A 72,089-nucleotide genomic window follows, 5' to 3' on the forward strand; every position below is an offset into this window, starting at 1 on the left:
TCTTTTCATAAACTGTATAAAAACATACATAACTGTATTTTTTACTGGCTCTAAAATAATTTAGGTTGAGTAAAACTGATGACACATTATTTGCAAAATATCAAAATGATGATTTGTCTTTTCTATGAAGTCATAAATTTACATACAGTTTATTAATTGGGAGGATTTCCTTGTAAAGCAACATGGGGTTGAGGAATCAGAGGAGAGGGAAATGAATGGAGCTCCTGGATTGGCTAATTTCTAAATACCAACCAATAGAACGTCAGGCAGCATTACTCAGGTATTTCAGTTTCCAGGCTTTTTTCTTCTAAATATTTTAGATATGGTCTACAAAAAGAAAATAAAATATAAATATTGAAAACAGACAGTGGACAGGTTCAGGTTAAAGTTCTCTGCTAACCGTCCAGCTCAGACACGGCCGTGACCCGCTGAGGCAGCGACTGCAGCCCAGACCGTCGATCTGCTAATTTTCCTTAATATGTTTCATTATTACAACAAAGAAACCAAACCCACATTCTGAGAAATAAAAAGTAAAGAGGCTGAAGAGAACAATCTGAGTTGCGCCAACAGATTTTAGAAGTAATAATTTTTCCTTCTTGAGACTACAGTCAAAATAAACTGATTTTAAAATCAGTTTTTTTCTTCCATTGTCCTTTTCATGTGAATGTTTCCAGAATGCCTGACGGAACGCAGTAAGAATCCTCTTACCTGGAAAATGACAGCGTTTCCCCCAGACCTCTGAACAGTTTGTTACCAGTATGAACCTGCATGGCCTCCATTATGAAATGAAAATGACTTCAGCAAAACTCACAGCTTCACCTGAGATTGGGATTTATGAGGTGATGTTGAAATGTCAACAGTAATTCAATGTTAGCTCTTTGTCTTTCTGGGTGTCTGTTTTAAACTCATGTTTTAATTTTCCTTATGATGTGATCCTTAGATTAGTTTTTATATGGGTTAGAAATGATTTGAAAAACCTCGTCTTTACCCAGACTGCAAGCAAGAAAATGTTTTTAATGTTTTAAGTTTGGAGTAGTAAAGGTCAAATGAAAATAAAAAATTAATATGTGTTTTCAGTGTCTAAATTCAGTTCCAAAGTTTTTTATTGATCCCACAGAGAAATTAATTGTAATACTGCTGATGTCTCTACAGGAGGAATCCCAGATAAACGTGTCTCCAGTCACACAGCAGCTCAGACAGATGACCTCTCATGACCCCAGTGTCAGCCTATGCATTAGCTGACTAACAGACCGTGGCCCCGCGTGTTGATATCCCAGAATTCCCTCTGTTTCCACCTCAGCAGCTTGAATCCTGGTTTCTGACCTTGAGTTGGTGAGCTCCTCGGTAATATTGGCTCTTTGGCCATAAACAGAGCAAAGAGTGAACTAACAGACTGCTGCTACTCTGTGTTTTCTGACCAACAGATGGATCTGGGTTATCTCTCAAGCCTTCAGGTCAGCAGACTCTTTTCTGTGATACTCTGACTAAAACATGCAATGGCTGGCATCTATATTTATCTAGAATGTGAAACAACTTTCATACATGTGTGTGAAATGAGCAACAATGTGAGCTGCAGCCAACAGATGAACAGAGCAGCAGAGTCTCTGAGGCTCATCTGGACTTAATGCAGAACTGGATTTACATCCAGACGTCTTACTGGTTCCTCTGGTTTAGCTCAGAAACCATTATTGTTTTCTGCTTCCAAACCTAAAGAGTAAAAGCTCTGCTGTTGTATGATTTGTTTCAAGGCTTAACTCTGTGTTTGCTGCATCACTGTCATATTGCTGATTGATAAAGATCTCAAGATGGATGAGATTAACAGAGACAAAACAAAGGAGACCTAACAAAGGAAAGCGCCGGGGAAGCAGGAGGAGGAAAGCAGCCACAGAAACTCATCAGTTTCAGATAGACTGAAACTGATGAGTTTAAATACTGAGGGATGAGAGGAGAATGAGATGAGATGCAGTCGAGCGAAATCAGGTGATTGGAAACAGCTGAGGAAGGAGGCAAACTGGCAGGCTGAGGAACGGAGAATCAAAATCCAAACGCACAAAGAGCAGAATGCAGAATAAAAGAAGAGACTAAAAACAAAGGAATAAATTTATACAGCAACAACCAGATAGCAATAATGAAGTGAACAGAATATAACAAGACCTAAAAATGATAAGCAATGAAGGAGATGCTACAAAACATAAACACTCATATCAAATAGGTCAGAAAAATCTTGTTGAAATCACAATAATATTAAATATTTCCCTTTAGAGTTAATTAAAGTTGCTGGGGAAACTTTCCAAGGGAAGGTCTTCTTTCCGTCTAATCCACTTAGCTCAAAGCTCCATGAACTTTTACCAACAAACCTCTAGAGAGAAACGCTCTGCATGTCTAATCAGCCATTCATCACCGCCGTGTTCCAGCTCAGGATTATTGTTCTGATATCACCTTCTCAGGGATTTACCAAATAATCTGTCTGGGATGTGTTTTTCTGTTCTTTGCAACCTTGAACTGCATTCAGGAGTTAACTTGTTCTCAGCAAAGAAGTGGCTTATGTTGCATAAGAGGTCTGGGAATAGTTGGAAGATTGTTAGTTTTCTCCTGCTGAGCAACACACAGTCACCTTTAAAGTCTGAGTCTGTGGGGGGAAAAGCATCTGATCCAAAAAACAAACCGAGCCGCAGCGACGACTCCTGAGTGAGAATAAAACAACAAAGATTAAGACTTTGTTTACATTTTATCTCAGTTTTCTTTTTGTTCAGAATTCATAATGCATCCATACAGCAGCCGGGAAAAACCATGGCTGTCAAAACAGATATGGGAAAACTAAGTACACCCCTGCAGCCTTCAGAGGATTTAAGATGAAAATGCCATTTTGACTAATTGATCAGCGATAATACATAATTAAAGCTGGATATTTAACGCATGCTTGTGTTTCTGGAAAGTCGTCAGCAAAAAGAAAACGCTAAAACAAATAAGAGTTGTTGCCCTAAAATCTGTGAAGGACAAATCAGGTTTGATGGTCCGGTCGATCTGGTTCTACTGGAACCAGAACTTCACCATCTGCTCCACCTGCAGCTGCTGTGGTTCTCTTTCTCTGCTCTGAGTCAAACCAACCTGTTCCCCTCCTGGCCTGTGGGGGCGCTGCACCAAGAACCACTGAAGGAAATGACACAAAAACCTCTGAAGACGCTGAGAGCAACTTCCTTCTTCACCAGATGGAAACAAGATGGAGGCATCAGATTTTAAAGGATGGAGGATTTCTCTTTAGTCTTTGGCTAAAAACTATGAGCCATTTCTGCTGCTAGCGCTAGGCTAGCACGTTAGCTTTGGTTGTATTCACCCAGAATGCCCAGCGTTGCAGTCCACTTCCTGCTTTTGGAGCGGTCACTGGTCCACTTGGCATTGACATATGAATTCAAACTGAACCAGAGTTCACTTCAACTGAGCCGAAACCTAAAATAATAATAATAATTGCTGTTGGATCAATGGATGTTCTTAGGTTTTCCAAACACTCAGCCTGCATCACAGTTCACCACGTTTGGGTTGGATGTTGTATATAAAAACAGAAACTGATTTTAAAATCCTCTCCAAAAGGCAATAAAGTAACCCTAGTTAAATGTGTTCTGTGCTAATCAGCATTTTCAAAGGCATCCAGAATGAACACAGGGTTCACTGAGTTTCCACTTTTCTTTACAGATTCAGTTTGTGCCCAAGCATTACTCAAAGTTATGGCTTATTATCCAGAAGGAACAGCATCATCTAATATTCCACGTCTGTTAGGGAGTTCTGGCCATAAGCTAATGTTAGCAAAAAGCTTTTCTCTTATGGAAGTGTGTTGGTAAGAGACAAAATGACTCAATTATTTTAAATGTCACAGTGTGCAGGAGTTAACTTATTCTACCTCTAATATAATGTGTTGATAAATAGCATGGCTGTGTTCGATTGAATAAGTGGTCACCCCATTTACACGAAGCCCCATGTTTTTCCTAAATGCCACTGACGGCTCTGAGGGTGCCTTGTTTTTACATAAATACTGTAATTCTACTTATGCATAAATCTGGAGCAGCTGTTCAGGAAAAGAAACATCAGCAGACAAGCAGAATAAAAAACTGAAGGAATAAATCTAAAACTCCACAGACTTCTGTTGGCCTTTTAAAAGTATATTACAATATTTGTCTTACAACAAAAGAGCAAATAACATCAGTGATTGTGATTGAGGTCAGTGTTTTTGACGTTGAAAGCAGATCTTTACATGAACCGTATAAAACGACGCAGCACTTTTATTTTCTCACAGTTTGAGGTCTAGTCCTCATCATCTATCCATTCATTTTCTTCCGCTTTATCCTGGGTCGGGTTGCGGGGGTAGCAGCTTCAGAAGGGAGGCCCAGACTTCCCTCCCCAGCCGCTTGTTCCAACTCCTCCAGAGGAATCCCAAGGTGTTCCCAGGCCAGCGAGAAACATTGTCCCTCCAGCATGTCCTGGGTTTTCCCCTCCTCCTGGTGGGACCTGAACTCCTCACCAGGGAGGCGTCCAGGAGGCATCCTGACCAGATGCCCCTCAACTGGCTCGTCTCGATGTGAAGGAGCAGCGGCTCTACTCTGAGTCCCTCCTGGATGACTGAGCTTCTCACCCTATCTCTAAGGGAGAGCCCAGCCACCCTACAGAGAAAACCCATTTCAGCCGCTTGTATCCACGATCTCGTTCTTTCGGTCATGACCCAAAGCTCATAACCATAGATGAGGGAGGGAACGTAGATCGACTGGTAAATTGAGAACTTTGCTTTTTGGCTCAGCTCTCTCTTCACCACGACGGACCGGTACAGCGCCCGCTTGACGGCAGACGCTGCGCCAATCTGTCTGTCGACCTCCCGCTCCCTTCTTCCCCCATTCGTGAACAAGATCCTGAGATACTTGAACTCCTCCACTTGGGGCAGGACACCCCCGACCCGGAGAAGGCACTCTACCCTTTTCTGGCTCAAGACCATGGCCTCGGATTTGGAGGCAATGATCCCCATCCCGGCCGCTTCACACTCGACTGCGAACCGCTCCAGCGAGAGCTGCAGATCACGACCCGATGAAGCCAGAAGGACCACATCGTCTGCAAAAAGCAGAGACGAGATCCTAAGGCCACCAAAACACATAACTTGTTGGGGATATGGGTTCCTGGTGGGGTTTCTGGTGGTGCTCCTACAGCTTTCCACCAGATGGCGCCAGAGGTGGCTCCTCCTGGCGGGGCGTGCCGGTATCAGGCGCACCTGAACCACATCTTCTCATCATCTCGGGAGTTCAAGAGGAGCTGACTGCCGTTTCTCCGACGCCTGAGTGTTTGCCAACAATGGTAGTCAGACCCTCCTAGTATAGCTACTCCTGGATTCCTAAGAAATCTCGAGTGATTCCTGTTGTTGTTTTTTTTCTTCTCTCCAGGTGTTTTCAGCCAGACGCTGAGTTTCCTCCGTGAGAGGTTTTTTTCTCCCCTGGTTTTCCCTGTACCTACCTTCTCGTGACGCCGTGGAAGTTACCCACTGGTTGCCCGAGCTCCTTCCCTGTTTTCCTCAAGTGGACCAAGCCGTTTTCCTGAGGAATCCTGACGTGCAGTCGAACCGCTCCTCTGTCTCCCACCGCCTGAACTTACCTGTCCGCCCTCCACCACAGCCTCTTCCGCGCCAGCTCACCCGAGCTACGGTCAAAGAAGAACCCCGTCCGATCGGAACCCAACCCGGCAGATTTCCCTCCCCAATCTGAACCGCCAACTCCACCAGTAAGACCAGTTCTGTTACGAATCTGTGTTTCCATTTTCCCACATCCTTGAACTCATCATCTCTCTCTCTACTGCCACCGTAGTGAGCCGCCTTTTTCCAGAGCTGCCTCCAGAGTGCCGTGTCCTTTCAAGACAACCCTTATCTGAATCTGCAATAAATATTATTACTGATCTTTTGTCTACTCTGTGGTGTTCTGCATGTGGGCAAAAAGAGTTGATTCCAACATGACATAACTGTCCTCACAACGCTGGAAAAACTTTAGATGCACTTTAGCCTTTCACAAAAATATCACCAAAGATTATAATTTATAGAAACTCAGACCAAACTGGATATAAGAGAAAACTCTATATTTGTGTTTGTTCATGGAAAAACGGAGAGTTAGGGTCCAGTCCACTACAGTATGGGACAAATAATATCCATAAATACTTTAACATGATTCCCAGTCGACATCATTTTATGTCTAATTAATTTTATATTCTAAAACACTGCTTAATTCCAACCGATATATCTGTCCACATGGCGACATGTTTAATTCCTAACAGGAAGTCCTGGTTGTTTTAAATTGTTCTGACTGGTTAGCATAGTGTTTAGCTTTGTGCTACACTGCCCCCTATGGGTTTGGCATGTTTAAAACAACACTTAGTTTCAGATTTGTTTCGGTTCATGGGAGAAAAACTTTCCTGAAACTGATCCTTTATTCAGTCATTAACTGTGCTGAGTTGCATGTTTATGGAGTTATTATTATTATTATATCTCCAAGAATCTTTGTCATGATGATAAGAGAAAAAAAAAGATAATAAATAAAGTGTTGATATACATATATTAATGTCAGTGCAGCGACTTTAAGGATTTTAAAACCCCTGTTGGCTCCAGCAGCCGTCAGCAGCTTTACGGAGCTTTAATACACACAGTTATGGGACTGATATTGTTGAACATTCAATAAAAAAACTGCAATATGGAAAAGTCTCTCCCCCACAGAGTCCTCTAATCCTCTGATTAATAAAATCAATATAATCCTGATTTTTGACACAACTCTTTATTCAAACTTTTAGCCAATCCTGAGATTGTTCAGCTCTGTTTTATTTTAATATTTTTAATAAAACCAGAGTTTTATTAACAATGAAACTGTGGTTTCTCAGAAAAGATGAAACATGAATGACAGTCAATGAGTTACTGGGTGAGACATGTAGGCTGTGTCTGTGGGCCTCCTACATATTTCTGAAGCAGGAATATTAAGTCCTACATTAAAATGATAATTCCTCCTTTATTCCACTGGAGACTTCTTAATGACCCGCCTCTGTGTCTCGGCGCCGCTCTCCTCTTTAATCCCCGATCGTTTCCTCCCTCAGTGCCCACGCTCTCCCTCTCATTTACTCCTGATTAAAAAAGTGTTTACTGATCCTCTTATTCTTACCTGACACTCTCCTCTCCTGCACAGATCCACCTGAGATCACTGCTGCGCTTTACATACATTTATCAGAGCATAAAGATGAACATCAATTCTATATTTCAAGGAATGAAAGTGACTGAAGCGATTCAGTTCAAAAGAAAAAGCATATTTAAATACTTCAAGGATGGATAAAAATGGTTATTAATGCAGGAATTGTGAGTAAAGGTGCCAAAAGTATTTCCAGAAACAAAACTGAAGTTATCATCTTTGGACCTAAAGAGGAATGATCTAGAGTTATAGATCTAGAGTCAACGCACAGCTTCAGTTCTTCCAACTGGAAACTAGAGATCAGGCTGACCTCTGACCTCTGACCTGAACCTTCAGAGCCACATCAGCTGCAGAACATTTCCAGATCAGAGGACTAATGTTTCAGATCAGAGAAATTCATCCATGTCGACTTCCAGAAAACTGAAAAACTGCTGAAACACTGAGTTCCTTTAAATCTAAGCTAAAAATCCTTTGATTCATAATAAGATTAATTTCAGTCTTTTCATTACTTTCCTGATCCACTGCAGCATCATGTTTGTTGTTTTATGTTTTTATCGTTTGCAGCACTTTGAGTTTCCTTGTTGCTGAAATGTGTGAAACAGAAACGGACCTGGTTAATGAGAGGAAGCCGTTTGTATTTCATCTGGAAACGGAGGCAGTGTGGAACAGACCAAATGTCCGGTGGGACGTTTGGTTCTGGGACGCCTTATGAAACATAATTAAATTATGAAATAAAATCTGCTGCATTGCTGATCAGAACGTCATGATTCCTGATTTTACAGCTTATAACAAACTCAACATATTTACAGATACTTTCTGTATTTATCAGACCTTATATTTTCCAACAGTTTCTGGTTTTGACCCACTTACTATGTAAATCCTCTAATAAAACATCCAGAAGCTGCTATAAGCTGCATGTCTTACAGAGCTGCATTACTTTCCTGTTTTCTTCTGTTTCTGCTGGGATTTCTAATCTTTTTAAATAAACACACGGCTTACTCCATCTTGTCGTCATTCTGCCGTCTGCTAAGCTGCTGACATTCTTCTTGTTTTTGCTTACTGGCCATGCTATTTAAAAGTTGTTTTTTCCCTTTTTCCTTGTTTTGTTGTTGTTGTTTTGGACGTGCTCCAAAATAGCTTTGACCTTTTGTAAAGGGATAATCCACTAAATCGCTCAGCCGTCCATAAAGAGCTTTTTATTCACCGCTCACCGTCTCCTGGCATTTTGAACCCGGCTCTCCGTCTTCAGCTCACCCCTGATCCTCCCGCTCACTCAGCTGTCTTCTCTCCCCTTTCTTATCCGTCTGTTTCTCACTCCCTCTGTCTGTCCTTCACTTTCTCTGTAAATTGACTCTTATTGTCTGTTTTTGTTTAAAATGCTTCTGCCTCATGCCTGATTCCTGTTTGTTCATTTTTAAAGTGATCGTCCCTCTGAAACCTCCAGCCTTGTTGGAGAATGTGCGTATCGTTGTCATTTCTGAGAGATTTGATTACGAAGCCTCCAGATGCCAAATTAGGCTCATATAGATCTGTGGCTGTTGCTGCACCACTGCTCAGACAAAGGTAGACACAATAACACAAACCCACACAGTCTGAGACACCAGAGCAGGATAATTACACGCCACAAGTAGTTAGATGAGAACGAACAGAGAACAGCCTCGTTCACACACAGCCGCCGGCTCAAAGAAAAGGCAACATCTACTTTAGTTTCGTTTTATCTTCCAGGTTTTGAGCCAATCTTTGAGAAACGTATAGATGAGAAAATTACAATCAAGATGTAAAAGTACAAAACTGCTAAAACGTAAATGATTAATATGCAACAACGTTAAAATCCTGACTGATGCACATTAAAACATCCTGAACTAGTTTATGGATGTTAATGCACATAAAGATGTGATCTCAGGGCTGGAAAGATGCTTCAGGTTTAAGCTCTGCTTCATCTGCTGGACTGGATCCACATTCATGTTTCTGCTAAACGCCTGAAACACAATGAAGAAGTTTCATTTTAGACCAAACAGGTTGTTTACCAGGTTTAGCATCTGTGAAACATTTAGAAATATTTTTATCACTGCTTCCATTTGGCTGTTTTTGTTTGTTTTTTTTTTGTTGTTTTTTTTAACTAAGCTGAGAAAGCAAAATCTAATATTTATTCATAAAGGCATAAAGAGAAACAATCCTTTATAGATGATGTTGAGCTTTACAAACTTTATTAACATAAATGTCTTTTGCTCACGTTATGTCCAGATATTTGATTGTATCTCCTGAATCGGTGGATTAAAGTTGCTATGATGTTTGTTTTATGGTCCATCTTGTTTTATTAGATACGATCCAGAAAACAATAACACATTTATTACATATTCCTTCTTGTCAGGAACAACCAGCTAAGTGGAGATTTGCACAATCCTGTGCACACTTGTGCAAAGTCATCTCATATTTCAGAGTTAATGCACACATGTCCGACTTTAAGCTTCATGAAGGAATAAAAAGCATCTGTGGGCGCCGTGTTTATGCAGAGCAATACGAGCGATATTCTAAATATTATTGTGCAAAGAGGAGAGGCAATAAAGTGAAGAGGCTTTCAGACATAATTGGGTGGGAGGTTTTGTTCTTCAGCAGCTTTATTTCTGCAGCACAGAGAAATCCAACCTGCTTTACTCAGCAGAGACTGAAGCATGAGAGAAAAAAGTTTTCAACTTTATGCAACTCAAAGAGTGAGACACAAAGAATGCAAATCAGATTTTTAAATATTACAGTGAATCGGTTTAATAAGAATCACACTGAGAGAACTTCATGTAATTATTACACTTTCTATCAAAGCCACTTAACCACATTTGATTCTTTTTCTTTGTGCCAATCCATGTTTACTGTTATCCTCACCACACAGTGTGACCTCTGACCCCAGCCTGTTTACTATGTGGAAATAACATACATGTATTTTCTATGAGTAATTTCATATCTCATGATGTTAGATATTACTGTATTTAACCTGCAGTTTATTATAATTGTAGCATTGGTGGAAAGAAAATGGAACTGAAAAAACATTTCTAAAAAATAATAGACAAAAAACTTTAAATGATTGTTAAAGACATTAGCAGGAGTCAGACTTACAGTCAGCATACATGAAAAAAAAGGTCCAGTTATTAACACTGAAACGTGGTGAGAAATATCTGGGTTTTCTGTTTCGGGAGCATTTGGAGCGGAGCTGCAGTGTTCCTGTGATAATTAAACCTTTTAAAGTCTGACATGTATTAAGGTGAAGCAGGACATGCAGCTGATGGTCTGATGTTATCCTCGTTATCAGGTCGTCTGACTGAGGCGCTGCAGCTGTGGAGGAAACTGAAACAAAAACCTTCAAGCATCAGATCCAGTAAGTTTTGTTCTCCAGCAGAGAAATGTGTCTTATCATGTGTGTTGGGGCCAAGTCTTTATTTAGGAGACAATTCTCATGACAGACCATTAGTCCTCCCACACCCTCTCACACACACCCACACACACACACAGGCTGAACCTCACAGCCAACCATAAAAGTTATTTAAAAGAGCTTTTATTCTATGTGGACCTGGCTCATATTCTCACAGCCTGCAGCAAACGGCTGCGATACTAAAACATCATTCAGCGCTTTACTCAGAGGGTTTCCCGTCGCATTAAAAGCTGCGCTGGGAAAACAGAAAGGGTGATGAGAAAGAAAACAAAGTATGAATATCATGATTTCCGAGTCAAATTTTAAAGGAGAAGTATTTTCAGGACCGGCCCATTTCAGGTCGAAGTTCTGAGCTTCCTGTTCCTGCCTCAAAGATATCAACACTTTACAACCTTTACTGAACAAAAAAAATCCTAAAATGTGTTCTCACAATGGAAAACCAGAAATTAGACTTTTAAAAAACAAACTGTAGATTGGTAAGCTAACCTTTAGCCTTTGTTGAGCAGCTTAGCTTCAGTCAGGAATCCTCTAACTCAGGGGTGTCAAACTCCAGTCCTCAAGGGCCAGTGTCCTGCAACTTTTAGATGTGCCTCTGCTGCACCACACCTGAATAGAATAATTAGGTCATTAGCAAGGCTGGGAGAACTGATCTACACAAGGAGGAGGTAATTAAGCCATTTCATTCCAGTGTTTTGTACCTGTGGCACATCTAAAAGCTGTAGGACAGCGGCCCTCGAGGACTGGAGTTTGACACCTGTGCTCTAACTGTTCCAGTATTTACAGAAAACTGTAAAATCTCCGGACAATGGCTGGAATGAACAGCTGCAAACTCACAGCAAACCTCAACGTGAGCTGCAAATGCAATAATTAATCAAACTCCAACACACAAACAGAAAAAGAAAAATGCTGCGATCACAAGAAATAGAAGCAAAAACCTTCAATTAACAAAACAAATGAAAAATGACAGAAACCAGAGACAAAATGTTGCAAATAGCAAAAACAATATCAAGAATAAAACACTGCAAACTTCAACGGAAGTCCTCCAGACCACTAGGGGAAGTCTGGAGTTGATAAATATGCTGCTGTTCCAAAATAATGTAAAAGGTTGTTTGAAATAAACATGAAGTATAGCAGACCCCTTCCTTCTTTCCTCCAGTAATCTGGATGTTAAATCACGACATCCTGTCGTTACTGAGACTCTGGTTCCATTTTATCTCCCCCTGGTGGCCTGGAGGACTCCTATTTTGTGGAGCAAGTTTGCAGCATTTCTATTTGCTGTTGTTTTTGCTATTAGAGGCATTTCCACTTTTCTTCTATTTCCTCTAGTTGCAACATTTTGTTTTGTGCAATGTGTGTGTGTGGGCGTGTGTGTTTTGGAGTTTGCATAGCTCATGGGTTTGCAGCATGTTTCATCCTTTGCTGCACATTTGCAGCAAAGACATTTGACCTTTGACCCTGCAGCAGATATTTGAGGAGTTCTATCAGATATCGACTGCTGATAATCAATACTTCATCATATTTCTGCTTCTGGTTTTCCTTTCAAAACTATTTAGATCTTTTTTTTTGAGCGACTTTGTTTTCTGAACATTTGGTTTCTGCTCCTCCAGCTGTTTGTTCACCTGTCAGGTGAAAACATGCAGAAACCGTTTTAGAGAGTTGCTCCTCTCAGTCCTGGTGAAACGCTGAAAATGTTTTTGGTCTCTTCCTGCTGCTCTGCACTCGCCTTCACAGTGAAAACAGAATAAAACCGTTTACTGCGGTTATTACCAGAGCTTCAGTCGTTCTGTTCAGAGGTAAATAAGGCCAGTATCAATAACATGAGTCCTGTGATTATGGCTGATTCTTTCTAATACTTCATCCAAACATTGATGAAGTGGAAAATCAAAGCAGAGTTTCTGTTATTCAGTTTGACGTTTTAAACGTTTCTGAAACAAATTGACTCCCAAAGATCAGCCTGACCTCGTGACCTCTGCGCTGTGCAGCACAGGGAGCCGATTTGTTCTGAGAACAGAAAATATATTCTTCTTATTGAATCACTGCCATTATGACCCGACTGTTAGGAAGAATGAGAACAATTCGGACCTGGTTTACAGCCACTTGTGTTTTACTCAGTTTAATTTTCCCTAAAATCTAAAATACAGTTTTTTGTTGAGACATTGTGGAGTGTTCAGTGTGGCAGAAGGATTGCTGTGAGTTTAGTCTGGGGACGGAGCTGCCTGAAAGACAAACCTCCAGATTTAACGTCGTTTCTCCTTCCAGTCACATCGCCTGCAGGCTGCACCGCCACAAATACCAACATGGAGCTGCACTTCGCTTTACACTTTTCACAGCTGCAAGCCAGAGGCTAGTGGATGTCCAGATAGGAGACGACATTACAGAGCAGCAGCAACTGGTGGACACAGAGCCAGAGATAAGTGAGTGTCTAAAAGATTCAGAACAGCTGCGGTTTAAAATTTGCTATTGATTTTTTAAATTATTTTAATTGTAGTACAGTAGTAATAATCTTTAAGTGACTTCTCATTGCTGTTTTTAGTAATAAAAGCGAAGATAGAGCTGAATACATCTGGAGTCAGAGCTCTGGAATAATCAGAACAGCTGAACATGCAGGATGATCAGGGTTAGCATTGATGCTAAGCAGCAACACGACAGAAGAGACTTCAGGCATGTCTGAGAAACTTCACACTGATCTGGACAGAAATCAAGACCTGAGCTTTTTATTAATTATTATCATTTCTCTTTTAACAGTTTTGCTAAAATAATCTTTGGTACGATGTGTGGCACCACAGGAAACGCTCTCAGTCACATCTACTTGAGACGCATCAACACCTGTCTGACTGCATGGACTGACCTCACCATGTGAGAACAGTCAGTCAGTCAGTCAGTCAGTCAGTGATGCAAAACCATGTTAAAATTCTGGACTGGAGGCTCTGTGACAGTTAAACACTGGACAATTATAGGAAACAGTTTTTATAAAAAAAAATTTTTTAACCTCTGCAGATAAAATATGTTATTTAGTTTTTAACAGCAGTTTTATATTTAATAATGTAGAAACTGCCCAGGTCAGCTGATCCCAGAGCAAACAAGTGACTCACTTCTAGAACCTCACAGAGAAACAGAAAACTGGGAGGGAGAAACTTTACAGAGAAAATGTTTTATTCTCTTTGCTAAAGCTGAGAGTTTCTATGAGAATCATTTTTATTGAAATCTGACCAGACCTGGTGAAAGTGAAGGTCTCTAATGCAGAACAAAGAAACTGGAAAAACGACTTTAACACGATGAAATAAAAACTCTACAGGCAGCATAGAGATTTAAAAACTGTGACACGGCGAAGGAGACCCTGAAAGTCTGAAAATGATAGAAGCAAACAGAGGAAAGAAAAAGGTCTGAATATTTCCTAAAGCAGAAAACTGGAAGCAGGTGAGACAGTTCATGAGTCTCTGTGGTTCATAAGCTGTTAGAAAAACCTGAAACAAACTGAGGATGTTTCCATAGAATAACGAACACTAAACAGATTAACACACAATATAATAAAATATATTTTCCTTAATAAAGTCCTTAAAAAGCTCTGGTGCATTCAAAGAAAAACAGTTAAACAGCAAACCTCATGTGACCTCTGACCCCTGATGTTCATGGAGGTTAGGAACCACAAACCAGACAAGAATTTATTAAACTGCCTCTAAAAATCCTTATAACTGCTTATTTTAACAGGTTAAACACCAAACAGGCTTTATGACGCTCAGTGGAAACGTCTGCTGGGGATTCAGCCAATCAGTGCCAAGCAAAATTAGCATAGTTAGCATTGAGCTGCATTAGCATTGAGCTTCATTAGCGTAGTTAGCATTGAGAGGGAATCCAGTGTGAGTCAGTGACAGCAGATGGATTTTGCTGTCGACTGAATGTTTCTGTAAATCCTCAGTGGAACAACTGAACTGTTTAAACGTGTGGCAGTAATGACCATGTTGGAGAGAAGGTCAGAGGTCAAAGATTCGATGCGCTGAAGTGGCAGCTGATGGAAACGGAGCTGAAGAGGTTGTGACATCAGACTCATTAAAACTTAAGATATTATTATGTTAAACACACACGGAGTGTGTGGCAGGCCTCGGTGCTGCCTGCCGGATGAATTATGCAGACTGCAGTGGATCCGTGTCTTAAAGAGCCACACACTCACAGAAACACTCCGGCTCTCGCTCTGACTCTCCAGACAGCCGCTGCGTGAAGCAGAGCTGCGCTGGAAGCATCTTAATTCCTTCTTCTCACTATCAAACATGAAGACCTGAGTTTATTTGACTAAGAGAAAACAACATCCAGCAAATTAATCTCAGTGCCCAACACTTGTTTTCCTGCTCCTAAAATCCTTCAATACTTAATAAGTTGAGCCTCCAGCTGTGAAGGAGGAACTATTAATCCCACAATGCATTGCATTTACCTCTTTCAGTTTAGCACCTCTAGTCAACGTTCAGCTCAGCAACCAATCAGAGAGTCTCACCTGGCAGGTGTGACTCTGAACACAGCTCCAGTAATTCTAACAATAACTGGTTATCTTCATCTTCTGACACATTTCAGACTTTTTTATCTTCATAAGAACGTTAAGAAGAGATTCTGCTGATATTAAAACTAATTAAGGCAGCATACAAAATGTGTTTACAATTCTTTAATAGGATTAATTATTCACATTTATGTTTGATGTATTTTAAGTCTTTTCAATTAACTGAATGTTTTATTTATAAGATTAATAATTTGCTTTATTAAAAAGTGTCAGTGAATGCCTCCATGTTTTTATTATCAGGAACAAAAAGGCAACAATATGTTTATGAATGTTATGAAGTTGTATTTGGGAGTTTATTGACCCTTAAAATGTGGATTATATTTTTACATTTCTGAATGATCATTTTGGCTCTTCATGTTTATTTGTGGTTGAATGTTTGATGAGAATCAGAGACGTTGGTTTCCTCTTCCTGTCCTACACATCCCACCAGAACCAGAACCAGAACCAGACCTCTGGTGTAAATCTCCCTCTGTCTCTCGCTGCCTTTCATGCGGCTCTGAGGGAGAGGCTTAGGCTTAGAGACTCAAACGGCTAAGTGAGGGATAATACTACCATTAAAGAGAGAGACGGAGACGCAGACAGAAGGAGGGAGAGAAGGAGGGATGGAGCAGAGAGGGAATCAAAAGCCGTCGTTCATAAAAGACTTAAAGAAGTTGAAAGAGCAGAAAAAATAATTCCTCTTACTGAGGTTTTAGCTAAAGTCTGCTGATATCTGCATCACTGGTGAGGGTTGGATTTAAACTCCAGTGAGTTTAATATTATTTATGCATCACAACAGAAAACAGAAAGAATAAAGAGGACAGGAATGGAGGGATGACGGAGAGAAACGGAGGAGCAGATCTACAGATCCAGTCTTCATTCATCCAACCTGCAGATTCTTTGATTCAGAAAATGTTTCTAAGTTTGCAGACGACCTCTGCTTTTTGAAACATAAACGTTTCAGATCAGCAGAAATATTTAAATGTCTTTAATTCAATAGATTCAAATGTGGATTCTTTAACTTGACAGAGGAGGAATCTATTCTGGAGCCAGTTTAAGGTCAGGTCAAACTTCCTCAACTTTATCTCCCAACCAAACTTTGACTAGGACACTCCTGAAACACTTAAAAGCTCCTTGCACCAATCTGATGGTTGAATAATCTGGATAACAGATTACAAACAATAAATATCTTTACTGTTGAGATCCTGCAGCCTGAACCGCCTCACTGAATTATTCATTCAAAAGTTTAGCAGCAAAAAGAGTTTTAGGATTGAAAATGTTTGTTATTTTATTAATATATAGTTTCATTAAAATACAAATAATTAATTACACACCCTGCAAAAACCTTGACTAAAGATTCACTAATATTAAAGAAAATAATCGACATGAATAAATTTATTGCTTTTGTTTGTTGTAGATTTCACCACTAAAATGCAAAAAAACAAAAAACAATCCCACGACTCAAAATAAAGTAAGTGTGTGAATAAATAAAGTAGATTCTTAAGGAATTAAAACGTTGCTGTTTGGTTCCTCAGGACTGATTCCCCGCTGACGGAGGGCAGAGGGAGGAACCATCAGCAGTCTGGCTGAGCACTGACTGCTGCATCTGAGCATGCGTTCCTGGAAGTTGAAGGTCAGTGAAAGGAGAAGCAAACAGCATCACTTCTGTCAATCAGGAGAGGCGCATTCCAGACAGGAAGGAGGGGGAGCTGGGAGGAAGTCACAAAATAAGGTGAAAAAGAGAGAGAGGAATGAGAACAGACGATAAATAATTGATCCGCCGCTGAGCAGAGCTTTTAAAGAGCGACACCGTCACACCGCAGCACTCGACACAACGTAACCTAGATAGATCTGTTTGAACAAATGTTTGCTTTGCTGCTTATTCCTTCTGCCAGGTTCATTAGAAAGCGATCCAACATGGCCGAAAGCCTCTGGGAGCCGAGAGGAGGAGTTGTTCTTTTCCATTTCTTCTGGCTTTTTATGCACAGAATGACCTTAACAAGCTAAACACACCGACATTAAAACATTTGGATGATGGCTGATGGAGGGAATCATTTGTCGATTCATAAGCCACATTGTTCACAGCATATTTACGTGGTTAAGTTCAGTGTGAATGAATAGTACCTCAGTGATTAAAGGTGTAAAGTGTTAATTATTATCACACCTTCATCCAGTGGATTCGTTTATCCTCAGGTTAAATGTAGAAACCAGGAGAAGCAGCAGATCGCTGGGCTTCAGTCAAACACTCTGCATGCTGCACAACAAACTACAATCAGACAAAATATCTACAAGCTAACAGTCACTATAAAACCTCCTGACGGTGGATTTCGTCACAGGAAGTCGAATCGTTTTCTTTCTGAAGGCAAAACGAGGAACGGATGACTGAGTCAGACCAGAGACTTTAAACTCCGACTGCTGTCATCCTGCCGCTGAAATCAGCTGAATCAGATCATTTGACCTCGAAAACAAAATGTCACATTGCAGCGAGACTTTTATCTTCAGGACAAATTACAGTGGAGTGAAAGAAAGATTTTTTTTCCAGAAAATGAAAAATGATTTGTGATCCAGCAGGAAGAACTTCAGCCTGAAGCAGAAGCTGAGTTATGAAAGTCAGGAAGCTTCACGTTTCACGACCAACATCTCAGCCACCGGTGATCCAACATGGCTGCCTGACTGACTGCCAGGCTGAGAGACAAGCTGACAGGTGTGTGTTGGGGTGTACGCGTGCGTGTGTGTGTGTACGCGCGCACACGTGTGTGTGTGTGAACCTTAGAAGACAACTAGAGAACAAAACAGCAAAGGTTTGAGTAACTGCAGGTGATGTTCAGTGAAACCCTGACAGGAATGTTAGATGTTCTAGTTCTTGTGTGTCAGTGGGGCGTTGGGTCTGGGTCGGCCCGCTGATGATCAAGTTACAGAACCATCAGAACCCAGGAGACAAGAAAACATTCAGTTACAGCCCCATCCTGTCTGACCTTACATCACTGTAACAAAAAGTTTCTCTGAAAGCCACAAATCTTTACTGGAGCAGCTGGTTGACTACAGAGGGTCCAAGAATGTCAATGGGAAGTTAAGTGGAAGGAAAAAGTGTAGAAAAGATAACAGAAGGTGAGTAACTGGAACTTTAAATGGATTGTGGAATAAAATCCATTCCAGAGTTTGATGGAGATTCATGATGTCTGAACTTCAGCTGGAGACTTTTAGGAACCAGGACACTGAGACGAATCCAGAACATGGACTACATCCTGGTGTTAAACTCTTCCTGAGACAACAGAACCAGCAAGAGAGAAGAGCAAAGCAACTCGGTCCTCACTGGTCCAAAGTTCTGCCTTCAGATGAAAGAAAATGTCAAAAATGTATTTAAAAATCACGTCTGGATGAACCGGAGCGGCTCCCATCGTAGAAACGTTTCTACGATCCCAGCAGATCCAACCGTACTCGGTACCGGCCCACACTGCCAGCGTTAGGATTAAGAAACGGTGATAAGATGATGTTCTAAATTCCTCCACAACAGAGACTGAAATCCACTGAGAGTCGTTGTTGCTATGATTCTTCTGAAACCTGCTGAGTCATGGATCGGACTGACAGGAATGAAAACTTTTCTTTTCTTTGCTGCAGAGAAACAAATGCAGACAAACGGGCAGCAGGAGGAGAGCGGACGGGTGCAGGCGGACGGAGATTAGCAATCAGAAACCGACCGACTTCGTTAAACTGTCAAAGGAAAATAAGTACACCCCACTCTGCCTACTGCGCCGAAAAACAAGAGTTTGATTCTGAAATTATGTTTTTTGCTGATTGAAGTTTTCTACAAACATTTTTCATCCAGTGCGAAACTGACCCACAAGTTTCCTCCAACCTGGAATCCTGTCTGCCTTCCTGATGTGAGAGATGCTTGGTGTCAGATTCTGGACACTGCCATCATTCATTTCATTCATTTTTATTTTCCACCACATGCAGCGATGCAGAGCGCGTCAGAGCGGCGCGCTGTGCAGATTAAAGCGACACAAGTCAATGAATAAATGTTTCTACAATCTAGTTTATTTAGTTCTACAATCTGTTCTCCGTCAGCTGAAGCCGTTTCACCACCAACAGATCTGATCCTGGAGCATTTAGGATTCTGAACAGTTCCACCAGAGGATTTCTTACCGTTGTCTAGTTTTATTCCAGGCAGCAGATGAACACAAGCACTAAGGATCTGGGTGGGGACAGGATGTGATGAAAAAGCAAAGAGGTGTCAGGGAGGGGAAGTGACAGGCAGAGGTTAGCAGAGAAAATGTTTAAAAAAGAAAAGCTGTGGGAGAAAACAGATGAGACAAAGAGCAGGCAGCCAGTCAGAAACAAAAGAGTAAACAGAAAGTCTGGAAGAGGAAAACAGGAGGATGAGAGGAATCAATCAGCCTGAGCCTGATTAGAGCATCCTGCAGCGGCGTGGGAGTTTTCATCGATTCGCTCCGATCCTCTGACTGCTGCAGCGTGAAGTGTCCATGACTTCCCCAATCACTGAGCAGAGCGACCTTCCTCTGTCAACAGCTTTCCTGAAACCCTCCGGCAGATCCGGGTCCGACGCCTGAGAGAAGACAGAGTAAGACGAGCGATAAGGAGCAGAACATGTGAACGAGTGAGGAAGAGGAGAGACTCTTCCTCTGAGTGTTTGGGAACAAAGTGACAATAAAACTGAAAAATAAAGAAAAATGTGAAAAAGGAATCCAGACAAGCCGTGCAGTGAAAGTGAAAACCTCTGACTGTTCACTCTGGACAGCCGGTCTGCAGCAGAGAGCCGCTCTGAGGAACGCTGTGGCTGACCTCTTCATTCATGGCTGGACCCTGAGATGTCTGAGCATAACTGGACAAGACCACATTAGAAATGTCAGTTTTTACAAATCCACGTCTCAAATGACTGAGATAAACAATTTTTCATCAAATCCACAGCATCTGGTCACCTCCTCCTGCTTTGCTTTAGGTTAGCATCTAAACGCTGAATTATTTATCAGTTATAAAAATAAATCAGCATTGATGCCCTTTAAAAAATAATAGAAAGAGATTAAAACCTGTAAATGTTACATTTCTGCTTCTTAGTTTTTGCTAAGTTAACAGGTTTATCCTGGTCTTCATGTTGTTCAGCTCATTATTTATTTCACTAAATCTGGTTTCTTCTGCTTGTTTTTAATAATATTGGGACATAATTTTCCCAAACACTTTTCATCAGTTGCTGATCAGAAGCTCTGCTGATCCACCTCTTTTGCTTCTGCAGCATCTAGAGTCAAAAACAAAAACCAGAAATAATTATTCAGCAAAATACCAAAACCTGATCACTCTTGGTCTAATCACAATAAATTGTTTCCTTTAAAATCTTCTTTCATAATGAAAACTTATTTTAGATGAACTTGGTGTAATCCTACAAAGATGCTTAAGTCTGTTTTTATTTGAAAAAAATCCCAAAAAACTTGAATTTCAATGACAAGTTGCAAAAAGCATTTTTCATTTCTTAGCTTAAATTCTCATTTCTCTGGATTTGATCTGGTTACTATCATGGGACTTTGGCCCGGTTCTCAAGCAGCTTCATTAAACCTTTAACTGGATTTTTCCTCAGTTTTCCTCCTGGAATCCTGATGGAGACGAGTCAGCAGGTTTCCTGAGGTGAGTCGGCAAATTTCTGACCGCCTTCTGCATCCGTCACCAGCAGACGTCTGTCACACACATACACACATTTATCATCTCACTCCACCATGGAGTCACACACACACACACACACACACACACACACAGGCAGACACCATTCAGATGGAAATGTATCCTTCATCTTCAGCCTGGCACAATCACACACTCTGAGGAGGAACACACACACACGCACACACACACACACACACACACACACACACCCCGACATGGGAGTCATTGAGTCAGACGGCTGAATCCATCACTCAGCTGGTCCAGTCGCAGCAGCAGTCACGTTAAACTGGTTTCTATTAGCAAAGCCTGTCAGCTCCCATCCTGAGTTTTTATTGTGCCGGTAAGACGAGTTTGTCTGGACAGTTTTCTTTATTAATCTTTCATTTTTCTCCTGCAGACTGGCAGCCGTTGTGGATCTGGATCGTGTTTCAGCTGAAGACAGACGGGCGGTAAACATCTCACATTTAGATTTTATATTCCTCTGTGATGGATGTAACATCTTAACCATTTATATCTACATTTCAACTTGGTTAACTTTCAGGGAAATTATTTTAGCTAAATTTCCCATTTACAATACAACTTCTTAGTGTGACAATAAAATAAATCTTTGAAGAAATCAGGAAGCGAAGTGTACAAACAATGATCATTCAAGAGAAAAGAGATGCTGGTCGTCACGGTTACTCACCTTGTTTCCATAAATCAGAGCTGATCGCATCACTGCAGTGAATTTTATAACTTTCAGGACTCGACATCCATTTCTCAGCTTTTTATTTATCTGTTTGGTCACTGATGTACCGTGGCTTTAAGAGGTGTTGACAGCCATGTTTTAATGTAAAAAGTAAGAGCATAAGTAATAATTTCAAAACTTTCCAACTCAACTGATTAAGAGAAGTAAGGGCCGATACTTTTACTCCCATTCAGACGACACATGTTGGTTTAAATTAAACCCAAATCTGCCAGGGGTTTGAATAATTCTGGGCTTCGTTGAGACTCTTTGGGTCATCCCCAGTCAGTCGTTCTCCTTCAGAACCCGGCCGGTTCTGAAGGAGAGAATCCTGCTGAGTTTTCTTTACCAGCATCATAAACCAAATCTGACTGCATCCTTTATAAAATGGGTTACTGGAATAAATGTTGCGGGTTTGAGTTTTCCTCTGTGATTAATGTTGGATTGATCTGGATCTACTTTGAGTTTAGTCATTTTTTATGATTTAGTTCTGCATAAATAATCTAAAGTGGACTTAACTTCTGGCTCTGCTTCCAGATCCAAAAGCTGGACGATAAATTTAATAAATCATTTTTATTGACTCGTCACCAAGTCTGAGAAATAAAAAATAAACCTTTATAAGTACTTACTTATTCAGAGTGGCTTTGCCTTTCATACCACAGGAAGGTTTAGTTATGAAATGCTAGCTAAAATAGGAATTGTTTTATTATTATTACTATTTTCATAAGGTATATAACTTTCTATAACATCTTCTTTAGCTAAAGCTTTTAGCGTTAGCATGAATATTTTGATGTCCTCTTCCCTCAAATCCAGCATTGCAAATGTTTTTCAGTTCTGAAGTTTCACCCTCCAGTCTTCAGCTAAAACTAATAATTCAAACATGATAAACAATAACATGACTGTGAAAATGGTAGTTTTATGTAGGATCAGCTGACCCGCTGCTGACCCGCTGGTTCTGCAGTAATTAGGCCTTCCTTCCCCCTGAGCAGCCCAGATACCTGTGAAGCACAAACAGAGTAAAGCGTCAGTGTTTGTGGCTGAAGTCCTCGTGGTGACCGTCTCACTGCCTGCTTGCATTTGTCCGAGGCCACAGCTGATTGGTGCTTTGGGGCGGCTGGATGTCAGCAAAGATTCAGATGATTTATCTCTAAATCTCCTGAAAATCTGCTTCCAACGCACCTGAGGCTGGAGGAAGATTTTTATTCTCCCTGACAAGCGCGCCCACGCGCGGATACGCAGCCCAGCACAGCGGCGCGTCCAGCCCACACAGGCAGGACAACCACAAAACAGAAGCATCATTATGAAGCAAGTTCAAACTATTTCCAAATATTATAGGTTTCAATCTGAAGGAAACATGTTAATCTGATGTTTACGAGTTGATAATGAACCATAAATTCTCCCTCAGAATGAAAAGATGTTCGTTGATTTTACCGTGTTTGTAATGGATTAATTTCTGTCTTTTATGCCACATTCATAAAATGAGATAGTGATTAATAACTGGAGTTATGAATAAAGGACAATAAACATTAAGCCACAAATATCAGCAAGAACAAAAATATAAATTAGGCCAATACCTGTTAATTAAATACAAATATTTTCTCTTTGATTGAGTTTAGCTCATTTTTTCCACTTTCATCCTGTCTGTTCTGGTTTTAATTTAATTTCTTTTTCTCTGTTTGGTTTTAATGCTTGTGTGTTTTTTTCTTTCTGCCACTCTTCATGCATATTGAAGAAAGCTCTTTTATTTGACCTCAGATAAATGGTTTTGTTTCTGGCCCTCAGGTTGGAGCCGTCCACACAGAGGGACGTCGATATGTAACCAGTGACTGGCAGCTGGATTTGATTCCGCCTCTTCAGGGGAACCTAAACCCGACCCACACTCACCGTGGTCCTGCTGAGCGTCTTTCACGCCGAGTCTTCATCTTTTAACCTTTGACCCGTCCATACGGAGACGCTTTCAGGTGAATCTGTTACAGCTTTATGACGTTCAGAATCATCCAACTTATTAAAGTTTTAGTGATTTTAGCCAAATATGTTTTAAAGACAGAAAAAGTTCTGTTTTCTTTTTAAAATGTTAAGTGAAGCATCTCTTTAACCTTTTGATTTCTCCTGCATCACTACAGGTTTACTGTGTAACATTAAATCACAGTTTTAACAAAACAGAACATTTGAGATGAAAAGATAAACAGACTAATACTCATAACTCACCGTTTCTGCAGAAACAGAACAAAAAGCTGCACATCTTCTGTCGTTTGAAATCTTTAGGTTCTTAGATTTTACTGAATTGTTCCTATAAATGGGGAGATTATGAATCTGCTGGATCCACAGTGACGGTAATCTGATGTAAAATCCACAATATTAACGTTTTAAAATGTTCTTTGCAGCTGCTTAGAGATTTCTGATTGATTTGGATTCTAAAGTGCTGAATTGCTCAGCAGACTTTCCTCCTTTTCTCTTTAACCTTCAGATAAACAACAGCAAAATAAACAGCCCGGTGCCCAACGCGGCTCCTGACAGGCAGAAGTGACAGCTGCTGGAAAAATCCGGTTCTGAAGTTCAGACTGAAAGAATATCAATCATCCCCACCAGAAAACACTCGGGTGGCAGACATGGAGAACCGGCGGTGCTCAGGTAAGAAGTGAGAGCCAGAGGGCATGGAGGCAGGAGGAGGATAAAACCGCACAAAACTGAAGCAGATTTATGCTAATGTGTCCTATTTCTCAGAGTAAACTATTCATATTCACAGTTCAGGTTCAGGTTCTAATTGGCTTGGTAACCAAGGGAGACGCACCATGGATGGTTTAGTGAAACAATCTGCATTAAAATGTGCTTTTCAAATCATAAGTGAACCATAAACTCTCAAGTTGTCTCTGAACTTCTGTTGTGTCTATTAAATATTGTTCAGTAGAGCAGCAGTCTGGTGCACATGGTTTTTTATTTATGTCAAAATTACATTAATTGAATGTTTCAAAAACACAGTAGAGGAAATAATGGAGCTCACTATTTTGTAAATGACCATTCTAACTCTATTATCTGCCTGTTTATCATTTTGATCAAACTTATTGCATTTTTCTGATTTTATTTCTAACGTAGACGCTGAAGGGAACGTAGATGAAGGAATGATAAATATTTTCATCTCCACTCAGTTGATTAAACATCAACTGGTCATTGTTCACAGAGTGTTCTCCAAGCGTGTTAATGGGAAATTGAGTGGAAGAAAAAAGTGGCTTTATTCTTCATAAAGAATATGGAGGAAGTACATTTTGAGTTAAAATGTTTTCACAAAGTTAGCAGGTTCCTACATGGTATTTAAAGACGAGGAAGGAAAAAGATGAATAAACCGATTTGTGTCTGTTGGAGCGAAGCAGAACGTTGTGAGGCTCGTTCACTGAACCGCAGTGACTGGATGTGAAACAGGATGTTAGTTTGTGTTATTAATTGAAAAACATCAACATTTATGAAAATCAATGTGCAGCTCTGATCTTGGATATTTGATTGAAACTTGGTGCCGATGTAGTAATGATTTGTTCCCTGGCTCTGTATTGTGCTGCAGATGCTTCACTGCAGCATCTCAGAGGCTGCAGCAACGAGCTTTACATGAAATGCTGCAGCTTTACATGAAATGCTGCAGTTCCTGTTGCATTTCTAATGCGGCAAGAGACTAAAATAGTCTGGAATAGTCTGCATACACGACTTCAATATAAAGAATCGCTTAGTGAGCCTAACCTGCTGTTAGGTCCACAAAGAGACATAGACGGACGCACACAGCAGAACATAACACGCAACACTAATGCCCACCCTGACCTTTCACCCCATCTATAAGTCATGTTGGCTCAGACTAAACATTCAAGCACAATCTGAAGGAGCGTCGAGTCCTGGAACCTGCCGGGTCAGCGTTCACAGTCCGTCCCGAAAACCTGCCAAACAAATGAAAACACTGTAAACGCTAACGCTCCAGTTTCAGGCTCCAGTAAATTTAAAGAGCTCTAGGCAAAGGAAGCAGTGCTGGCTGGATCAAATGGAGGTGTGTGGGCGTGTGTGTGGGCGTGTGTGTGTGTGTGTGTGTGTAGGGGTGTACATATGCATGCTGGGTGGTGTATTAAAGCATAACTGGTGCAGAAGTAAAGTTTGTTTCTATTTTACATCTGTATTAGTCGTGGTGTGTGGACATGTTGGCACATTAAGGTTTTATTTACACCTAATTATTTGCATAGATTTTAACTCACTACAAACTTTAACACAATAAATTGCATTTTATTTTTACATATAAATGCTCCAGCCAGAATATTTCTGGTACGCCTGTGAATCTGAAGCATGAGAAACAATGACGGACGACAAAGCTGATCTGTCGATCCACTGGGTTCATTTCTGCTTCAAAACGATCTGATTGGACGCTGGAAGAGATTATTGTTGTGTTCAAGTTGTGCTAAAAGGAGTTAGCCTACCGGTGAGGCTATTCAAGCCTAATATAGCATCTCAAAGCTAAACACCTAGCAGCTAACGCTAATGTTAGCGTCCACATCAGAACTTCCTGAAACTCTGGAAAGATGAACTTTACTCCAATCTGATGATTTAAACAATAATATATTTGTTGTTGCGCTTATTATTATCATTATTATGCTAAATTATTTATTGAATAATTTAGCATTAAAAGGTTGCTGACATATAGTTTCTAATTAAAATGTAGTTAATTGAAACTAATTAATAACAGACACTCCAATTAACTCTATTAAAGGTTTAACTGAGTTCCACCACTAAATATTACATCTACTCACATTATGCAAACTCTGCATCATAAAGTAGTTTCTATCACCTGAGCTGTGAGTCACAGCAGAGTGGTAAATGTGACTGCAGCAGACTACAGTTTACACTCTGGATCAGATCCTCTGCTCTGTTTTAAAGCTCCTGCTGGCCAGCAGGTTGACTGGCTGCTCACTCTGCAAACAGCAGATCAGACTTTAACTGGACAGAGCAGCTCTGTCACTGAATACTCAGGCTGTGGTCACAGTTACTCTGAGACAAAAAGCCGGATGGTGAATTCCTGCATAAAACTTCTTCTTAATAAACCTTCTGTCACGTCAGAAAGGCTTTTCTGCAAACGCAGCACAATTCTGCTGGGAACCAAAATGTTTATGAATGATTTTTTAAATAAAAACTGAAGATAAGGTTAAGAGCTGCTGATGGAGAGTTGCATAACCAGATATTTATGTCAAAGGTAAATATTAAATACATCACAGCTGATGCAGTGAAGTTAAAACTCACACAGCAGATTAAATCCCCTCCAGATCAGTTCAGCCTCCTTTAATCCAACTCCGGTCCGTCTGCCTGGAAAGTCCGCTTCGTTTGGGGAATGTGAACGCTGCTCAAACTTTTCATGATTTAAAACTCAATGAGGATCAAAACGTGATCTGGGTTGAAGTGAGCGCTCCAAAAACAGGAAGTGGACTAAAATCTGACACCACTCCATTTTTTTAATGCTTTGTCAAGAATAAAGTTGCTTCCCTCAGTGGTTCTTGGTGCAGCGCCCCTACAGGTGAGGAGGGGAACACTATAAAGATAAAGTTGCCTTTTAAACACAAACATTAGCCATCAGCATCAAGGCATCCTGTGTGCGTTCCTCAGTGAACCCGAAACGTTTCCGTTACAGGATGAAATGGAGCCTCATGAGCTTCTGAGCATCTTTTTCACAAAACAAGACGTTTGGCAGCAAAATCTGCTGATTGTGATCATTTTGGGTCTGTAGTGAATCTGAAATATTCATTGTGCTTCAAACACATTTTCAGATTCGCTCGACGCCTTTAGCAAAAACAAACCTTTCCAGATCTGCATGGAGAATAATTCATTAAGCAAACCACAACGCAGAGACGCAGCAGCAGCAGCCTCCAAGGTTTCATTCCTCATATAACAACTTTTCTTGAAATCCAGAGAATAAAAAAATTCTTCCACTCTCTGCTAATAAAGTTGTCCTTTTCCAAGCATCATCCCACCTCTGAGTGTTCAGAGACAGCAGAGAGCTTTTCCACATGACTTTGAAGACAAATGATCAGCGGTTATTTTTAGCTCCAGACACACAGCAGCACAAAGAAATGCACACAGATGGCACAATCTGTGGCAGCCCTAATAATGAGAAATGGCTGTGCTCGTGTGTGTGTGTGTAGGCGTGTGTGTGTGTGAGAGAGAGAGAGAGAGAGAGAGGGAAGGCAGTTGCTGATCTGAAAGACAAAACATGAGGAAAAACTCCAAACATTTTTCTTGTAATTTAAATTGCAGAGAATTTCACATGTTGCTTTTTAGCAGAAATCCCGTCTCCTCTGGGTTTATGTTCAGGTTCTATTTGGAGTTATTTTGGAAAGAAAACCAACTAAAGTCTCCAAGAAATGTAAATGTGAAACGTGGAGGTTCTGCAGTTTACCTGCAACCAGGCAGCAGGTTCAGTTCCCCGTTTCTAGGAAACGAACGAGAAGATCGTCAAACACGAATGGATTACAGGAGATTATCAATATGAGGGTGGCAATTATTTAGATTGTTTTACTAAAAGGCTTCATCTGTTTTAATAACATAAACCTCAATACATTTTGTATATAGGAAGGGAGGAAGATCTGCTTCAGTTTAAAACATCCCAAACTCTGAACTTCATCATCTGGACATGGAGACAAGATGGAGGACGATCAGATTTCCAGCTGGAAACAACCCTCAGCATAACCTGAGCTCCAGTGGGAGGAGTGGCCTAGTCCAATCCTGCAGAGCGACCAGCCTGCAGGTTTTAGCTCCAAACCTGAATTCCCTCCTCAGGATTCAGCCTGGCTGCCTGTCAATGGATTCAGGAGACGGAGGGATGCAGCTTTAGAGAAAAGCATGTTTCTGCATTAGAATGGCCCAGTCAAAGTCCAGACGATCTCTATCCAATATGACAGGAACTGAGCAGAGATCCTAGATATCTGCAGCTGTTCCAGCAGCAGACTGAGGACAACATCTGAATCTTTAGTTTGTGCGAGAAATCAAAAAGTTTTTATCCGTTTCTGTTTGTTTTTCACGTCTAATTTCTGTTTCCAATGAGAGTCTCTACCAAACCAGGACAGAGCTGCTTGCAGGCGTGTGTGTGTGTCTGAGGGGTGTGTGTGTCCGCGTTGCTGTGTGTGTGTGTGAGACGTTGTGTGTGTCAGTCACATTTTTAGAACAGTCAAAGGAAAGCTGATGTAATTTCAGCAGAAAATTCCATCACCAACTTTCATAATCAATCAATCAAATTTTATTTGTATAGCACATTTCAGCAGCAGACATTTCAAAGTGCTTTACATCATTACAAACACAGAATCACAAAGCAATATAGAATCAATAATCAAAACATGACATTATGTAAAGTTCCATCAATAAATTTGTAATTGATTACATTTCAAATGCAATTCTAAACAGGTGGGTTTTTAGTTGAGATTTAAAAGAAGTCAGTGTTTCAGCTGTTTTACAGTTTTCTGGAAGTTTGTTCCAAATTTGTGGTGCATAGATGCTGAAAGCTGCTTCTCCTCGTTTGGTTCTGGTTCTGGGGATGCAGAGCAGAACCAGAACCAGAACCTGAGAGGTCTGGAAGGTTGATACAACAACAGCAGATCTTTAATGTATTGTGGTGCTAAGCCGTTCAGTGATTTATAAACTAACAACAGTATTTTAAAGTCTATTCTTTGAGCTACAGGGAGCCAGTGGAGGGACTTTAAAACTGGTGTTATGTGCTCTATCTTCCTGGTTTTAGTCAGAACGCCAGCAGCAGCATCTGGATCAGCTGCAGCTGTTTGATTGATTTGTTGGACAGACCTGTGAAGACGCTGTTGCAATAATCAATACGACTGAAGATGAAGGCATGGATGAGTTTCTCTAGATCTGGCTGAGACATTAGTCCTTTAATCCTGGAAATGTTCTTCAGGTGATAGAAGGCCGACTTTGTAACTGTCTTTATGTGGCTCTGGAGGTTCAGGTCAGAGTCCATCACTACTCCCAGGTTTCGGGCTGATCGCTGGTTTTTAGTTGTAATAACTGAAGCTGTGCATTGACTCTAGATCTATAACTCTAGATCTATAACTCTAGATCTATAACTCTAGATCTATAGCTCTAGATCTATAGCTCTAGATCTATAACTCTAGATCGTTCATCTTTAGGTCCAAAAATAATAACTTATAATGATGTCTATTATTGTGAGCGTAGAGTGGGTGTGTGTCTGACGGTGTGTGTGTGTGTGTCTGAAGGTGTGTGTGTGTCTGACGGTGTGTGTGTGTGTGTGTGTGTGTGTCTGAAGGTGTGTGTGTGTCTGAAGGTGTGTGTGTGTGTGTGTGTACTGTACAGGATTCAGGTACCAGGTAATTCTCTGCCTTCTCGTCCCTGAAAGCTGCAGTTTTGGATCTGAAAAGTTTTTTCACAAATTTTTTACTGTTTTCCCCAAAAACAACTAAAATCATTTTCCTGAAGTAAATTAGATTCGGTTCTTCAACCGTTTGGCTCGCATGCAGAAGCTCAGCCTCTTTAAATGTAACACTGAATATTTAATCTGCGGTCAAACTTACTATTTCCATAACAGTTTTATTAATGTTGAAGCAACAGAAATGAAACATTTTTTCTCTCGTCTGGATTTATTTTGATTTTTTTCTATAACTGCAGATATGGACTCAGATTTCAAACGAGCTGTTAGATAAAAGTTTTATTGACAACAAGTTCAAATTTGATGATTTTAGCAGGAAAGCTGTTCTGCAGAGGTTTTCTGTGGATTTATTAACCTGTTTTCTAAAGTATGTTTTTAAAAATGCATATAGAAATATCTATAAAGCTTTAAAAGTCTGTTTCAAAACTCCTTCAACAGACAGAAAAACAATATGAAAACTTCTCCATGTCAACAGAAACAAAAACACAATTCTGTTCTTATTTTAAGAGTTTGTTAAGAAGCAATAATATTTTCTGTAACATTTAAATTCTAGAATGTGTATGTGATCCTTTTGTTTGTGAAATGTTTGTTACCTTTTGGGTGTGTCCTTGTAGCGGCCATCTTGGAACCTACCAAAGAGGAGGCCCGCCTCAAACCCAGCTCTTTTATAGAAAGGCCCATGTTTGCCGGACTTTGATTGGCTGGGCAGTTAATTGAGAAGGTGGGGACAACAGTATATAAGAGGACTGTTGGCTGAGCCAAAAGGGGGAGAAAGCTTGAGAAGATGTCATTTTGTCTTGTCTGTGAGCCATGCTGTGCTGAAGGAGGCCTAATAAACCACCTTTGTTTATGCTACAGCCAACTTTGAGGAGTTTTTTCTTCCACACCACACCTCTCAGTGTAACAGAGTTTCTACACAGAAACATCTGTTTTATGAAACAGATGTTCATAAAAGTGTCAAGGATAAAATCCTCTCACGTTTTACTGATTGTTCAAACTTCCTTCTGCAGATCAACTTTACCTGAACCAGAGGTTTAGTTACTTTTAACAAAATGTTTTTATGAAGTTTGTGAAAGTCTGTCTCATGTTTTTAGAAATAAAAGAACAAAAGAAATCATTTTAAATGCCACATTATAATGTTTACTTGTTTCCACTCTCACTATTTTCTCTGTTAAAGTAACTCTTCACATGATAACCAGAAGGAATCATGACCTTTAACCAGAGAGCCAGTCTAAAGACAATATGTTTTAGTTTCTAAACAGATCAACAAACAGTCTCCAGTTTTTCCCAGAATATCATCTGAAATCATTTTAAGCTCATTTTGTCTGTTTTTGTTGCTTTTTCACATCATCCTGACATAAAGAGCTGCTTTGGTGCTGAGTGAGCTTCTGCTCCCACGGATCAGAAATCCACTCCACGTCTGAATGAGTGTTATTAATGAATGACATTTTCATAAATGGAGCTCATAATGAGCCAGCATTGTTTCCCAACATGTTCACACTTTCAGCTTCATGTTTAAAGCTGAGACACGTTGGCCGCTCAGCAGGTTTCATCAGCCGTTCTTTACAATAATCAGATAAATTTAGAGTTTAATCAGAAATGCTTTGTGGTGACGATGAGCCCGTCTGGGTCTTTTCTTTTCCTCTCGGTTGTAAATTTAGTTTCAAATGTCTCTGTTTGCTGCATGTTGTCTGAAGCTCACTGATCTGTGAAAACCCATCCAGTCATCAATTTTAAAACTTCTGTATTTGTGGAGAGCCTGGAGCGTCTGCGCTCCTCATTTTCCTGGTTTCTAAGCTGCCAGAGAAAAGCCAGCCAGGCTGAAGCCAAGCAGAAGAAGTGAAGCAGGAAGCATGAACCCAGTTAATGTGGCAGAGCAGGAAGCAGCGTCGCCCTCTGCCAGGCTCCATCAACTCTGCTGACTTAAACAAGCTGTTGACTTTATTACCAACTGGAAATAGGTTTTTGTTCCCGACCACAGCATCACTGTCCCTCCAACAAAACAAGATTTTAGTGATTTTTTAAGTTGTTAATGTAAAAACAGAGATTTAGTGTGATGGTCCGGTCGACCCGGTTCTACAGGAACCAGAACATCTGCTCCACCTCCAGCTGCTGTGGCTCTTTGAGTCAAACCAACCTGTTCCCCTCCTGGCCTGTGGGGGCGCTGCACCAACAACCACTGAAGGAAACGACACAAAAACCTCTGAAGACACTGAGAGCAACTTCCTGTTTCACCAGATGGAAACAAGATGGAGGCGTCAGATTTTAGAGTTGGAGGATTTCTCTTTAGTCTTCGGCTAAAAACTATGAGTCATTTCTGCTGCTAGCACTAGGCTAGCACGTTAGCTTTGGTTGGATTTACCCAGAATGCCCTGCGCTGTAGTCCACTTCCTGCTTTTGGTTTTCCAGGTTTTTGGATTCACTTCAAACCCAATCGGGTTTTTCTGTTGCTCCATTTCACAACAGATGATGTTTCAAGACACTTTACAAAAAATAATTATTTTAATTCTGTCTCACTCATTCTTATAAAATACAAACCGAGTAATGACAAGCATGTTACTAATTATATTATTATTATTGTGTTATTGATTGATTATTGAATTGGTTTTGGAACCACTGGGAGACAAAAATCATTTTTGAAATGAATGTTTTATTGGCTTAATCTTAATCTCCTTCCTGAGTTTTTCTGATTATGAGTTAATAAGCAGAGCAGCCTTCCAAAGATGATTTCATTTCTTAAGGAAATGAATGTAAATCCAAACCAAAATGCCTCTTTGTGAAAAGTAAAAGCCTTTTTATTAAATAACAAATTAAATATTCCCATAACTGCTCTTAATGCTGTCAGATGTTGGGAATCTTTATCCACACAGGAAAACATGGATTAGATAAAAGTTGAAGCTTATTTCATAAATCAGTCTCTCGTTCACATATTGAGACTTTCTGGGATTTAATATCTGACCTTTTTATTGATTGTATGACATTTGATGTGCATAAATCTTTATTTGACGTTTGTCTTCAGTCCATCCTGACCTTCTGTCTCATCAAACATTTTCATTTACTTCCATCTTGACTCATACAGAACAAATGCAGCAGGAATGGATGATTATTATACTTAGAAAAACAGTATTTAGTAGTTTTTGCTGTATTTATAGTAGAAGAAAGAACTACTGCCACCTGCAGGTGGGAGTTAGCATCACATAAACTGAACATTTTTCACATTTTCTGAGGAAAATTAGCAGTAAACTCACAATTTTCTTTGTCACAACAAAATGTGGGGTTTTGAAGATTTGGATGAATTTCCAGGATTGCAGAATCGTGAAGAACTGGAGGGACTGGTTTCCATTTAAAGGACATTTCAAACCAAAAGGAGAAAATGTGATTTGTTTCCATGTCAGGTGTTTTTTTCTGGGTTCCCCTAAAACTCCTGGGTGGAAATTGCAACATTACCACTCATTGGAGATAGGTGGCGCTCTCTCCCTCACCGCTTCTTAAAAACAAAATGGAGGATGCAGGGAGGGAGTGGAAAACTTTCTGTCTTCATTTGTCATTCTGCTCTGCAAAGCAGATCAGGAGGATCTTCAGTTCACTTACAGATGGAAGCAGAAATCATTATGAATAATCGTTTTGAATTGAACATCGATTCTGAATCAAATGGTGCGATAGCAAAACGTTCCCACCTCTGATATGAAGCTATAAACATCAGATTTGATCCCTCATATTTGATGACTTCATCATAGTTTATGTTGCCCTACAGCTGACTCCCTGCAGTAGAAATCATCATGGCTAACGTCACATGATGGCCTCCAGCCAATCAGAGCTCACTTCCTCTAATCAATCAGACTCAGGTGTGTTTGTGTCTGTGGATCGATTTCCTCTGAGTGCTCTAAGCACATCAAGCTCATAATGGAAACTCTTCAAGTTTTATTGCACAGAAAATGTATCATGTACATCATAATGAATGTTTTAAACCTGCATTTTATTTACTGCCATCTTCAAGTTAGCAAGTGAAAGAAAAATAAGCTCCAACTTTTGGTTTAAAGATTTTTATGAAAGAAAACACACTGCAAAATGACAAATAATAATAAAAACGTTATTGTCTTACATGTCATCTTGTGACAGAAAGCTGCACAGCTGCAGGGTTGGGATAATGAGGGATAATCTCTTGTTTTTATATGCAGATTAAACCCCCTGCTGGTAGATTACACACAATGATTCACTGCAAACAGAAACTAAAAACATCAAACGTAAATTATTCCGTTTTTCCATTAGCAGCCTTAGAGTCACCCTCTGCTTTACGTTTCTAGGATCATATGGATGAACACGTTGAGTTTTTGTTACAAACACAAACTTCAGGGAGTTTTGTTGGGATTTTATGGCCGAGACCAACAAAGAGTTTCACATAAATGTGAAGTGAAACCTTCATGTTAATGACAAACCTTCACACAGCAGCTCTACTTATGGAGTCCCAGATTTGTTGGATCTGGTTTGGATCCAGTGAGATGAAGGAAGACGTCATTCTGTCCTGAGATCCTCTCAGAAACCAGGCGTTGCTCCTGGTTGTTGGACTCCTGTGTTTTCACGTTGCCTCCATGTTGCCTCGCTGAAGCTGGACATTAAACACAGACATGGCCGCCCGCCCAGGAGGCCGGAGCTGCTCTGAGTTTCCAGCCCTCACATCGGTAACAAGGCCGTCGTTTCTTCAGCTTCTGCTCTGAACCGAGGAGCTCAGCATGAATAAGAAAACATTTTATTACACATGAATGAGGAGAGCCTGCAGAGACCATCAAACATTACTGCCTCATGAATACATCCATGGAATAAAAAATCTACCTGAAATTAACTTTTCTTCTCTTTCCTTTGTTCCGTCTGAGTTCGCCTGACTTACACCATGAGTGTGTTTGTAAAAGTGAAGCTGAATTATTTATTCATCCTGCTGGATGTTTATTCTGCGCGGCTGCTGGCTTCATGTTCAGGTTAACGTTTTGACTGAGTCACAGAGTTTATGGAGGATTTAACGGGCTGCTAAACGACATTTACTGCTGCAGCTGCTCACCGGATCGTTGCTCAAACTCTTTGTCTCTTAATGAAGGCAGAGGAGAAGCACCGACATCAGAAACACATTTCAATGTTCTTTAACGGTAAATGGACTGAACTGATGTGTCCAGCCATTTTCATCACTCAGTCACACACACATTGATACATCGATACATAGATCAGTGTATCAATGTGTGTGTCTTAATGATGTTTGAGTTTATTTCCAGAATCTGGATACACATTTCTATAGAAATAACAAAACTTTACAGATTTTTATTTTTGTATTTGAACAGCAACAAGCAGCTCTTTTACATTCAGAAAAGACATTTAATTATAATTTCTGTTGAATGATAAAGGAATCCAGCTGTTAATAAAGCTGTTATTTTTTCATTAAAAGCTTTTAATAAGAAAAAGAAGAAATTTCTTCAGAAGGTGATTTTTTTGTTGTGCTGAATAAAACAGTTTCACATTAGAGACTCGATAGCGCCTCCTGCTGTCATGGCGACTCGGATGGATGGATGATGGATGGATGGATGATGGATGGATGGAGTTTGATCCTCTGCCGTTTCCTCGTCTATAAATTAATGAATTTTTACTCTAAACTATCAGAAACTCCTAAAGTATCAGAGCATCATTTAAAGCTACAGCGTCATTATTTTGACCAAGGAAATCATTGAGTTCATGACATTTTTTCTGGAATATGAACAAGTTGAGCTGTTTCAGTTTCAGCAAAGACTTTGTGTGGATCGTTATTCTGGTTCTGTCTGGGTTTTCCAGAAACCTTCCTGTTGGTTTTCTTCCTGCTGACTCTCAGGCCTCCATCATGTCGTCTCCAGTCTGGTAGAAAGTTTAACCACAACATGAAACACACAAACTCTTCTTCTCCTTCGTTTCTTCACTTTATGAAACAGCAGAAAGTCTTTGTGTTTCTCTTCTCTTCCTTCGATTCATCCTCATTTCCTCTTTTCTGTGCCGCAGCGTTTTCTTCCTCCCCTCGTCTTCCTCGCTCTCATCGCCATTCTGTGGTTTCCTCTGAAATTATTCATCACACATTTTTCCATATGTGCCAGTTCTGGACCAGACAGAGCTGGTGTGATGCTGCCCTACTTCAGTCCTCTGCAAACACAACATGATTTAAAACAAGGTTAGCATTGAAGTTTAGAAATAAAAACTTTCTGCTTTTATTCTCTGAATGTTGAATCGGTGAGTTAATCTGTTTCCTCTATGAGGATTATAAATAAAAATAACATTTCTCTATTTTCAATATGTTCAAACACAAAATGTGTCTGAACATTTTTATGTTTTGGTTCTAAAATGATTTCCAGATCATTTTCTTAGAATAAAATTTTGCATATTTTAGTTTATTTGAGCAGATAAATATATTTACATTTTTGTATTTTGAAAAGTAGCAAAATGTTTTCAGCTTAATGGTTGTGACCTCATGACAAAATGTTTCCATCCCTCTGAGTTAGACGACTCGGAGCAGACTAGTATGAGTTACCATGGTTACGGACTCAGCTGAGAAGTGAATCACTGAAAATACCAGAAATCCTGAAGTGAAGCTGAAGTTTCCAACCTGCTGAAGGATCAGATAAATCCTGCAACATGTTTCTGTTTCAGACGTTTCCAGAGTTTCCTCTAATTGCCTCTTGTTTCCTTCTGCATCCCCCAGTTGGCTTCATTTCCTTCCTGTTACTTTCCACATGTCAAAGCAGCATCATACGATACACACACACACACACTCACGCAGGAGCCCAGCTGAAGATGCACAGACTCATACACACTTCCTCCACAGTTCAGGAAGAGGCGGAACAGCACTAATCTGTCACGCTCTGTCTCTCCAATTCATTACTGACAGTCTAATCCAGCACACCTCCGATGTGATCAGCCTCCAATTAGAAATTCATCAAGCTCAAGGTGCGTTTAATTGCCTTGTCTGAACGTACTTCCCGAGCTGCCGCCCCTCTCCTCGCTCTGCCCCCCGCCGCCGCCATCAGGATGTCATTTCACATGGGCGGCGTTAGCTGACACTAATGTTTCTCCATCAGATGTTGGTAGTGAAGGTTGAGAGCTGAACTCCTCACACATCATCACAGACATGCAGCTGCTCTGGTTCCCATGAAACATCGTCTGTGATTTGATCCGCTGCATTAATAGACATGTTTGAATCTACTGCATAATATTTAGAACATGATTAGTAGCTGCCAGTTTTAGTGTTTACTGACTGAAGCAGCTTCATGTCTGTCGGTTGTGACGTGGATCAATGAACTCTGGAGTTCAGCTGGTTTCCTCTCAACTTTCTCCAGCTAAGCAACGTCTAAGTGACTCCTTCCTGAAAGCAAACAGCGTGTGTGCGATCCACCGAGCCACATCTGCTAATGACCCGGAAGTTACTTCTGACACAGAGTTCTTGATCCACTGTGGTGTCCAGCTTTCCTCTGTCGGGACAAGCAGAGCAGAAGGAATGTTTTCTGTCAGACGGGTTGATGTGAACTCAGCCTGAAGTCCTTCAGTGACAGGACACCAAACGATTCTCCTCCATAAGACTCACAGCTGGAGGACTCATGTGGACGGGTTCACATGTCAACTGGTTCACATGTGGACGGGTTCACATGTGGACGGGTTCACATGTCAATGGGTTCACATGAGGACGGGTTCACATGTGGACGGGTTCACATGTCAACAGGTTCACATGTCAACGGGTTCACATGAGGACAGGTTCACATGTCAACTGGTTCACATGTGGACGGGTTCACATGTGGACGGGTTCACATGTCAACAGGTTCACATGTCAACGGGTTCACATGAGGACAGGTTCACATGTCAACGGGTTCACATGAGGAGGGGTTCACATGTGGACGGGTTCACATGTCAATGGGTTCACATGAGGACGGGTTCACATGTGGACGGGTTCACATGTCAACAGGTTCACATGTCAACGGGTTCACATGAGGACAGGTTCACATGTCAACTGGTTCACATGTGGACGGGTTCACATGTGGACGGGTTCACATGTCAACAGGTTCACATGTCAACGGGTTCACATGAGGACAGGTTCACATGTCAACGGGTTCACATGAGGAGGGGTTCACATGTGGACGGGTTCACATGTCAATGGGTTCACATGAGGACGGGTTCACATGTGGACGGGTTCACATGTCAACAGGTTCACATGTCAACGGGTTCACATGAGGACAGGTTCACATGTCAACTGGTTCACATGTGGACGGGTTCACATGTGGACGGGTTCACATGTCAACAGGTTCACATGTCAACGGGTTCACATGAGGACAGGTTCACATGTCAACTGGTTCACATGTGGACGGGTTCACATGTGGACGGGTTCACATGTCAACAGGTTCACATGTCAACGGGTTCACATGAGGACAGGTTCACATGTCAACGGGTTCACATGAGGAGGGGTTCACATGGGTTCACATGTCAACGGGTTCACATGAGGATGGGTTCACATGTCAATGGGTTCACATGGGTTCACATGAGGACGGGTTCACATGTCAACGGGTTCACATGAGGAGAGGTTCACATGTCAACGGGTTCACATGGGTTCACACGAGGACGGGTTCACATGTCAACGGGTTCACATGGGTTCACATGAGGACGGGTTCACATGTGAACAGGTTCACATGAGGACAGGATGAATGGTTTGTTTTACACATGTTATTTATACCTGACGTTATTTCAGATGTTAATGAAACTTTGTGTTATTGTTTGCTAAAAGTTTTTAGACTTTTTGGTCAAACATCATCTTGTGGTTATTATTATCTATTAAATGGTTAGAAGAGTTAGAAAACTATTATTTTCTGAAAATGTTTTCAAAACCATTTTCTGCTTTTAAAACCAGATTATTCTGACTGTTGTGACTTCAGGAAACATTTGGTTCTTTACCAACTGATCACTTTTTTATGGCGTAATAAATATTATTCTAAAATGAGTAAGGAGACAAAATTATTGCCAATAACAGAGACCAGCTGATTCATAGATCTTAATCAAAGGGATTTCAGAATATGGCATATAAAAATGCAGGACGTTGCTGCAGCAGCAGGACAACGCTGCAGCATCGCCGTCCTGCTGCTGCAGCGTCGCCGTCCTGCTGCAGCGTCGCCGTCCTGCTGCAGCGTCGCCGTCCTGCTGCAGCGTCGCCGTCCTGCTGCAGCGTCGCCGTCCTGCTGCAGCGTCGCCGTCCTGCTGCAGCGTCGCCGTCCTGCTGCAGCGTCGCCGTCCTGCTGCAGCGTCGCCGTCCTGCTGCAGCGTCGCTCTGACTCACCTCATGTGAAGGTTAAAGAAAAAGAAGTTTTTATCGTTTTGATGTTATTAGAAATTTTTTTTACTAATTATCCTCTGAGGTCGACTCTACAAAAACCCAACAATGTCTAATAAAAAAGTCAAAGTGAATCATTTCTTTGGCTCTGAAAGTCTGAAGAAGTTCATGTGATCATAGATCATAACTGAGGAGAAAAACTCGGCTCTGGGAAGCAGGCAGTGGATTTGCTGCCTGTCCTCTCAGAGTGACATGTTGAGCCTGACGCTGCAGAACAAGTCTTCACATAAAAGAGGCTTACAGCAGGAATGTTTCCCTGTGATGGTCTGAACACTCTTCAGGTTTTACATCTGAGACAGTAAACGATGTTGGACATTATTCTGTAAAAACTTAAAGAATCCTTCTGACACGTTCAGGTTCTTCATCAGCAGAACTCTGCTTCTGAAAACGACGCCATGAAATCTGGGAGGATGAAAGATGAGGAAACACAACATGATTTCTTTCTTAATTCACCCAGTTTGTTCCAGTTAAACAGACTCTGCACCAGTCTGGGGCCAGTCAGCATGACTGGTTGGTCACAAACATGGAGGGAAAAATCCCTGATTCCACCTCAGGTCCAGTCAGACACGTTTTATCTTTTATCAACAAAGATTTGTTTCTAACAGCCAATAAAAAGAGGCTCAGAGCTCCAGGTTTGTTCTTAAAAATACTTTAACTATTAGTTTTATGAAAATGAATAATAAAAGCATTAATGGTGATTTACAAATTCAGTTCGGTTCAAATCAATAAAACTATTTACAGACACAATGCATCAGCGTAAAGACACGTTGTTTTATAGAATATGAAAAGTAACAATGTTCAAATTAAACTCAAAGATTTAAAGCAGTTTAATATAAAGACTTAAAATAAAAGAAGTGTGAATTAAAAGCCTTTTCCGTGTCTGACCGTCTGAACGTGGAGGGAAAGCTGACATGAAGCTCACACTATAACTTAACAGCACTTTTATAGAGCTACACATGAGTCACATTAATTTCTAATCTGGATAAATTGAATTAGTTTAAGATTTCATGAGCAACTATGATGAAATTAGTTCACAGCCTCAGAAATGATTGAGAGAAACAAACCAGAAACCATTCAGCAAAGAATGAGCCGAATTATTTCATAAACTGAGGCGAAGCTCACTGCATAACCGCCTGCTCGTCTGTCCAATAACCGTTCAAATGTTTTATATTTAATGTTTTATAACACGTTCATTCAGAATCTGGAAAAGTACTTATTTAATGAGAAGTTTAAATAACTAATGACTATTTAATCCTAAATGAAAGCCATCAGGCCTGTGTTATTTTATAGTTACATCATCTGGATGAATTATGAGAAAAATAAGTCTCATCGTTACAAAATGATCATTTTGCTTCGTATCGTGGACCCAGAGAAGAGCCTCTCATTGGATGATCACTCCGGGATTCACTCTTTCATCTTTCTATGATGCTTCAAGCAGCTTTTTACTCTATAAACACCCACATGAGATGCTTTATTAAATATGCATTTTATAGTAGTTTCAAAATATAGGTCTGACAAAAAGGAAAAATATGAACAAGTTGATTTTTCTCTCTGTCGCTGTCACATCACTAAGCTGCTGCGCTCGAGACTGACGGCTGAGCCAGCAGGAAGTCGTCCATCTTTGACCAGTTGAGAGTCATTTCTGGTTCCGGTCCAGTTCGTGCTGAAGGTCATGAAAGCGCCAACAGAACCTTGACAGAAAGCTGAGCTGACAGTCTGAGGTTCTGACTGGCTACCAGCTTTGTTTCCATCCAGGCGTCATGCAAATGTCAGTAAACTTTTAAAACCTCACAATAAAAAGATGTGAATTAATTATCCGTGTTTCCATCAAATCAACCAGCAACACAATCTGATCAGCGGTCGACGCTACGCAAGGCTGCCATAAACAGGAAGTAGAGGATTAACTAGCAGGGTCACACATCTCAGAAAAACTGGAGAGAGTCGACTCCTCTGGGCCAGAAGTCTGGACTTTCATGCCTCTGGTACGGCACAGAGCGGATGGGACTGTTTATTCAGAAAAGTTCAAAACACTTCAAGTGAGAATGTAAACATTTTGCATAACTGGATTTGTTTTGAATTCTGCCATTTCCATGATTGTCTCTAAAGCCATAAAACACTGAAGGAAACACGGCGCCTGAGAAAATGTTCAAGAAAACTTCTAACACGAGTGCAAAATGTTCATGTGGATTCCTTTCAGAACTGAACCGAAGCAACAACCTTTTTTAGAGCGTAGAACACGACTCTGCAGCAGCTCAGTTCGTTCTGCATCATCAGTAAAGGTCATTAATCAGATCCTCCAGTTCGTCACGGCGCCAACATTTACGTGATGCTACCTCCCACCTGCAGGTGGCAGTATTTCTGACTTCTACTGCTACTTCATGTCAAGTTATAGATCATAATCAAAGTCGCATTTACCGTCACACATAAGCAAATTATCACAAAATGTTTTTCAAATATTTCTAAAGTTGCCCAAAATTATCTGTGATTTTGATAGTAAAAAATCACAAAAACAATAGAAAAATCCTGGAGAATATTAATGTGAATAAATAAATCCAACATTGCAAACTCCAGTAGAAATCACTGGTGTGTAATGGTACCACTGACCAAACTCAGCAGAGAAACAGGAAACGTTTCTGCAGCCGACGGCCTCAGACTCACAGCCACCATTTGCTTTATTGTTTGCACATATTTTCATTCTGCATCTGCAATATTTCTGCTCTCTCCTTCACAGTCGGGTTAAGTGAAGCAGAACAGAACATAATTGACTTGTAGCTGTGTTGTAGCTCTGGCTGTGAAGCAGGCTGATGGAGACAAAGCACACTCACACACACACACACACACAGACACACACACACACACAGACAATTATGCACATTTACCAGATGACAGGGGTCTTAATTGTGTGGGATAAGTGGGACTTTCCTTTTTGCCTCTGTGGCTCTTGGTGTCTCACACCCAGCTGATCTCATTTCACATCCAAACTCGAGTCGTTGAGTGAAGATGAAGAGGCGTCACTGAAACATGTGATGTTCAGAACATGTTGAAAACTTTCTGCTGACTCTAAAACCACAAGGTAACAAATCATCAAAATCACTGAGCCCCTCAGTCTCAACCAACACCGATAATTATTTAAATATTAACTATACTTGATATGAACATCTTCTTCTCTCTATTTTATTTAAATAAAATGTAAGTTATAAATGTTAGTAAATATGGTTTCTGTGTTTGTTTGGATCATCCTTAAAGCCGATCCGGTCCAGAACCCACACATCCTGGACACAAACTGTTCAGACTTTTACCTTCGGGTGGCGCTACAGACGCATGAGAGGGAAACAGTTTCTGTGTGATAAACAGTAGAAACCATGAATACTGACAATAATTCTACCTTATTTCCCTCTTTTGGTAAAACATTGTATAAATGCAGACCAAAAAATCATTTTTATGGATTTATATTTTATACTTCTTCACTGAAAGACAAATGGAGTCAAAGTCAAATTATTGTTTGTGTTTTTGTGGCAAATAAATGTGATTTTCATACTGAACGTTAGGTCCACTGTCTCAGCTCTCCATGTACCTCCACTGGCACTTCCACCACAGTTTGAGAACCACAACCTCGATATCTGCAGCTACTGAAAAGAACATAAAGCAACTGGACAATATTAGTTATGATACATTCTAATAAATATGTAGTAAAGGTAATTGTATGGAAACCTTTCCTGATTTGTTTGTTTTTTGCTTTTAATATTTATTATTTTGATCACATTTAAAACAGACTTACAGCCTCGTTTTATAGAATCAGGTCAAGGAGAGGTCAAGGCATCCAGTGAACGCCTGGTTCAGATTCCTGCTGCTCTGTCTGCAACATTTCCATCAGAGCCTGAAACATTTGTTTTCATAAAGTTTGTGAAAACAAATGATCCCACAGCACAACATTTAGTCTCCATGGATGAATAAATGCGTTGATGTTTGAGGTGCGGCCGGCGCGGCTCCATGCAGCCGTATTTCAGCCTCTGGTCTTCATGGATCCTCACACACCGACCCGTCTGCAGCTGACCTGCCTGCTCCAGATGCAGCTCTGCTCCAACGCACTGTTTCCGTTTGGCAGAGACCTGCTAACATTTGGCTCAGCTGTACTTCACCTTCTGCACCTGCAGAAAGAGAGAGAAAAACAAGAAACCATAGCAACCAGTAACATAAATAATAATCACTGGAAAACAAACAATACAAGTTAAATCTGCTTTATTCCACATTTCAAAGCTCAGTTTAACTTTAGGAAATCATTTTCTCCAGATTCAGAGTTGATGCTGTTTGATTGGTTGGATTTATTTTTAGTAAGCACAATGTACCTAATAAACCGGCCAGTTTATTAGGTATATATATATATATATATATATATATATGTGTGTGTGTAGAGAGAGAGAGATGTTTCTTTGTTTTTGGTGCAACATATAAAGGTAACATAGACATTAAAGACATGATTATGGACTAAGTAAATGAGTTTTGTGACTCAAAGAGCCTCTGCCCTCCATCACGATGTATATTCTTATTTTTGCTATCCAGCCGTTGGGAAGCTGAAAAGCTGAAATGCTGAAAAGCTTCACTTCCTGTGTGCTGGATGAGCTTTTCTTGGAAATGGTGTTTTAAGATACGAGGCTTTCAGAAAAACATCGGCTGACTAACATGAGAACCCCTCAGGGCTTCTGGGTGCCATTCCATATTTCTGTTCCACTTTCCTTTCCTTTTCTCTGCTCTTCACTTCGTCCTTTTGCCCTCAGGCTGCAGGTGAAGACGCTCAGAAAGGTTGCACATTGTGAAGGCAGAAATATCATAATGCAGCTGAAAACAACATGTTTAACAGCTTTATATGCACGTTTGTTTCACAGCTGCACATTTTATGATGATCGTTAAACAAATATTCATTTCAGGCAAAGTAACCTGAAAATGAACAAAAGTTCATTTTCAAATGATTTCAGTTATTAGTGGAAGAAAGTGATTAAAGTTCAGTGTGCTGAAGGTTCTGGCCTGGAAGTGAAACAACTTGTTTTAGTCTGAAACTGAAACATTAGAACCCAATAAACATTTTTAAACCTGCAGGAAGCAGCTGCAGATCCTGGAAACTGCAGAACCAGAACCAGAACCAGAACCATGAGGCCACAGAGTCCAACACACCAAAGTTCAGCTGACCATCATCCAGCCTCTGTCACAGAAACACAGTTTTCCTTCTTTCCTCTCTAATACGTTTTGATCAGCATTTTTGTCCTGAAGGAGCATAAAGGACTCAGACTGACATGATTCATTCGGTTCTTCAGCTGATGTTCACATTCATGGTTCCTTTCTAATCTCTGCTAAGTTGCTGGAACTGAAGTTTTTCATGCAGCGTTCTGACAGAAACTGCAGCTTCATCTTTCTGTGTAACTTTAAATGAAATCCATAAAGGATCTTTTCTTCTTATTGTAGGAAGTCTAAGAAAGGGAGTCAAGAAAGCTGCATTTTCTGCTGCCTTTATTTCTTTTGGGACTTTTTTTCAAGCTCTATCAAATAATCCTCTTTTCTTCCGACTCCAGACGGTAAAAAGAGATGCAACAAGTCGACACAAAGAATAACGGAGGAATGAAAAGTTCAGACAGGTTTAAATCAGTCAGTGATGAAACGGAGCTTCTGAGAACTTCAGAAAAAATGACCGAATCTACAAACTGATTTATTTCTTTAGACTTTTTCCATATCAGGAAACTGTTGAGCTGAAATATTGGAGGTCATTTACTGAGCGAGAATGAACGAATGAACGAATGAATGAATGAATGAACGAATGAACGAATGAATGAACGAATGAATGAATGAATGAACGAATGAATGAATGAATGAACAAATGAATGAACGAATGAACGAACGAACTAACAAATGTGGAACTGCCTGATTAATCCGACTCCATCCATCCATCCATCCATCCGTTGGATGATTATTCCATCAAGGTTGTTTTGATCCAAAGGTTAAAATGTTGGCTTGAATCTGTAATTGTCTTGTATATGAATCCATTCAAGCATATTTTCATATCATCATATTTCAGTTAGATTATAGAATCTGACGGCTCACAGAGGTCAAACCCAGCCTCAAGGTCAACCTTGACCTTACAGAGGTCAAACCCAGCCTCAAGGTCAACCTTGACCTTACAGAGGTCAAACCCAGCCTCAAGGTCAACCTTGACCTTACAGAGGTCAAACCCAGCCTCAAGGTCAACCTTGACCTTACAGAGGTCAAACCCAGCCTCAAGGTCAACCTTGACCTTACAGAGGTCAAACCCAGCCTCAAGGTCAACCTTGACCTTACAGAGGTCAAACCCAGCCTCAAGGTCAACCTTGACCTTACAGAGGTCAAACCCAGCCTCAAGGTCAACCTTCCTCATGATGTGACTGAATCTGTCGGCTAAGCGCTAAAACTGAACCGTCTGTTAATAAACAACATGGAACTTAGTTTTTGGTTGGATTTGAACAGAATCAGGTGTTGATGTTCCTGGTTGCAGTTTTTGATCATTTCCAGCTGATATGATCATAACCAAGCTGCAGTCTGACCTGTGACCCGGTGCAGTTCAGGTGCAGGACGTTTAATGGGTTTGCTGGCTCCATCATCCTGCAGCCTGGTGCAGCTTGTTGCTCTGAGTCTGTTAGGAGTCATTTATCAGGTTGATGTTAATTGTTGCTGTGAATCCAGTTGCTGTTGGAGAAAGAGACAGATGGGCCGAGATGAAGGTGGATCCAAAACGCTTCATATGTTCAGCATCTCATCAATGTACAGTATTTCTCTCTGAACAGCCTTGTGAATGAAGTGTTGCTGTAATCCTTTCCAACAGAACCTGCCCTTCAGAAACCTTTGCATCTTTGACCTTTGGAACAAAAGTCAATAACCAAGAAGATTGGGGTCAAAGGGCGCGAAACAAAATGGCAACTCTCCAAATCTGTCGCCTCACAGGTAGAAAAGATACGAAAGAGAAAAAACAAGTAAAAATCTGTTAGAAGACAAACGAAGAACAATGAGAGCCAAACAGATGCAGTTTGATTTTTGTGATAAATCAGTTGAGGAAAATAAAACAGCAGAAAAATATGATTTAATCTCCCATTGAGGGGAAATTCAGTTGTTGGATCAGAAAAGATTCAAACAATAAAAACATGATTTGTTGGTTTTAATTTAAAACAATTTCTACCGGAACAACAATAAAACCAGATATTGTCCAAAATGTTTTAGTTTTGGTTGTTTTTTAATGTACTGGATGAAACTGGAGGATAAATCATATTCATCTCTTTACTTGCAGAAAGATCTTTGGTCTCCTCGTGGTTTAAACAGTTTAACAAGCTGCTGGAAATCTTTTTGTTTTTCCAAACAGTCAAATTTATCTGTCTTATACACAAAGTAGCATCCATTCAGCCAGCTGACCAGCAGTGCAAAGCAAGAACTCCTCAATGCTCTAAACACATTTTTTAAAATGATGAAGTGAAGGAACAGAACCGAACTGATTAAGACTTTTGTGTTCCAGAACCAATAAACGATCAATACCTGACTGGAAAATGGACAGATGAAGTTCTCTGGTGACCCAACCAGGTCCTGAGTTCCTGAAATATCCAACAGAAGCTGAAATATTTTGGAGCAACGCTGCATGACACCAGCCAATCCAGGAGTGCCGATCATGTTCCTCGGCTCTGATTGGCTGAACTGCTAAGGAAGAATGTAGCTAGCTTCTGCTGCAGAGCTAAAATGGCTTCCTCTGTGTGTTTCAAGGGATATTAAAGTTTATTAAAGTATATTTTTTGCATTATATGTGCAGCATTCCGTTGGTTCTAATCAGAATACGGTTTGCACTATATGGACAGGTACATTTTTAACCTATAAAGCATCAAATCTATGAGTGGATGTGAATTTATCCAGCTGTGGAACTGAATGACGTTCAGTTTGTTGGTTTTGTGAGGCGGGTTGGAGGCAGAGAACCGTTTAGAGCTGCTTTCCCAGAGGGCAGGGATCTGGAAGCCAGAGTGCAGATGCATCAAATCATCCAAATGCTTAGAGCAAGGGATTCTATAATGTTCTGGCAATGAGGATAAATGGTTCTTATTACCTCTCTGGGTTGCATCTCTCAGTTAAGGAGTCATCCCTAAAGTCACGTCTGATTCCAGGCCTGCGCTGCACAAAAAGCCTCTCAGGGACTTTTAAATACAAATGTGCATAAGTTAAGTCCTCTTGCAGGGATTTCAGGTGAAGACGAGCGGTAGCAGTAATAAGATGTGTAGAGCTGAGCGATGATTATTTCAGGTTTACGTGTGGAGGAAGTCTCAGTCGTCTGCAGTTCCACAGCCGAAGGAAGGATAATTATTCTGGAAGTCCCAGGTGTCGGTCTTTGCCTGAACGCCTTCATACACGGAGCGACTTTCCAATAAGTTCACCCGCTCCAAAACGCAAAGTCAGGTGGCGCCATTAATCTCAGTAAAGTCCTTCTCATTGATTTACTTCAGACTGTGGAGGAGAGGTAAGCAAATAATTCAGAGTCCAAACAACAACTGGAATAAACTGGAGTGGAGCTTTAATTATGGAAGAAATACAGTCGGTGTTTTCATTTGCAGATAAAGAAATATTAGAGAGCTCAAATAAAATCTACTGAAGTAGGATGGAGTCAGAGCATCAGGACCAGCCTCTTACCTGGGCTGAGGAGAACCAGAACCGGTCCAAAGTTCAGAACACTGGTCAAATGAAAGTAACATTTTCATTTCATAAGGAAATAAAAATCAAGAGAGGAGAAACTTTCCTTTCTTGAAGTTTCTTCTGACTGCAGCAAATTTAAATTTTGCATAAATGTTGGTGAAACAAACTGTGATGTTTTGGACCAGAGGGTCTGATTGGTTCTGCACCGTAACCCGGAGCAGAACCGAGTACAGACAACAGAATCTGATCAAAGAAATCTGACTCAGGAGATTCTGTAGGACAGAAACTGAAAACTTTCATACCCATGACTTTACATTGGAAATAATCTTCAGAATATCATTTTGATACACATTGAAAATGTTTCCATATGAATTCAGTGTAAATATTTCTCCACAATCCTTTAATTCAGGCGTCAGCTGAAATATTCAGGAATGTTTCTCTCTGTTTGATTTGCCACAAAAAGGGAAATTTGTGTGTCAACATTTCTTTTCCTCTTTTGTTCTAATAAAGAAAGTTATTTTTATTGATCGTAAGAAAAGCTGCCAGTGTGACAAGCCAAGAATAAAGTGACTATAGAGCTGATTGTGGAAAATATCCCTTTGGTTGGTTCGTCTCAGGCCGGCGCTCTGAGAGGAAACGTTACGTTTGTAAGATGTGGTTCAGAGATGGATAAGATGACAAGTAAAAGGAGAAAGTGGGTGGGAGAAAATGCTCTTAAAAGCATTTTATTGACACATATAGAATGTGTTGCTGCAGACGTTACTGCAGCAGCTGCTGCTGAACTGAAACCATTTGAGGTGGAGAAGGAAGTGACTGAGAGAGGAAGCAGGAGCAGTTTGGTCTGACAGGATCTGGGATCAGGAAGAGAGACCAGCGATCTGCAGGATGCAGTTTAAAATTAACTGAAAGAAGAAACGACCAAGTTGAGGAGAAAGGGTTAGTCTTCCTACAGCCAACCCTGACTGAGTTTGCTGATCTTAACTTTCTTCTTCCACAAGCAAAAGAAAGAAAAATAAATATCTGAAATTGCAGAAGTTAATTAATAAATGAGGCTGTTTTCACATCTGACAAAAACTTCATCATCTGCTCCACCTCCAGCTGCTGTGGTTCTGACCCAACCCAACCTGTTCCCCTCCTGGCCTGTGGGGGCGCTGCACCAAGAACCACTGAAGGAAACCACACAAAAACCTCTGAAGACACTGAGAGCAACTTCCTTCTTCAGTGACGGGAGGATTTCTGTTTCCATCCAAACCAACCTGGAGAAATAATGACACAATAAACCTGAAAGCTGCTTCTCCCACCACAGGACTTTGACTAGGCCATTAAAAAGCCAACTTTCTTTTTGAGGCATTCAGAGGTGGACCTGCTGGTATGTTTTAGATCATTATTCTGCTTCACAACCAAAATGTGTTTCTACATAACAGCATAAATAATCATAATCATAATCCAGTAGAGCATCCATTTTCCTCTGCACTGATTGGCTGAAACAAAGAAAACATTATCTTTTGTGAAACATTTAGATGGTTCCACTGTGTGTATTAATTCATATTAAAGTATATTTACTATTTCAACTATTGAAACAGGCAGTCATCAGATTTTTTGGAGCAGATCTAAAATGAGTTTCTACTGCAGTAACCAAACAGATTCTGACTTCAGGTCAGTTACTGGATCACTGTGAGGTAAGAAGGTTTGAGAGCTGATTAAATCCTAACAGCCTATAATGTTGGATGCAATGCAGTGTAATAATAATGATTATAAATACTGCAGCTTCTCATTTTTCATCTTTATTAATAATGATTCTAAAAGGGATTTTTGTGCCTTTGAACATGAATCTGTAACTGAACAGAGAATGATAACCAGCTTTGATTAAGGCCAAGCAGATTAAATATAAAAACAGGAATTGTGTTTTTATGTTTAGTGAAATAAAACCCATGGATGTGAGAAGGCAGTTCAGAAGCAGGTTTGATCTTTTGGTTCAGTGTGTCTTGGCTCTGTTACAACAGAACAATCCTCAGCTGACTCACTGCATGCTGTTCTCCGTCTCCCACACACTGCCTCCACTCTGCAACTCCAACTTTCTTCTTCTCTGAAGTGCAGCAGAGACGCAGCAAGCCTGTGCCAAGATTGCACTGGAGTCTTATTATCATGTTTTCATGATGCCATCATGTTTGTATTTGGAGCTTAATGCAAATCCTGCACAGCTGAACAGAGTGTAGAGAAAGTGAATGAGTAAGGAGCAGATTTCTTTTTTATCTGTTCAAACCTGCAATGCAGCAGCAGCAGCAGGTTATGGATGTCACTGAACTTTACTCTGACGGAACAGGCTGCGTGTTTCACCGTAATGTCACTTCCAGGTGTAAACTGATAAAGTCACAACGATGTTCCATCAAAGTTTTCTTAGAAAGGTTCTTCAGATTCTATCAAAATAAACAACAAATCCTGAGCGTGTGCTTTTATTGATCAGGTTATTGGCCCTTTGTTGAGGCAGTAAAGCTGAAGCCAAGCTGCTGCCAGGCCATAAATAAAAGTTATGAGGAGCCGTTTTACAGCTGCTGGGCGTCCAGGGCAGTTTGGAGTCCAGGGCAGTTTGGAGTCCAGGGCAGTTTGGAGTCCAGGACCGTGGACTGGATGTCCGTGTCCCACCAGCATCAATCAGAACTACTGAGTTTCACAGCTCACACAAACCCTGCAGCGGCTTTAAAAGTCGATATCTTATTCTGCTCCAAACATCCCCAAACACCGTGGCTTCTCCTGAAAATATGAATATGCAACCAACAGGAAATATCACTTTTTAAAACAAAATAAACCTTCAAGCAAACTTCACTCAGACAGAAAACAGTCAGTTGCTCTGTTTGTTTGTTTGTTTGTTTGTTTGTTTGTTTGTTTGTTTGTCTGTTTGTTTGTTTTTGTTTGGGGCACAAAATAAAAAAAAACCTTTCTGTTGTTGACCATGTGAAAATGCAAAACAAAACTTCACATATTTTCTTTCTGCATTGTTTTTCTACAGAAATATAACAAAGAAAAGCAGCTGGAGCCTCAGATTACAGACAATCTGAGTCAACGAGAAAATCACTGACAAGTTCAACTTTAACGGAGGTAGATCACTACACACACTGATAAAACATTTATTTCTCTTTATGCTTTATGACTTACAGCTACTGGAAACCTTTATTTCACTTTCTCAGAAAATTTGATTATTCATGACAAATAAAGGCTTTTATTATAGAAATGTTCAGTTATGGCATTATGAAGGCATAAAGAAGACCAGTCACTGCAAACCTTCCTGAAACTTTAGCAGCTCCTTCAGGTCTCTGCTAAAGAAACGAGTTGTTCTGTATGGAGGACAGATCCTGACAAAATTGGCAATAAATATAAAAATAAATAGCTTAATAATGTGTTTAATATTGCATCCAGCTGGTGGGCCGGAATATGTTATTACCAATAACAGATTAAACGAGTAAACCTTGACTTCAGCAGAATGTTTCCTCTACTAGCAGTTATGGCAAAAAACTGGAGAGTCGTCATCAAACAACAACTTAACCTGTTAGCTTTGGAGTTAGTTTATGAATGACTCTCTTTGTCAGAGTTTGAGCCCATGCCAAGTGGACTGCAGTCCAGGGCATTCTGGGTAAATACAACCAAACTAGACATGCTAGCCTAGCACTAGCAGGAGAAATCCTCCATCCTCTAAAATCTGACGCCTCCATCTTGTTTCCATCTGGTGAAACAGGAAGTTGCTCTCAGTGTCTTCAGAGGTTTTTGTGTCGTTTCCTTCAGTGGTTCTTGGTGCAGCGCCCCCACAGGCCAGGAGGGGAACAGGTTGGTTTGACTCAGAACTACAGCAGCTGGAGGTGGAGCAGATGATGGAGTTCTGGTTCCCGTAGAACCGGGCCGACCGGACCATCAGGAGGAAAACAACCAAAGACCAGATAAAAAACACAATTCAAGGTTTATAAAAGTCGGTAACTTGTAGGTCCCTGAAAACCAGTAGGTCCTCTGATCCCATCTGTGTTGCAAATGAAGACAGTAAGCAGTCTGCTGCAGCAGCTGAACCTCTCCAGCCTGCTCATCTGATCTCTGCTCCTGCCATGAAAGGACTTCGGAGCGCCTTGGGGAGCACAGCACATTATGAAAAGTCATGACTCAGAGGAGTGACTCTTGGCCCAAGGCGGCGGTGGAGACGGAGCCAAACTCATTAAAGGTTCTGTGAGTAGGAGCTGAGTTGACCCTCACCCTAAACTGTCCAAGCAGAAACAGAAAGGATTTTGTTTCTTGGTGTAAAACCGGTGATGTTCTGTCACAGTAAATCCAACCTGGTGCATGTGCTCACAGTTTCATCCTGACCATAAATTACAGGATAGAGGAAGTGTTGACTTCAGAAGGATGAGCTAACGATTGTTATTCAGATTAGGGTCTTGATCCTTAGTGTCAAAGGAAATGAGAAATTTATACAATGAAGCCAAAGACAGTCACATCATTATAAGAATTTATCTTCTTTAGTGCATCTAATTTCACTTCATCTTGAACAGAGGTGCATTTTGGTCCTGAGTTCAGATGATGTTAGCTTGTAGCTGCGTTGTGTTGGTGCAGAGTGTGTGTGTGCGGGCGTGGATGTGTGTGTGTGTGTGTGTGTGTGTGGGGGTGTGTGTGTGTGTGTGTGTGTGTGTGTGTGTGTGTTTCTCAGCCTTATTATTCCAGAACAATGCAGAGTGTGTCAGAGCTGTCAAAACTTTAGCTGCTAATGAACTTCACGCTGCATCTCTAAATGCTTCATGCTCTGAAGATGACTCAACTGCACAAAAGGCCAACTTCTGTTTAAATGCTTCAGCTGTGAATCTTTTCTTCTTCTTCTCACAGCTTTCCAGTCTGATGAAGACTTTCCTGTTCTTGTTCATCTTTCCTCTCTGTTGGCCCAGATGTTGGTTCAAATGTAGATTTTCTGAGCTTTCCATAGTCAGATGCTTCAGCTGAATTCATAAATTCATTTCAACAATGTCTGACACAAAACCACAGTATTGACCAGCTGTGGGCACCGCTAACTAAAAACATTAGCTGCACTAACATTAAAGCCATAACTAAATATTAGTTTAATGCTAGTGCGCTAAAATTAATAGGTATCAACACAATAAGCATCATGTTGATAGAAAACCTGAAAACTGTTAAAGAAAATTAGGTGGTGATTATTTTCCATGTTTTTAAAATGCAAATAAAACATCTAAAATAATCTGCAAAGTGAATGTTTGCTGTCCAACCACCTTTATCAATAATGAACATATTTAATGTTCAGCTTTAGTTTAAATTGATTTCATAAGATCCAATTATGGCCCAAACACAGCATGTTTTCCTGCTTTGGATTGTTATTTATTCATACATTTAGATTTTTAAAACCATAATAAAAAAATAAAAACAGAAAAACTGCTCATTGTTGAGGTTATTGTAACCTTATCATTGTTTTTAATTTGTATTTTTCTGAATAATCATTCAGACTCTTTGATGTAACCAGACCACATGCGGCCTTCTTGTTCTCTAAATATTTGATTTCCTGTTTTCTTGTTGAACGTGATGAAACCATGTTGTGATTCCAGAAAATGACATTCTAATATGATATTTGCTTCTTAATGAACCACATAAACGCAGCTGTTGGACTGCAGGCGTGATCCGAAGAGAGGAGAAATGACTGCCTGCAAAACAAGTAAACTAATCCAAGTTGGTTCTGATTTCCACAGCTAACAGATCACAAACGCTAACAGACTGGAAGCTATTGACTGCCTTCATTTATCCTGCCGAGGTGTGAAACATTTCCACAGTAACAGCTGGTGATTCGTGTTTTTACTGTGGAGATGATGCCTCCTGCTTTTCAATGTTCAAATATCTGGCAGCTGTTAGTTTTTGGTGTGAAGAGAAATTTTATTTAATAAATATCATTTGCATTGTGGGACCATCTTTAAAAAGAAAACTTCAGAGTCATGACAACATCATGTAGTAACACAACTGGAAATCAAGATCTGAATGTTGAAACACGGAGCCGTTTCCTTCCCTAAAAGAGAATAAATCTGTAAGTGATGCAGAGAAACTCTTCTTTTCCGACTGTAAGTCGATGCTGACTGTGTCCCTTCCTGGACTCTCATTTGTGTGTGAAAGGATTTCAGCCGATATGACCTGTGATTTTCTGCAATGGGCATAACAGTTAATCAATAGAGAGAGCCGTAGTGGCAGAGTGGGGACGTTTCATCGGCTCATGGTGGTTCTGACACCCCCACTGGGATTTATTCCACTAATTGCTTTAGTGGACAGAGGCCGGTGGAAAGACTTCAATGGTTGGAGATTTTCTGACTTCAGTAAAAGCAAAACTTGTCTGATGGTTCTAAGTGGGAAGATAAAAAGTATTAGCTTTCAAAAAATACAAAACCTGACAGTTACAGTTGGCAGAGCAATATTTTAATTATGTTCAAATAATCTCTAACAAGACCCACTTTTAAACGGCTGGTGAAGATAAGAATATGAGTAAACCGTTTGGACCAGCGGCGCTGGAACGCCCTCCGCTGTGATCGCTGATCCTGCTCCCACTGAGCCGATTTCATCTCACCACCCAATTATTTCAGACTTACCACCGGTTCCAACATGCTCCCCAGATGATCAGACAATCAATGCAATGATCAGAACCGCTGCAAGCCTCCACTTTTGGTAGCTTACAGGCTCAAGAGTTTCAGTCATTGAGCTTGTTAAGAACATCAATAAAAACTCCAGAAAGTCTGAAAAAGAACCATTCTGCTGCTGAAGACAACGTTCACATTTATTACAGGCATGTGAGAGAATATTTCTAAGATTTACTTTGTAGTTTAGAATATTTAATGTTCACAATGATAACATTTTTTATGCATTGGGTAAGTGATCTGTCTAAATGGAGAAATCTGTGATGGTCAAAGTTTCAACAAAGAACTGCATAAAATCTGACCGTGTACATCTTACCCACACAGGGAGGAGACACCAAAACCATGTCACTGCGAGAGTCGGCACCAACAGAGGAACCAACAGAGGAACCAACAGAGGAACCAACAGAGGAACCAACAGAGGAACCAACAGAGGAACCAACATACCAGCAGCAGTTTTTACAGGTTTGTAAGATCCAGCTTTTATTTTGGTAGTCCAACAGTAAATGTGCATATTACCTAAATATTTATTTTGTAAACTAAATATTTAGTTTGAAACTGTGACATTTATAAATGACTGAATGACCTGGTGTAAATAGAAGTTTGAAACATGAACGCCCATTTATTTCTTTTATGACAGAATAAACCAAATTATTGGTAATTTTTGACTGTAACTTTACAAATGGCTTCCTGTAGAACTCACTGTTATGTTGCCATCAGGATCTTTCTGGTCCCATTAAACTTCAGGTTGTCACTGAAAGTTTGCTGTTTTTTCCAGACGTCCCAGTAAAGCAGCATCTCGTCACTCTTCAGGTCTTCTTCTGATATCGGCTCTTGCAGCAGCTCTGCTACTTCGCTGCTCCTTGCAGGTTAGCTCCTCTGTTCACATTTAACGTGCCAATGTGGATTTTCAGTTCATTTAATTTACCTGTCATTTCAAAAATGTCCCCACATTTTGCCAAGTGGCACATGCTAATTTGTACCCGACTTGGCAGGCAGAGTGAGAAGGCAGTTGGCTGCAGCTGAGGTAAACACTACGAGGTTTAATGAAATGTTTTCATCAAATCTCAAGAAGACAAAGTCTGAATGAGTTGGCGCTTTGGTCTCTGATCTGACAGAATACCGCATGCAGTCGTATTATACTAACACTAATAGTATGTTAGTATAATAGCATACTATTATACTAACACTGCTGATGTGCAGAGTATAGGGAGGGAGGGAAGATCATGAAAACATCCTGATCTTCACACTGACAAAGATTTCTGCAGTGTGAAGGTAACACGTCCTCAGAAACAGCAGGATCTCGCCTCCAGTTTGGTCCTGTCCAGTTCCCAGTTCCAGTGTTTTACAGGTAATCCAAACCTTCACTCACATTAGCAGTCAGATTCAGGTTCAGATAGAGAGACTGACTGAGAGGTTTGCAGTAGATAACCTGATATCTGAATCTAAAGGACAGAAGGTCAGCAAGCAGCACAGACTGAGCTGTTGTGTAACTGAGGTCAGGAAAATGGATTCTGTCAAATTCCCAGAGCAGGAACGTCACCTCCAACATGACGCGTACACAGAAAAGACTCGACTAAAGACTCGGCTCACTTCGAGTCCTCAGCAGAGACCCTGATGCCTTCTGCTGCCATTCGACTTCTGGACGTCTGAGAGCATCTCGAGTCGCTGCGTTCGAGTTCATTCACTCTGCTGCCGATAAGAAAACTCTCCAGAGATGAGGAGAAAATCACTTCCTCTCTCTGAAGACGTTTTTTCTCCACATCATATAATGCAGCAGATTTAACGTTCAGTCAGCTGATCTCCAGCTCCAGCATCAGGACTCTGGATGAACCTCAGCTGGAAACGGACCAGCTTCTGTTTGTGGTTCCACTTCAACAAGTTCAGCTCACAGAGACAAACTGCAACATGAGACTTAAAGCAAAACATCCCCCAGTGCTGTGAAGAAGAGTTCACCTTAGTGATTTCTTCTGTTTTCTGATCATCAGTCAATGCTCAGGTCAAATAAAGTTTAACATTATTATCATTAGATTTTTCAACATGTTGGATGTTTCAGATCAGAGCAGATCCTGTGTGTGTGTGTCTGTGTGTGTGTCTGTGTGTGTGTTGGTGTGTGTGTGTCGGTGTGTGTGTGTCTGTGTGTGTGTTGGTGTGTGTGTGTCTGTGTGTGTGTGTCGGTGTGTTTCTCATATCATGCCAATAATTCATCGATTTATAACTGATCACAGGAACGTTAATGTTGGTTCAAAGCATCAACTGTAGGAAACATTTACCATTACATTTACCCTCTTCAAGGTTCAGATCATCTCAACATTCAAGCCTCTTTGGATCCTTTGGATCCCAAACGGTTTTATTTGCTCCAGGGAACCGAACAGAACCTCCATCTGGGCTCCAAATGGCTGAACTCCCTCCAGCGTTCAGCTCCACAGAGGCTGGAGGTAACATCCATCCACTGGGTTCAGGTGTTCAGGAGAAGAGAAGCACTGGATGCCCGATGTGCAGAAGGACAGAAGTACAGAATTTCTCCTCTGACATCTGAAGAAACGATTCCAACAGATAAAAACTGAATTTGGCTCCAGATTGTTCAGGAAGGTTCTGCAAGCCAGAAACTCGTTTTCTACAAGAACAACTTCCAAGCAGGAGCTCAGGTGGTGTCAAGATCTGCAACAAATCCGAAGGCAGACAGGAAATGAGATGGGTGCCTTTCAAAATAAAAGCGTTGTGCTGTGTTCACAGGAAATCGTTCGATCTGCTGTGTGGTGCGGGATCTGGACGGGTTCTTGGTGCTGCTTCTGTCACAGCAGGAGATTCTGAAGCCATGTGAACTCAGTGAACATAAGGGTCCAAGTGTGCAGAAATGGGAGAACTGGGGCAGAACTGGTCACATCATGAGGACGGCATTCAAGATGGCGGACCGGTCACTGTTATGGCCTTTGTGAAAATAACAATAAATCTATAATAACTGATCAATTTTAGGAAAGAAGGAGATCTGGCTGTTCAGCAGAGTTTCGTTATGACTGGCTGAATCCAGAACAAACTGAGAATATTCACACATTCACAGTAGAGTGAAAAAATGATTTCAACACAACTGTTTTATGTTTGGTGACCATTAACTCAAAACGTCACATGCAGCAATGAATTGTGGGTAATAGACTTCACCAAAGTGGAGGCTTAGCCAAAGTGTGGACAAGGGTGCAAAGGGGGCGGAGCTAAAGACCACTCAGCAGAACCGGGTCAGAACCTGGTGGACTGGACCGACCGGAGCAGGAAGTTGGTTTTAATATGAAGGCCTGAAGTGGAGAGCAGCAGGAACAACATTATTATTAACATTATTTATGAATATGTAATATATATAGTGCTTATATATATAAAACTCCCTGCTTTGCTTTTAAAGCTGACAAAATGTCAGAAGATCAAAACTGTAATATATTAATAGAAATATAAAGTTGATTCATATTTATAAAAATCTTTTGATTTATTTACTGAGTTCATATTGAACTATTAAGATGAAAACTGAAATGAGTGAAATCGACAATTTGAGGGCTTTTAGTTTGAAATCTGCAGCAGGAAGTAGGTCGCTGTAGTTGGCTGCAGCTTCACTCCGGTCAGACCCGCGGAGCGGTGAGGATTACCGTGCGGGAGAAGCGCCCTGCAAGGACCGAGGACCGGGACCGGACCGGACCGGACCGCTGAGGACAGGAGGACAGGAGGACAGGAGGACAGCTTCACTGGGACGTCATCTGGGTTCCATCTGGTTTTCTATTCTACTGGAAGTGGAGGAAAGGCGCAGAGAAGCAGAGGTGCTGACAGGATCAGAGGAGGAGAGAAGATCCAGATCCGCGTCTCTGAACAGATTCACCTGAATCCAAAAAGAATAAAAACAGGAGAATCACTCATGGATCATAACCCTGACTTATTAATAAGCAGCTAATTCTGTCCGGTGCAGTGGAATAATGTGATTTATCACCATTAACCTGGAATCATGTCTTCTGGTGGAAATCTTCCACTTTCACCTGGACGAGGCTGAGTGAGGAAGAAGTGAGAAGAAGAACGTTGGAGGAAGAGAAGAAATTAAAAAAGAGACAAAAGAGGGACGAGCGGTGGGTTCAGGTTCGGAGAATCACTTCACTTCTGGTGCCGGATGGTATTTCTCTCTCTGCGGGGATGGAGGGATGAAGCCGGGAGAGAAAAGGACGGGGAAGAGCGAGAAAGAGAGAGGAGGCAGAAGCGGAGAAGGATGTAGGTGCTGGACGCGCCCTGTGGAGGAACCGTGAACCCGAGTGGAATTTACTACCTGAAGGATTTTATTTCTCTGGAGCCTCTGGAGTTACAGCAGGATGGGATTAGGAGGAATAACTGAGAGCTGAGAGAGGAAGGAAGAGAGGTAGTCTATCTATCTATCTATCTATCTATCTATCTATCTATCTATCTATCTATCTATCTATCTATCTATCTATCTATCTATCTATCTATCTATCTATCTATCTATCTATCTATCTATCTATCTATGGTGTCCAAGTCTCCAAATTTCATTGATTCTCCATTGGGTTTGGATGCAGACGCGGGAGGGGGGGCTCAGCAGGATATATATATATATATATATATATATATATATATATATATATATATATATATATATATATCTTAGCAAGGTCAGGACTGTCTGGTGCTTCCGGCTCCTCGCGCTCAGCTCAATGTGAGCTTCATTGTGCGCGTGCATGTGCGCGCGTCGTGGTTGGGATGCGCTGCGGTTTGTCAAAGTGCACACCCGCAATAACTACACCCCCCTCCTCCCCCCTCCGCGGCGCCTCTGTTTGCACCTGCAGGCTGCGGCTGTTGGCGGGAGAGAAAGCCGCAAACCAGCACAGACGACTGTGCTGGTGTTGTCGACGTCATGTAGCTCTTGTAGATGAATAGTGTGTGTGTATGTGTGTGGTGTGTGTGTGTGTGTGTGTGTGGGTGTGTGGTGTGTGTGTGTGTGTGTGTGTGTGTGTGTGTGTGTGTGTGTGTGTGTGTGTGAGATGGCTTGGTCCACGTTCAGCTGGGCTCGCAGGCAGATATTCCTGCATCATTAGATGATGAAACGCAGTAAAACCAAAGAAGCACTAAATGGTTCCTGTCTTTGGTTTTTCATCCTCATATTTTTCAGAATTTGCTCAGCAGAAACTTGGTTTCTGCTGAGCTTGGCTCCCTGTTGGAGCAGAAACGTTATGATGATGCGTTCAGGGCTCATGGGGTGGAAAGCTGCAGCTCCTCCCTGCTGCCTCTGATTGTCTGTTTGAAGATCCATCAGTTCATGTTTGTCTAATTCTACACATTTTCTCTTCAGCTCAGAGACAGAAGTTGTTTTTTTATTTTGGTTGGAAGAAGCTCAGATATTTTATTCTGTTCTTTTTTTCCTTAGAAGGCCTCAAAGCCATAGAACCAGAACCATCTATAATAGATCTGCACTGCTAGTGGAAGAGTTTGTATTGTAGATTTGCTTTAGCAGGGTTTACTGTGGAAACTTGAACTGTGGGAACTGGCCATGGTGAGGAAATGATCCCACAGAGGATTTATTTCATTGTTTCATTTTAATGTGCAGATCATCAATAAAAACAGAATCATTTGATCCAACCTCTGAAAAGTCTTTAACTGGAACATCTGCAGACATCTGGAAGGTCTTTTCCTGTTTGTCCATCGCTGCTGTGCTGGAATTTCACCGTTTTCACCGGAACGGTAGTTTGCACTGATTGATCAAGGCAATAAATTTGTGCACACGAGTCCCTGATGCTGGTGCTAATGGCCTGTGAATATGGTGGCATTATGCAAATACATCCTGTGCTCTAGAAAAGGCTAAATGAGAATCCGGTGATGTTAGTTGTGTTCATCGTCTCATATTTAAGGCTGCCAGGCGGTGTTGCTGTGTCATTAGGTTAGAACCATAGGCTGCTCCCTCCCCACTATGGAACAGATTTACACTTCCAGGCTCCACAAGAAAGTTTTGGACATTTTAAATGACTCTTCACACCCTGGCCATGGTCTCTTCCAGCTGCTGCCATCAGGAAAGAGATACAGAGCAATAAAAACCAGGACAAATCGCCTAAAACACAGTTTTTACCTGATGGCAACCATGGCACTAAATTCAAAGGCATAAGAACTTCTGCTCTTGACACCACTTTGTTAAAAATGTCAATTCTGTTGCGACACCTCCAGGCGCTGCAACCATCTTCTGATGTCTATTTATTCTCATTTTGTACTATTTATTTCTTTATCTTGGTATATTATGTATATACACATAACCTGCATCTTAACTCGAGTCGAGCAAATCTCAATCTGTAACCTGTTGATGACAATGACAATAAATCTTATCTTATCTTAGGAATGAATGTGAGTCAGTTCCAGCTTCAGACCTCAGGGTGTTGGAGCTAACAGGCTCTAGCAGCAGGTCTTCATGCTCACTTCAGATTTCTTCACTGAAATAGTTTGGTTTTTTTCTTTGTAGTCGTTCAGGCTATGAATTAAATGCGACTGCAATCAATCTTCTGTATGAACGGTTTACGGTTCCAAAGTGACCTGCAGAAGAAGAATGTAGCCGCAGCGCAGAAAAGATGGCCGCCGCACCGATCTTTTTACAGCTGTAAATATGGCCGCCGGCGTCTCTGAATGGAATTTAAAGTTGGTCAGAGTGACCACACGGTCAGCAGACGGTCAGCAGACGAAGGACGCTGATAAAAAGCTAAGAGCTAGCAACAACGGCCTTTAGTGGAGCACTGACTGCAGCTTTCGACCCGGTTCTGACCTGGTTCTGTTCGGATGTGGAGTCGGACCAGGTGTGGTGGGGTTGGGATGTGATGCGTTCACTGACTCAGACTGATTTCATCACTTCATTGTTATCACTTTCACTGTTTAGGTCCAGATTCACCGTCCGGGTTCTTCTGCTGCTGAATTATGACGCATGTTTCACGTTGATGAGTAAAAGTTGGATAAATGTGATGCGACTGTTCAGACTGCAGACGTTTTGGAAACTACCAGATATGATTCAGTTCCACATATGGATGCGGCTCAGACCGGGTTTGGGCCGTTCAGATTGTGGTGAAAACGTTGGACTCAGGTTGAAGCTTCTCCTGCTGATTTGATGTTGGACAATCAAACAGAAATCAAACTAAATTTTCATTTCGTTTCCATCACATTTCAAAATCTGGCCTGAGCTTTTGGTTTCTTTTTAACAGTGAACATCAGTGTATTTTTGGAAGATTTCAGATAGAGCCAGACAAAGTAGCTCATAAGCTCACAACCAAAACAACCACACTAGCCTAGCTTAGCAGGAGAAATCCAACAACCGCTAAAATCTGACGCCTCCATCTTGTTTCCATCTGGTGAAGAAGGAAGTTGCTCTCAGCGTCTTCAGAGGTTTTTGTGTCGTTTCCTTCAGTGGTTCTTGGTGCAGCGCCCCCACAGGCCAGGAGGGGAACAGGTTGGTTTGACTCAGAACCACAGCAGCTGGAGGTGGAGCAGCTGGTGAAGCTCTGGTCCAAGTAGAACCGGGTCGACTGGACCATCAGGAGGGAAACAGGCTGAAAGGCAACAGGCTGAGTAGGAGGGGCTCAGGTCACATGATGCAACACACAGTGGATGTGACTGAATATGTAGAGAGCAAAGATTAACGCAGGAGTCTGTCTAAGGACCGAAACTACCAGGCACCAAACAGACACTTTCACATGAACTCCCAAATAAAACACATTAAATTTACCTCTCCAGGTTTTCACCCGTCTGACAGCGAACCACAGCGTCCTGCAGAGGACATGCTGGACAGAGGAGACGGCAGATGATGGGAGAGTTTTCCTCTGGCTGCAGGAAGCCGTCCTCATGCAGCTGACTGAAATCAGATGCATGAGTGTGAAGGTGTGGGTCAGTGTGGAGAGCAGCAGCGTTTCCTCAGGACGCTGCCATGACAGCAGAGCTGCTAAAATCCACACAGCTTTTCTTCTCAACACAACACAAATAGAAATGAACAGATTTCTCACATTTTTAAGAATTTCAACAGGAATAAAAATGTCAAGACAGTTTTTACACTCCTCCCTATGAAAAATCAGATTTTGGGGAAAACCTGACATGTATGGGAGTTATCCACAAAAGTTATTTTTATTGTTTCCTGCTTGTTAGTTATGTTGGAAATATGGTAAAATGTTTTTCTGCGATGTCAGTTTGAGTCACTTCTCCTGATTCACGAGAGAAACTTTATAACTTTATAACTTCTAACTTAAAATGTAACAATCTGACAGCACTGACACTGAAATACTATTACAATGACATAAAGTCACCATACTGTCAGAGAAAGCCTGCAGTAATATCATCTTTGTATCCATTTTTATAATTAGAGCCGGTAGAGAAGAATCAACACAGAAGCAGAATTTGTTTAATTTGTTTCTTAGAAATGCAAACTAAAGTTTTTAAAAATAAATGCTCTAAAATCATGCAGAAGGTCTTACTGTCTCCTCTGGTCCATTAATCTGATTTTGGTTCTTAGAAAATCACCTGAGCTGCTCTGCTATTAAAAGATAAACATAAAACAATTATTTTAATCAAATGAAAGAACATTATGAAAAGTGATCTGGCATATGAAATGCTAAAATGGAATATTACAATACTAGAAACATATGGAGATTATTGCTACATTTTCATCAGTTATTATTTTAAATAAAAGCCACAGATTATTATGTTTTCCTTTTTATGACTTATTAATTAATCCACTTAAAGTTTAAAAGGCATATTATCGGAAACACGCAGCTACACAATCAAGTCTTAAAAATAAATAAGATTCAGTGACAGATGAATGTTGTTATTATTCTGGGTGTTGGCTGTTGCCATGCCAACACCCTGAACTAGTGTACCCACATTGTGTTGGTGCCATCAAGTTACTCTAAATAAGTAGCTTACTGTGGCTAAGGCAGGATTAGTCGCTGGCTGACTGAACTAGTTGGGATCATGACTGAATCTGTAATTAAAGCCAACAGATTTCCTTCTGTTGCTGCACAATCGTCTCAGAAACGCCACGCAGGTTCCTTTAATTGGAGCTGAAAGCTTTCCTCCCTTCTCTACTCACAACCCTGCTTGGGGGAGGATGCTCTGACGGTGTGTGTGTGTGTGTGTGTGCGTGTGCATGGCGCTGCACGGGCAGGGGGGGTGACATGACAGATGTAAAACATGTTGGGTGATAATGAGCTGTGCTCTGCAGATAAGATATGTGTGAATGTGACACAATGCAGACAGACATTTGGCTTCGTGCCGACAACAACTTCTGTCTGTTGCTGTTTCTAATCCTGGTTCTTGATGCTCCGGTCTGGTTCTGGTACCGGGTCCAACTGGACTTGACTTGCAGGTTGTCACCTGATGGCTGCAGCTTCACCTGCAGGACGGTTTGATGGTTGTTGATGTTCTGTTGGAGTGTTTCTGTCGGGCTGCTGGGAAGGTTCTCCACTCCTCCGTGTTTTTGTGGATGAACGTTCTCACTGAGGTTCTCTGGAGTCCCAAAGCTTAGCGATGACTCTACAGCTTCCAGGCTGAAGTTCTTGAATCTCTTCCTGTGGAAACTCGCTGTGCTGCTTTTTGAACTTTTTTTTGCCTACTTCATGTTGTCAGACAGGTCCTAGTTCTAAATGCTGAAACGTTTTTCTCAGCAGGGGATTCTAAGGTCAAAGGTTTTGTTGTATTTAGGAAGTTAACAGAATATGACTTCATTGTTCTGTTGAGATCGAGACTGAATGTAACATTCTGGATGAATCCATGCATGTGGCTCAGGACTCCCTGGTGGCTACCGTCCGCCTGCAGAGAGAAGCTGACAGATCTGCTGAGTTTGTGTAAGTGCAGCAGCAACGTGAAGCATCCTGACATCATGTTTCCATGTTTCCTGCTGCGGGATGCATGGTAGGCGTGTCAGCTTCGAGTCCTGAAACACCGAAACGTCCCAGAAATGTGTCACATTTCTTCAGTCCAGTCCAGAGAGCAGAACCAGAGACTCAGATCGTTTTGATTTATAACACATCAGCAGATTGTTCTGAAAAAACTCACCTGAAACTGAAACATTTCTGATAAACAGAAACTAGCAAGAGGAAGAACAAACAACACAAATATTTGTTGTTGGATAAAAGAGACCCTGAAGTTTTTGCCTGAAATCTTTGTACCTGGAGAGAAACCAGACCCGGATTCAAACCCACAACCTGCTTGCTTCAGGGCAGCAGAACCTCCAGCAGTCCCAAAAATAACGCAGCTTTTTGCTTTTTGAATAAACGAAACGTTCTCCTTCACCTCTTTTCAGTCTCACTGATCACAATCAGTTAATGGAGGATTTGACTAGGACCAGCTGGCTGACACTTCCAGTCCTCATGACTGTTGGGATCAAATCCATGAACCCGTCCACTCTGACTGGTTCTTTTTACTGCTCTGATCGATTCTTCCCTAAGAGAGATTTATATTAATAACTATCATTTACTTCTCAGGTTACAGTAGATATAATTCAAATTCAAAGGTACTTTTAACAAACATAACATATATACAGTTACTTACTTAGAGTAAAGGAGGAATCTTAAAAGTTATTGATTCAGAGAGGAAACTTTTTCTGAAGATGACTGCCAGCAGCAATCGTCCTCTTCCTCATGTTGAGGTTTAGAATCAGCAGCGTCTTTGCTGAGGTCACTTTAATAACTGAGCTCATATGCTGAAGCCGTTACCATGGCGAACAAGCCTTTTTCCTGCTGGGACGGAGCAGCTGTCACAAAATAAGGCTTTAAACTTTTATGTGTTTTCTATTTCCATGTATATTTAGAGAAACCTCTGAAACCTCAGAGCTTAATCTGGGCTTTAGTTTGGCTTTATAACTGTGGTCAGGGTCACACTACACTCTGAATACTGATGGGCTGAAATACGCAGCCAATAAAATGTCTCCTAATTCCCTTTGGATGCTTTGGTTTCTGCCAGATGATCTGGATGTGAAACAGAACCTGTCAGCCGGCCGTTCAACTTGATGATCGTTTCCTGACCATCGGCTGCTTTCTGAGGCTGAAACATGCAGCAGGCAGGAGGCTGGCTGGACGCTGCAGGCGCTGCAGACGCTCAGACGCTGCAGGCGCTGCAGACGCTCAGGCGCTGCAGGCGCTGCAGACGCTCAGACGCTCAGACGCTGCAGGCGCTGCAGACGCTCAGACGCTGCAGGCGCTCAGACGCTGCAGGCGCTGCAGACGCTCAGACGCTGCAGACGCTGCAGACGCTCAGACGCTGCAGACGCTCAGACGCTCAGACGCTCAGACGCTGCAGGCGCTGCAGACGCTCAGACGCTGCAGGCGCTCAGACGCTGCAGACGCTGCAGACTCTCAGACGCTGCAGACGCTGCAGACTCTCAGACGCTGCAGACGCTGCAGACGCTGCAGACTCTCAGACGCTGCAGACGCTGCAGGCGCTGCAGACGCTCAGACGCTCAGACGCTGCAGGCGCTGCAGACGCTCAGACGCTGCAGACGCTGCAGACGCTCAGACGCTGCAGACGCTCAGACGCTCAGACGCTCAGACGCTGCAGACGCTCAGACGCTGCAGGCGCTGCAGACGCTCAGACGCTCAGACGCTGCAGACGCTCAGACGCTGCAGACGCTCAGACGCTGCAGGCGCTGCAGACGCTCAGACGCTGCAGGCGCTCAGACGCTGCAGACGCTAGACGCTGCAGACGCTGCAGACTCTCAGACGCTGCAGACGCTGCAGACGCTCAGACGCTGCAGACGCTCAGACGCTGCAGGCGCTGCAGACGCTGCAGGCGCTGCAGACGCTCAGACGCTGCAGGCGCTCAGACGCTGCAGGCGCTAGATGCTGCAGACGCTGCAGACTCTCAGACGCTGCAGACGCTGCAGACGCTCAGACGCTGCAGACGCTCAGACGCTGCAGGCGCTGCAGACGCTGCAGGCGCTGCAGACGCTCAGACGCTGCAGACGCTCAGACGCTGCAGGCGCTCAGACGCTGCAGACGCTAGACGCTGCAGACGCTGCAGACTCTCAGACGCTGCAGACGCTGCAGACGCTCAGACGCTGCAGACGCTCAGACGCTGCAGGCGCTGCAGACGCTGCAGGCGCTGCAGACGCTCAGACGCTGCAGGCGCTCAGACGCTGCAGGCGCTAGATGCTGCAGACGCTGCAGACTCTCAGATGCTGCAGACGCTGCAGACGCTCAGACAGCCGAGGCCACCGCAGCTGGAACTCACTGATAATTCAGATATCAGAAATAAAAGCAATCCTGGTTCCCTCAGTCTGAAGCTGTTACTTTTATTTGAATGCAGATCATACCTGGTGACTGAGTGAAGGAGATAATTAACATGGCAGGATTTTAGCTGTGATGTTAGCAGAGCAGCGTTGGGTTGCAGGAGCAGGAAGAAGGAGCACAGTGTTGGTTTTTTGTGCTTTGGGGCAGCGACTCTGAGTGGATTAAATGTTGCATTTAATTATGCAGCCTGGGATCAGGAAGCCGCAGATCAAACTAGGTCCATGCCAACAATAGCTGCATTTAGCCTAGCTGGTTAGCGCATCCCATCTGTTCACACTCAGATTAGCAGCTTGCAGCAGAACACCTACATGCTGGGGACGTTCACACACTTTCTGCTAAATTCCTTCACACCGATCACAAACATTTCATTTGGCTTTTTGAAGGTTAACAGAAGTTTTAGAGGATTGAAACTTTTTATTCCTGATTCCTTTAGTCTCAGTTATGATCCTCATGTTTACCATAACGCCTTGAAAAAGTTTTTACATTTTGTAAATTACAAACACAAAACCTGAAGATATTTTTATGGAACATATCAACCCAACAAGAACTGGACATGATGCTGACACCACCGTGTTTCACAGCTGGACTGTTAAAGTTATCAATGATCACAGAGCTTGAGATGACAACTGGAAAAGTAAATCCTGAGTTTAGTTTCAGAGGTTAACGGAGTTCTGGTGGGTTTTATTGGATTTTTATTCATTTATGTATTTATCTTAAATAATCTTTTGTGTCTTTATTATTTTTGTGACCAGTTCAGTAAAGTTCTGGTCTCATCTGAACAGAGCAGCAGAACATTTTATAACCTGTAAATGAGATTTTATGTCTTTCTTTTAACACTGAGCTGATCTGAGTTGTGTTGGTCTTTAAGCTTCTCCTCATGCCCCTCCCTCACCTGTTGCTGACTTCCTTCATGATGCTTTTTGTTCTTTAATTTTCTCTCTGGCTTTTGAAAGACACTATGAATGTTTTAAACATTTAAATCATTTAATACTTTGATTTGCTTTCCTCCATCTGCTCTGTAAACAGTAAAGACTTTCAAATATCTGCTGCCTCTTCGCCAGTTTTATAGCAAACACTATAAATAGCAGCCAGTTAATTGCAGCTATTGGCTGAATATTCCTGTATTCTTTTGCTAATTTTATTTTTTTAAGCCTTTCCATTTGACATTAACCTGAACTCTGCAAGCTGCTAGCCTGCAGCAAATGTCTTTCTGCATATGACAGAGGAACTGACTCTTAGAAGATGCAACGGAAAACACTTGATCTTTTTCAGTTAACAGTCCAGTTACTGTGGCGGTTTTATTGATGAAAGTTAGTTTTTCATAAATGTTACCCAGAATATTTCCCAGCCAGTCCTGCTGTACTCGGTTGATGAGCTAATGTACCAGTGGTGTGTTAAACCCTGGGGATGTGCTTGGTGCTGATAATAAGCTGTCATTTTGTCAGTCAGGATGTTTCCGTGTTTCTGCCTCCCACTGAGGCACAAACTGTGATTACAATGCAGCGACAATCAAATACAATTGGCAGCAAACACTGAGCAGAGATGTTTTTCAGTCTTCTGTCTCAGCTTCATGTTTTGGTCCTTAAAGGAAACAATGGTAGAAAATTACACACAGAGAACATAGATCTGTCTTTATAGATGTGTTGAACGATTTGCCTGATGTGTATTTTGTGGTTTTTGTGCTTCAACAGCTTTAAGAGGTAAATTATTCTGACGTCAGCAGGAAAGCTTCAGTTTGACCAACATCAAGAAAATCAAAATTAATCAAGATTTGTACAGCAGCTTGTTACCGTAACAACCACACTTTTAACTCTGATAACATCAATGTTACTCATCATGACTGTTAATTTACTAAATCTGGTCTCATCAGTAGAGAGTTAAGAAGAGATGAGTTTCTCTGCTGGATCTCCACATGTAGCAGGAAGTCGGTTGGTTAGCGGGTTGCCACGTTGCTGCCTGCAGGACCGGACAGCAAAGATATGACTCAGCCGTTTACCAGCCCCTCACCATGACTCAGCACATCCAGGTCCATGTGTTTGTCACAGCTGGACACACATATGGACATCCAGACAGATTCAACACGGCACAGTTCAGTAGGATAAAAGGTCAGCAGCGGCACAACGAACTGAAGCTAAAAACACTCAGAGGATCTTTGTTGGTTCATGTTGTAGCTTAGCAGCAGAGTTTTAACGCAACTCCTCAGAGATGCTGGTTCAACGTCTACGAGGCCAGTGGTGGCCTGAAGGTACGACGGTACGGTGGCCCGGCGGCGGCTCGGCGGCTCGACGGTACGACGGTACGGTGGCCCGGCGGCGGCGGCCCGTCATCAATAGAATCTTCAAGAACAGACGTAATAAATTATTGCTGCATTTCATAAGGCACAGTAAGTCACCTCAATGACAATAATTCTCAATAATCCTTCATGTAGAAAAGATTAATTCAAATAAAGTTCAATTCCATTTTTATCAATCTTTAAAGTATTTTTGAAGGTTTGACTCATTAAAAGAAATTTTCTAGGTAAAAATTAGAACATAATTCTGATCTATAAAATCTGAATTTCTTTGAGTCTTTCTTTGAACGCGCTTCCATCCATCCATTTTCTGTTCACCCTTGTCCCTAATGGGGTCGGGAGGGTTGCTGCTGCTGCCTCTGCAGCTACGTTCCGGGCAAGACGCGGGGTCACCTGGACAGGTCGCCAGTCTGTCGCAGGGCAACACAGAGACATACAGGACAAACAACCATGCACACACACACTCACACCTAGTAGGGAGAATTTAGATAGACCAATTGACCTGACATGTTTTTTTGGACTGTGGGAGGAAGCCGGAGTACCCGGAGAGAACCTAAGCATTCACAGGGAGAACATGCAAACTCCATGCAGAAAGACCCTGGCCGGGAATCGAACCCAGGACCTTCTTGCTGCAAGGCAACAGTGCTACCAACTGCTCCACTGTGCATTTAACAAAGGTTAATAAAGTAATTAAAAGCAGATTTGGGTGCAAAACAGTCAACTTTTGGTTGATGTGGAGCTTACAAGTGAATAAAAAGAATATCAGGTTATTAAATGCAATATTTTCTCAAGAAATTTTATTTTCTGATAATTTTGTCTTAACTAAAAACAGAAAGATGGTAAATTTGTAGCGTTCTTGGATTGAAGTGAGGGTCATCACACAATCAGCTCAGGGCCACAACTGGCCCCCGCGCCACATTTTGGACAAACCTGATCCAGGATGCTGCGCCTCAGTGGAATAACCACCCAGGTAGGAATAACCGGGCTTGGGTCTGGTACAGTATGTGGCCCCTGGTGTGATGCAGGGGTCATCCTGTATGACCGGGGGGTCATCATGTGTGACCTGGGGGTCATCCTGTATGACCGGGGGGTCATGCTGCGTTCAGGTGTCTCTCTGCCTCTGAGTCACAGCCAGCCATTCTGACCGCACAATAAAACAGCTCAGACGCTGCTGCTGCTGCCTCCCTCTGCTGCAGCCCTCTCCGTCCGCTGCAGCACGATGTGGCGAAGGCTGGGAACTTCATGGACTGTTTGATTTCACTGAACGGCCCTGAGCTGTGGGTCCGGGTCCCTCCTGCTGTTTTCATCGATGCAAAATGTTTCAGCTTCCGGTTTTCCTCCCCTACAGAGGAGAGCGAAACATGATGAGTCACATCATTAGTTTTTAAGGATTTAACCTCCAGATTCTACATCTGCTTTGATCCAAACTGGACTTTTACCTGTAAAGTGAAGGATTCAGACTCTATGACAACATACACACACAGGCCGGTGTGTGTGTGTGTGTGTGCGTGTGTGTGTGTGTGTGTGTGTGTGTGTGTGTAGCTGATCTCAGGTGATGTCGAGCTTACGGACAACAAGCTGGTTGGCCTTAATCTCTTCCTGCATGTGTGCAGAGGCACTGGATGTGTCATGTGGATCACCTGCACCACGCTCACTCACTCTGCATGATAAGCTGGTTAGGGAGGCTTTGTCTCTCTGGACGCTCCAGTTGTGGACCAGGAAAATCCTCTGGTTGTGGACATTTGAAACATTTGAACCTTAAATATGTTAGTAAAGGGGATCATCCTCATTTAGCCTGGAATCAGCCTTTTCTTTTGGCTGGTTTTGGTTGGAAGGTTGTAAGAAATCAAATTTTCACAGTTTTATCTTTTAACATTCAGCTGAGAGTTTGCAGCTTTCTGTCTCCTCCAGCTGCTGATACAACCTGGAGACGTCTCCTTCCTGACCAGAACATAAAGCATGATGTCTGGATGTAGGTCTGCCTCCTCTGTCTCTTTAAGATCATTCTGTCTGAAGCCGCTGTGGGAAACAAGCTGTTTAACCCTAAGCTTTTTATTGTAACTTTTGATGCAATAAACAGAAATGTTCCGTAATAAAAGCTGATATATATGACACCCAGAGAATCTCATCGTTTTCATGTCAGGAACGTTTCGGATGTGCTGTGACCAAACTCTTGTTAATTTCAGATAAATTCATTCAAATCATTTTTTGATTCACTGCATGAATCTTTGCTTTTTATCATTTTATCTGACTCATATTTTATTGTGAAGGACTCTTATTGCATCTTTAGCATGGAAGATGATCTAGCATGGAGCTTTTGCTCCTGTGTTCAGCCTCTAGGCCTGTTATTGTGCCCGTAATCTCCATTAATCTGCGTTTTCTGCCTCACTATAATTCTGAATAGTCAGGTACAGATTCTCGGCTCTCCTGGATGAATTTTTCTCCTGAATGTCTGTGTTAGAATCAGAGAGATGTGTTTGCTGTGAGATTGCGGTATTATAACATGTTGCTGAAACAGATAAACTTTGTTCTGGTTTGATTTCTGCTGCTTTCCTGACGTTCGTCCCTTCAGGAGGAAAAGCTCCGCAGCCTGACAGTGTGTGTGTTCCTTCTTCCTGAGCGTCTTTGTGCAGGTCTGTGTGATCATTATGTTGAGATCTGAAGCCATCTGGGTTGTTTGGCTCATTTGCATATCTGGTGTTAACCCTATAAATATTCATGACCAGAGGCTGAGCTGGGATGAATATTCATCTCTACTGGAGGCTGAAGCTGGAGTGGAGAGGCTGAGATTCTGATCTGCAGAGCTCAGCCACTCCTTCACGCTGGACCAGGATGTGATCGCCGTGGGCCTCTTAGTATTCCTAGTGATGCACCATATG

The 72,089-nt window shown here is 41.5% G+C and overlaps 1 protein-coding gene and 2 long non-coding RNA genes across 6 annotated transcripts in view; all 3 read left to right on the top strand.

The window, feature by feature from the left end:
• The first annotated feature begins 1,157 nt into the window (after positions 1-1,157).
• On the top strand, positions 1,158-10,577 carry LOC114134488 (uncharacterized). Its single transcript, XR_003593396.1, has 3 exons — positions 1,158-1,332; positions 1,425-1,454; positions 10,492-10,577. It is a non-coding gene; the product is annotated as an uncharacterized LOC114134488 (long non-coding RNA).
• A 2,303-nt stretch (positions 10,578-12,880) lies between these two features.
• Positions 12,881-28,756, top strand: LOC114133821 (uncharacterized). 3 transcript variants are annotated; one of them, XR_003593281.1, is made up of 7 exons: positions 12,881-17,840; positions 20,727-20,773; positions 21,204-21,255; positions 23,313-23,491; positions 23,998-24,161; positions 24,822-24,824; positions 28,116-28,756. It is a non-coding gene; the product is annotated as an uncharacterized LOC114133821 (long non-coding RNA). The 3 variants fall into 3 exon arrangements; XR_003593282.1 differs by lacking the exon at positions 28,116-28,756 and having other exon boundaries at positions 12,881-16,769; positions 17,705-17,840; positions 24,624-25,629; XR_003593280.1 differs by lacking the exon at positions 28,116-28,756 and having other exon boundaries at positions 24,624-25,629.
• Positions 28,757-58,228: 29,472 nt separating this feature from the next.
• The window catches only part of lrfn5a (leucine rich repeat and fibronectin type III domain containing 5a), an 83,074-nt gene continuing 69,213 nt past the window's right edge, over positions 58,229-72,089 (top strand). For both annotated transcript variants that reach the window (XM_028001156.1, XM_028001157.1), the window contains exon 1: positions 58,229-59,023. The gene's annotated coding sequence lies outside the window, so the exon portion shown is untranslated. The remainder of the gene's footprint in view (positions 59,024-72,089) is intronic.

The sequence above is a fragment of the Xiphophorus couchianus genome, chromosome 19 (genome assembly GCF_001444195.1).
Source record: "Xiphophorus couchianus chromosome 19, X_couchianus-1.0, whole genome shotgun sequence".
Taxonomy (NCBI): Eukaryota; Metazoa; Chordata; class Actinopteri; order Cyprinodontiformes; family Poeciliidae; genus Xiphophorus; species Xiphophorus couchianus.